Source organism: Adiantum capillus-veneris, chromosome 13 (assembly GCF_014529385.1).
Source record: "Adiantum capillus-veneris isolate H3 chromosome 13, ASM1452938v2, whole genome shotgun sequence".
NCBI classification, from domain to species: Eukaryota; Viridiplantae; Streptophyta; class Polypodiopsida; order Polypodiales; family Pteridaceae; genus Adiantum; species Adiantum capillus-veneris.
Genome location: NC_140943.1, coordinates 113,038,623 through 113,110,711, shown reverse-complemented (window position 1 = coordinate 113,110,711; position 72,089 = coordinate 113,038,623). Strand labels below are relative to the sequence as shown.

At 44.6% G+C, this 72,089-nt stretch overlaps 1 protein-coding gene across 2 annotated transcripts; it reads right to left on the bottom strand.

Annotated features, from left to right (window-relative positions):
- Positions 1–12,514: 12,514 nt before the first annotated feature.
- On the bottom strand, positions 12,515–65,644 carry LOC147444673 (putative glucose-6-phosphate 1-epimerase). Of its 2 annotated transcripts, XM_086527206.1 has the most exons (8): positions 65,011–65,644; positions 54,286–54,360; positions 53,943–53,999; positions 53,697–53,860; positions 14,090–14,224; positions 13,882–13,984; positions 13,696–13,795; positions 12,515–13,171 (listed from the first exon to the last, which is right to left on the bottom strand). In XM_086527206.1, exons 1-8 carry the CDS (start codon positions 65,143–65,145, stop codon positions 12,948–12,950), a joined length of 993 nt encoding a protein of 330 aa, XP_086383332.1. In that variant the 5' UTR covers positions 65,146–65,644; the 3' UTR covers positions 12,515–12,947. The 2 variants fall into 2 exon arrangements, with proteins under 2 accessions (XP_086383332.1, XP_086383333.1); XM_086527207.1 differs by lacking the exon at positions 53,943–53,999 and having other exon boundaries at positions 53,697–53,879; positions 54,223–54,360; positions 65,011–65,149.
- Between the last annotated feature and the right edge of the window lie 6,445 nt (positions 65,645–72,089).

The following is a 72,089-nucleotide window of genomic DNA, read 5'->3' as shown; positions in this document are numbered from 1 at the left end:
CCCATGGATTGACAATTATATTCATGGTTCTCGCTATGTCTGCAATAAGATAGGAGTGAGGTTGGACACCCGTCCCATAGAACGCCACCAAACAGCACGAAAAAGACCACGTACCTGGCATGCATTTAAAAAATTATTTTTATCTCAATTTTTATCCACACAGTACAAAGCTAAAGCAAGACGTCAATGGAATTTGATTGGAATAGGTCGAAATGAAGATATACATGGTTACACTGATCGTTTTTGGAACTGTTTAATTCAATTGCAAGCTATTGAACATGTTAGTCTTACGAAATTGAAGCGTAAGTACATATCAAGCTTGGCACTACAAATTGGTGTTGAGGTAGATATGTTCGAACCAAATTCTCTGTCAAAAGCTATTAATTTGGCTCTCAATGCAGAAAAGAAGAAAGGTGGACAACGCTCTCACATTGATCAAACTGCTAACACTAACCGTAACAAGAGGCCCCCTTTCTCTACTAACTTTGACAGAAACAAACATCAAAGCCGTACCTTTTTCAAGAGATGCAGATTTGACAATCCTGCTACAACTGCTCAACCTCAAAGCAACAACAACAACAATACCTAGCAACAAGGCAACCAAAATTCTTTCAACCAACATCCTGCTCCAAACTCTAATGGTAACAAAAAGATAAAGTGTCTTAAATGTTTTTAGTATGGTTACTATGCAGATAAGTACCCAAATGGTAATGCTAAGGGCAATGATCAATCCAATGGCCACTCCATTGGAGTCAACAGAAATCCAAGCCAAAAACCTTCAACAACAACCGCCCCAACGGTGCTACTCTTAACCTCATCGAAGATGCTAATCCCGACGATAATGAAGTGGAAGCTAATTACATTGAGGGATATGATCCGGATTATTATATCGATGACAACCCATCCTCAGGTACTCCTATATCTCCCCATACTTTGTTTAAAGTGCAAGGCACTGTTAAGGGTGAAAGTGTCACCATTCTCTTAGATTATGGTAGTAGTCATGATTTCATTTCTACACTCTTGGCATAGCAACTATCTCTCTATGAAATCTTAGTACCTCACAAGGTTAAAACAGTTTTTAATAATCAATGTTTTAATTGTAAAACCCAAGTCACTGTTGAAGTTTGCATTGGTGAATTTACACAAGCACGTACATTTCTGATAGCACCATTGCATGGTATTGATATGATTTTGGGAATGCCATTTCGTCATGAATTTGACCCGTTGATCAATTATAGAACACGTACTATGTCTCTCACTCATAATAATAAAAATTTCTCCCTCCAAGCAACACTAGCACATCAAAAATTTACACTCCTCTCTCACACTCAAGCCAAAAGAGCCATTCGCAGACAGGGGGAAACATATCTAGTGTTGGTAAATTAAATTTCTGTTGAAACTGAAACTTCACACAACTCTACACATAATGAATTTCTCTCACAATTTAAAAATTGTTTCATGCATGATCTGCTACCTGGAATTCCACCTTCACGCCCAGAAGATCACAAAATAGATATTATACCAAGTAGTGAACCTCCTTGTAGAGCACCTTATTGTGTAAACCCAACCGCACACAGGGAGATACAAACTCAAATCACTGATCTACTTGACCGAGGCCTAATCTGACCTAGTAATTCACCATACGGAGCTCCACTACTTCTTGTCAAGAAGAAAAATGGAACCTTTCATATGTGTATCAACTTAAGGGCTTTAAACAAGATCACCATCTTGTCATGCCATTTGGTTTGACAAATGCACCAGCCACATTCACCGCGTGATGAATAGAATTTTCATTGACCATCAAGATTTTGTGATTGTATTTTTTGATGACATTGTGGTATTCAGTAAATCTAAAGCAGAGCATAAAGAGCACTTAACACAAGTATTTCATCTGCTTGCACAAAATCACTTGTATTTGAATCTTGAAAAGAGTTCACTTTTTCAATCTCAAATTGAATATTTGGGACACATCGTATCGGATAACACAATACATGTAGACCCCAAGAAAATTGAAGCCATTCACTCATGGCCTAGAACCAAAAACTTGCATGAGCTACGTTCTTTCATCGGTCTTTGTAGCTATTACAGGAAATCTGTTCGTAACTTTGCTTACAAGTCACATTATTTCACTCTCCTATTAAAGAAAAATACACCTTATGAATGGATTGATTGGCAAGAAAGCACATTTAATGCACTTAAACATGCTTTGACCAATGTACCTGTATTGCAACCTCTGACTCAAAAAAACCATTCTTTGTTGTAGTCACTGATGCTAGTGGAAAAGGTATCGGTGAAGTCCTTATGCCAGATAACCATCCATTTGCTTTTGAAAATCGTAAGTTCAAAGCTTCTGAAACAAAGTTTAATACTTATGATAAAGAATTGATTGTTGTGGTACATGCATTGAAAATCTGGAAACACTGTGTAATGGGTACTGACTTGATCATTAAAACTGATCAATAAAGTATCAAGTATTTACTTTCTCAATCCTTAATAGATGATAGACATATTAAGTGGGTCGCTTTTATTCAAAGTTTTCAGCTCAACATTCAATACCAGCCTGGTAAAGAAAATGTTGTAGCTGATGCTTTGAGTAGAAGACCCTCACTTAATCATCTATCAACCATTATGGGAACTTCATTTGACACTATGCACATGATGATGACTTCAAAACGACATGGCTGCATATGCTTGACAACTCTATGCACACATTTCTCGAATACACTATTCAAGAAAACTTCCTTTGTTTCAAGCAAAAATTGTGTGTGACTAAACCTTTCCGTACATTAATTATTGAAGAATTGCACAAACCACCATATGCTGGACATAGAGGATTTGTTGCAACTTTTCAAAATTAATGTCATGATTTCTATTGGCCTACTATGAGAATTGATGTTAAATATTATGTTTCAACTTGTTTGATTTGTCAAAAGATCAAAGCAGCTACAGGTAAGAAATTGGGACATTTACACCCTCTCCCCATTCCTGAAAGACCCTAGAGACACATTTCAATGGATTTTGTTATTGGTTTTCCACTCACAGTGCACAAGCATGACATGATTTGGACTATTATTGACCGTTTTTTAAACAAGCGTATTTCATTCCTTGCAGAAAATACTCACAGCACATCAAGCTGCACTTTTGTTTCTTAAGACTGTTTTTCCACATCATGGTTTGCCTAAAGTCGTTATTTCTTATCGAGACTCAAAATTCTGTAGTGCTTTCTGGACTACTATGTTTGAAAATCTTAGCATTACACTTGACTTCACTTATGCATTCCATCCTAAATCTAATCGTCAAACTGAAGTCACCAATCGCACTATCATTGATTTGTTAAAGGCTTATGTTACTTCTCAACCTAAGAAATGGGATGATTACCTGCATATTCTATAATTTTCATATAATAACACCACTCACACGGCCACGGGTAAATCTCTATTTGAAGTTGTATATGGTCACTCTCTTCCTACTCCTGCTACACGTCTTTCTAATATTGTGTCTACCGCTGATGATTTCATTACTGACTTTCATGATGTTTATGCAAGTGTGCATTTTGTCATTAAACACTCACAAGAACTTTACAGTAAGCACCACAAGGCACACCAATTCAAAGAAGGTGATATGTTTTACTTCGCATTCAAAAATGAAGGATCAAGAGTATGAATATCAATGTCTTTGTTAAACTTGCTCATCGTTTTTATGGACCTTTTAAAATTTTAGTTGTCATTAATGATGTTTAGACCTACCTGCACATTGGCACATTCACAATGCATTTCATGTTAGTCTTTTATGACCATTCAGAGGACCCCTACCTACACACCACATTTATGAAGACCCACCTTCGCTTCTAGACCAAGAAGAGCAACTCATCCTTGAAAAAACAGTTGATCACGAGACCACCACTACACGCACAGGTATTGTTTATAATCGTTATCTTTTGACTTTCAAGGGCCACCCTAGAGAGGATGCCAAATGGATGCCTGAAAAGTTCTTTCGCAACTTCCCAGACCTTCTCCACCATTTTCATCACTCACGGTCCAGTTGATTTCTCTATTGAGCAACTGAGGACAGTTGCTATCCTTGGTGGGAGGGATGTTACGAGACTGGGCACCCTCCTGTTGTAATGGTTAGCTGCAATTGGGATAGCTGGCGTAATGGATAATTATGATCTGTCTATTTATTTTTCTAATTGAGTTGATGATGATGATCTTGTAGAGTGGAATGCGGGGAGTTGACGAAGAGACGCCGGCAATTACTCTTGGCCATTTTATACTCGCACAGTATTTTAAATTTTCATTCCAATAAGCCACTATGGCTCTGTAAATAATTGTAGTGGGAACTCCCTTTATGGGTCATGCAAGAACTATTAAGCTTCTTTCATTCACAAAAGTGAAGTGGTTGTAAAAGAGGGGCCTCAAATTTTGGCAACCTTAAACTCACAAATACTATATTAAATACCAACTCCACAAAAATAGGTGTCGTAAAGTTTAGGGCTAGGTTTAGGCTTTTCTCTTATAGATTCTCTTCTCTACTCTCTTATGGTATGCTCTATTTGCTGTGTACTTTCTAATCAAGTCTCTATCCCTTACAATTCTCTTACAGACTCTTACAATCTTGTCTTTGTCAATTCCATATGTGTGTGTGTGTGTGTGTGTGTGTGTGTGTGTGTGTGTGTGTGTGTGTGTGTGTGTGTGTGTGTGTTAGTCTAGGGTTGTGTGTGTGCGCTTGGAAATTGGAAAAAGAGGTGGACAGGTTGATGGTGATGTTTGTGAGTATGTGTTGAATAGTTTAAGCAACCGGTCTCCCCCTCTTCTTCTCCCAACAGCCATGGCTCTAATCAACCCAAGCCACACCATGTTTTTGGGGTCACACAAAATACACAACATCCGGGTCAAGCCCTGTGGGGGGAGGGAGGCTGTGGGAGCCTGGATGTTATGTTTGGTTTTGCAATGCTAGAAACATGAACATGTGGAAGATTCATGACATGGTGGTGGGACCACTTGGACTTGCACTAGGTGTTTTGGGAGTCACCAAGGTCATAAACCTACTATAATACGAGGGCATAAACGTACTGCAATATGAGGCAAAATGGGTCTAAGCTAACGAATTTGTGCTACAACAACAAGGAACTAGAGGTGCGAATTTGAATGGGTATAGTAGAGCAGTAAATAGAGCTCCTAGTGCCTTTTGGACGAAATAGAAGGATGAAAAGATGGTTAAGTGGCCATCAAAACTAACAAAAGAATTTCATACCAAAGCTGATTTGGGTAGATGCATGGCAATATAAAGAGTTAAAGAGGGTATTGTTATGTACATTGAGGTATATGTTTTCTATGTTAGCAAAGAGGGATGAAGGGCAAAGGGAGATTCATACTCTACAATGTTGTCTAATTTTCCACAATGTACCTATGAAGACTTTCAGAAGAGAGAATCCAAGAAGCTAACATATGTGCCATGCAAGCATAACTACTACATTTTAGGTGTGGACTCTCAAGTCTATGAGTTCATGCTCCAAGCAGCCTTGACCAAGGTGGATCTCTTTCAAGCTTTGGGTGGAGCATGGCCATAGTTCAAGTGTCTCTAGATGTAATAGTTTTGCATTGTAGGGTACTTTTTTGTCAACTATCGTCAAGCTATGATCTCCTAAAGTGTTCATGAGAATAGCACAAGTTTGTGGAGTGTTTTATTAAGAGGATCTTGGATTAGTATTAATGCTCTCATTGCTAGCATCATTTTGCATATGAGTTTGTAACATTGAGAGTAAGAGTACCATTCTTTTGTTTGAGACTGTTTGAGATGCAACATGTTTACTTTGCTACATTATCCTTTAGAGAGTAACTATTGAGGCCTTGATCTAATCTTCTTCATTGTATGTTCTCGCTCGGTTTCTTGTTTGCTCGAAAGTACTCGCTCAAAGATTGGAATTTCTTTCCTCAATCCACCATTAATTGAATCAAATCAAAATAAACATTATACAAATATCAAAATCTTCATATAGGTAACATTCCTATACTGCATAAAATATAGCAACCATATAAAATTGTTAAGGGTATGTATCCAGAAGCCCAAAAATCCTGAACCATGTTAATATCAATTATTAACCCAATGAGAATGTTATATCGGAAAAAAGAACAGTTATTATATCATGGATTCAATTAAACTACAACACGACATCTTTATTATCCAACATAAGGGATATTAACAGTCTATGTCCCTATTTATTTTACCAAAGCCAAATAAAATTTGACTCCTATTTTCATTGATTGAATTCCAAACTAAGACAAATAGTTCCCAAATCAATAGAGGGTTTAAGACATATCCTTAGGCTTATATTTTTTACAAGATTGGATTAAAAAAATGACCAATGTATATATTCTTGGTTACTCATAATGTATAGACACAATTTCCTATGATCAGGAAGTGTATACTATACAAGATTTGTCAATATCCATAAGTAATAAGACCTAAACCATTGGCTTTGTGGGGACAAAGATGCATTCTTGAAAAAAAAAAAAGGATCATATGTCAACATTAACCAATTGCAATTCTTTCAATAAGCATAGACACCCAAAACTAGTCAGTTCAACATCACTTTTGTCATAAGAGGTATAGCCATGGTAAAGTTGTTGGTTAACAATATTTTATCCTCAAGTAACTACGCAAGTACTAGCTCGCTCTATTTTGTGAGCCCCCCATATGAGGAGAAGGAATTTATTACCAACATGGTTGCCTAATAGATCCCAATATTGACATTGGATGGTGGCCAAATATGGTCAAATAACTAGAGGAGATTCTAGAGAAAGTAATGTGCAAACTTGGCTACATGCATGTGCAACTTATTCATTGTAAATGGGCTATAAAAGGAAACCATGTTTCGGTGTCCATCTTCACACCAACCTTCTTAGAGGGAGGTACAGAGGAGGGAATCAGCCCCTTTCGCATAGGGCCAATACAATATATTCCATGCAAATTTTGAAAGTCACTCGAATAGTTCTTTTTAACAACTTGTTAAAAATAGCATGTACACGAGGCTCTTCTTAAGAGTGGTGCCTTTTGAGCTTTGGAAAATCTCGTTTTACATTGTGTGTGAGTCTCTACAATGCTCACATGCATACAACCAATGCTCTCTACTATTTCCGTTCAGCTATTGAAGCTTCTCATAGAAGCATATGGTTAGGAAGCTTTTGCTATCTAGTGTAATCACTACATTAATTAAAGAAATTTATTCTCCATATTCTCAATGTAATATATTCCCACAAGATTATTTTGGCTTCCACACTGTGTGAGTATTTCTTACAAAAGTTACCTAAACCCACTTGTTTCGAAGACATACTATCCCATAGTACTAGGATTCTAGCTGAAAGATAGTCTTTAAGATGCTAGCTCACTGATTGTGTGAATCAATTGTGACATTCTTTTCCCAAAACCCATACATTGCATCAGGTTTGTCAAAAAAGACGAGTTGACATGATCGAATGCTTTTTCAAGATCCAATTATATCATGGTCACCTCTTGCTTGGTTGTATGTGCATAATCTATTCCTATTTGAACATTCAGAATGCTATGAAAAATATTACGCTCGTATATAAATCCATACCCATTTTTCTAGATGTATTGCTGTCTATAATTGTAGAGATCGATATCATAAGGTACAAAGTTCATGAGTATCAACAACGCTAGCAATGTCTACCTCAGGATAAGGAATTACAAGAGCAAGCCATATTTCTAGGCTAAGGTCACATATTATATATTCATCCAATAAGCTATATTATAATAGAAGGTAGCAAATAAAAAGTTGTACTCCTATGCAGAATCTGCCAAAAAAAATTGGCCAGAGAAAGGAGGGTAACCTTATATATCGTAGACATTGGTGAATCCTAACCTGAGTATAATAGGTTGGTTCCAAAACAAACCTTGCTGGAAAAGTCACAACGCTACCAAACTAACCAAGTCTTTGCTAATATGATGTTATGTAACCATCACAATAGTCAGAGAAGCTAATATAGAAGAGATACAATGTAACTATACTTTTAGTATGTACATAATGAGAAATTGTGGTACTGTCAGTAGCTAAAGCCAAGCCTTAATTGATGGCCATGGTTTCCAAAAGCTGTCCTGTATATAGTCTTTGGCTATGGAAGTATGTGCATCATGAGAAATTCTGGTACCATGTCGGTAGCTAAAGCCAAACCTTAATCGATGGCCATGGTTTCCAAAAGTGTTACATTTTTTTCCAAGATGGGAGACCACATAGTCTGAAGAATGATGGGAGTCATTACGGTGTAGGGAATACCATTCCCTGAAATAACGGGCAACCACATGGCGACCAACGGAGGCCGGGAGCCATGGTGGGAGCACATTTTTGGGGGAATGGTCACTGCATGACCATTCCTGGCGGTCATTGGCCGTGGGGGGGGGGGGGGGGGGGCAGGTTACACTCCTGTGCAGCTGACAGTCATCACGGACAGGCTGTTTGTACGCCATTGCAGCATAGATTCTGGGCGCTGAGGTGGCAACTGTTGGTTGAGATTCCAGGTGCTGACATGGCTTCTGTTGGCTCGCTAGGCAGGTAAAATTTTCCTGCTACTGACATGGCCTTAATCTGTTGACTGTCAGCATGGATTCCGGTGCACAAGGGAAAGGCAAGCAAATAGAGGCTCAAAGAGCTCGTCCCCCTCCCCACGACCTTGACGTAATCAGAATTACAGGCCCGAAGGCATTACATCAACTGATAGGCGATGACCATCTCCTTCCAGTTCAGTGTAGCACACAGGCCACGAGTAGCGGCCCCCACTCGCTACACATTCATACGGGAGACGGATTCTGTATACATGGACGGAATCTACAGACGCCTATGCACTGAGGACCCGGGGCGACCTCTGGAGGAGCTAACTACTATACTGACACAAACATTACATGAGGCAGCAGCAGAAGCATACCCACACACCAAGCCTGAGCAGAGCCGCCGATCAGGGAGCATGCCTCAGAACAGCTGGTACAATGAGGAGTGCCGCCAGACTAGAGCCAGACTTCAGAAGGTGCTGCTGTTGGGGGACGTCACTCACAGACAGTCACAGATTGACTTCCGACGCCTGGTGCGGCGGAAGAAGAGGGCTTTTTTGGCTCGACTCGAGCAGGATCTATATCAGCTATTCTCGAGTCAAGACTCGCGTGAGGCGTGGCGGCTTTTTCATGAGCAGTCCCCCTCCCCCCCCCTGCTATTTCCTCCGCAGAGACCTGGGGTCAGTACGCATCATCTTTGTACACAGTACCTGGACAGCCGCCCCTCCCCGACCCCCCCCGATCCATGCCCACACGCATGTGTCTTTTTCACCACTGAGATGGTGAAGAAAGCTATTGACAGGATGAAGACTGGGAGAGCATATGTTCATGACGGCCTAGTTGCTGAGCATTTCATGCATGCCAAAGACCTACTAGCAGAGCTTCTAGCAGTTATGTTTAACCGTGCCATGTGTGAGGGCATACCGGACACTTGGAGCCTATCTACGATCGTACCTATCTTCAAATCAGGAGACCCCATGGAGCTTGGGAATTATCGCACTATTATGATTGGGCACACACTGGCACGGTTGTATGCATCCATTCTTGAGCAACAGCTGAGTAGATGGGCAGAGAGGGAGGGAATACGTGCAACTGGGCAGGCAGGATTCAGGAGAGGCTTCTCTACTCTTGACCATATCCTGACACTCAGGGCCATCATCGAGGAAGGCAGATCTCATGGGAGACGGATCTATTGTAGCTTTGTGGACTTCCGCAAAGCTTTCTACTCAGTACCCAGATCTAGATTGATGCGCAGACTACAAGAAATGGGGGTACCCACAGAACTCATTTGGGGGACCATGGCATTGTACAGATCAGTAGTAGGGCATGTACGCACCCCGGAGGGACTTTCTACACCGGTCCACTCCACTATTGGGGTGAAGCAGGGCTGCCCGCTCTCTCCTACTCTTTTCGGTATGTATGTGGATGAGATGTCTGACTACATTGACACCGATGGAGATAAAGGTGCTCAGTTGGCAGGGACATGGATTCCACTTTTGTTATATGCTGATGACATAGTGTTGATCTCCGAATCCCCAGAGAGAATGCAACGTCAATTGGATGCTTTGCATACGTTTGCCCACGAAAGTGGTTTGTCTGTCAACCTAGGTAAAACCAAGGTTATGGTGTTTAATACCACCCCACAGTGGATCAGGAGGTCAGCACCTACATTCACATACGGCCAGGAGACTGTGGAGTACACAGACGCTTACACTTACCTTGGAGTGGTTTTTAGCGGACCTGCATTCTCACTCAGAAGAGCAGCTGAGACCAGACTTACTAGAGCCCACGCAGCATTGGGTAGATTGGAAAGGATGTGTTCGCAAGTTCAGTTTCAGGAGCCCCGGACGAAGCTCTGGCTCTTTGACACCTTGGTGGCTTCAGCATTGCTTTATGGAACTGAGATATGGGGACCTTCACTGGATCACCACGGGAGGCCGGGTCGCACAGACGGTTGGGGGAACATGGAGAAACCTCTCGTTTCTATGATCTCGCGGCTCATTAGAGCCAAGGCATCAGTACTGCGAGCCATTATCCGAGCAGAGCTAGCGGCCCCCCCACTAGTGGTGGAGGCGCTCACCAGATCAGTCTCCTTCATAAACCGCACATTGGAACTTCCTAGAAACAGATATGCTCGCATAGCACTTGAATCCTCTCAACAGTTAGCCATACAAGGAGATACAACATGCTGGTATGGGGAGATGACATCATGGTTTCAGGCACATGGGTTCAGCATCGACAAGCTGCCACCATTCCATTACTCATTGGATGCACCATCTCTAGAGATCACCAAGCTCATCCGCCAAGACCTGACCCAACTAGACACCAGGAGGACATGGATACAACCAGCACAGGAATTGGGCACAAAGATGGCTTTCTACAGAGACCACCTTCTCCAGCTCACGCAAGATGGTTTTGTGACGAGACCCAAATACATGGATACCCACTTGTCTCATGGGATACGATGTGCTATTGGCCAATTACGCACATCCTCTCACCAGTTGCGGATTGAAACTGGGAGATACAGCGGAGTACCAGCAGAAGACAAGACATGCCCCTTGTGTAACATGGAACCTGAGACAGAGCTACACTATACATGCCGCTGCCCCGTCTACTACGAGATACGAGGCCGATTCCACTGCTTGTTCAGAGAGGGTTTTGGACCACTCTCAAGAGTCATGGGATATGAAGATCAGAGATGTCTGGGTTTGTTTTTGCTCGAGCTGCGGAGACACAAAGATAGCCTGATGAATGGAGAGGCTAGCCAGTCTCAAAGACGGATCACAGACTTTTTCAGAGTAGACACGGGACAGCCGCAAGAGCCACTCCCACAGCAGAGCTCCCCCTCGTCTCACACCAGAGGCACACTGATTGACCGAGCAATTGAATTGGGGAAATCCAGGCGCCCGCGACTGCGAAGAACTACACAGCATCGACGGAGGCTACGACAAAAAATTCGGAGCACGCTGGCCAGGCATGCACGACGCCCGGTCAGACTGCTAACCATGGAGGAAATTGATGAGATTCGCCAACGACCGATGATAGATCTCTTGTGATTCAGCTATCCCAACAAGCCGCCCATTTTTTGCTTAGTTTGTTGCTTGGCTCACATCAACCAACTTAGGACCCCATAGTATATATCTTTGTTTTTGTACTGTTGTTAGGTTATTTTGTTACTCTGACTTTGTATCAGATCCACCACTTTGTAACTTTCGGGTCTCATAGGTCATTATGGCCTTTTGAAGACGTTAATATAACATTTCATTTCATTCATCTCTCTCTCTCTCTCTCTCTCTCTCTCTCTCTCTCTCTCTCTCTCTCTCTCTCTCTCTCTCTCTCTCTCTCTCACACACACACACAGAAAGCACCAATTTGCAGAGTATAAAGCTTCTTCAAAAAAATTGAAGCTCTTGGCTTCTTCAAAAATGGTGATTTCAAGGACCAGAAACGTCCTGCTAAATTGTGGGTGAATCTGATTGTTGCATTCATATTTCGCAAATTGAAGTTCTTGGCTGCTTCAAAAATGGTGATTTCAAGGACCAGAAACGTCCTGCGAAATTGTGGGTGAATCTGATTGTTGCATTCACATTTCGCGCAAAACCTAACCAAATCCAATTGGCTTTAAAACTTACCACACATTCACGAAGCAAAGTGATAGGCTTACTCATTACCACACATTCACGAAGCAAAGTGATAGGCTTACTCATTGACTCAGGCTTACTCAGTATCAACAACAAGGTGAAAAATCACAATGGGCTACGTAAAAGAATGAGAGAGCGTGCATGTGACCCGCTACTCAATACCCTCCTCCATAGAAATAGGAAATCAAACGTCAGCTCTCTTTCAAATATACCAACGGTAAAGCTTAGCCCTCTTATAGAAAACAGGAAAATTTTGCCATCATTAACTTGCCATGAGGCACTAATCACAAGCTTTACCCAACAGTCCACAATTGCTCTCAAGAGATCAATGGTTTGCTAAGCCCTTATGGAGGCCCAAAAAAGCCCAACTTTCAATCCATACATAGGAGCCTCGGTTTTTATGATGAACATTACCACATTTCTATTACAGTTTCAAATTGTGAACGATATTGGCAACATCAGTGGATGGGGGGATCGGGTTGGAGACTTCCATTACAGCATTGACAATAAGGGAGCTGAAGTACCAATGGCAACTCTAAAGCCAACAGATGGGAGGTAGATGAGAGAATCCGCTGTTCGCTCTCGTATATTGCCCAAAAAAATGTCTATAATGATGCTTTCAAAGTGAAGCAAATACTTTCTATTGGCCAAAAGCACATGGATTTGGCAGTATGACAAACAATGCAACCATAAAAAATCGAGCACTCTGATTACTTATGCTACGCAGCTGTGAGGATGACACTGTCAGATGCTATCAAAGCTTGCAAGGACTCTCATAGGGTCCAGCCGCCCACTGTGATAACTGGAGTAAACCGTTATTATTTTCTGACGACCTTTCCATTCTTCCCCAGGCTTTAATATGATAGGCTTTTCAATGGCTGCTGGCTGTAGGCAAATCGTATGTTTGTACTCATCATCACCAAAGTCAGTCAGAGCCTTCGCCTTCCTTTCCCATGGATTCCAAACCACTGTGCAGGTCACACAAGCCAAATCTTGATCAACAGAATCGTCATCTTTGCAGCAAACCAAACACATGCCAATAGAAGGACCATAATCATCTTCAACAAGATCAAAAGTTTCTGCCGTTTTTAACATGTAGTCAAGTTGTTCTCAAATGGCTTGCAAATGTGTGTGAGAGTTGTCACCAACTAGCTCGAAACACCACATCCCCCCCCCCCCCCCCCCTCCAACAAAAGGGTCCTTATTGACCAAAATGGCCTCTTTCCCGAAGTCAGCAAGCATAAAAAAAAGCATAAATATGCCTTAAAAAATACTAACATTCTGATTAGTGCAAAGAGGAAAAGGAGAAATTCCCCTTGAACTCTGAGAAAAGATGTTGTAAAAACGTGAAAAAATAGCTCAAATTTCTAAAATCTCCTCTTTGAATAAGCATAGTTCAGGGAAATGATTTTTCATACACAACGATTAAGGATCAGTAACAATTATGAGATGAATAAAACGTTGATGCAATTGACTGGATAGACAGTGATACCTGCATCTGGAAGCCCATCCTTTTTTATCACAAACGTTGTCTTCTTCTCATGATCAATGATTGCTATTTTTGTTGGAGTATTTAGGTAAACTCTATCCACCTGTCACATGGTTTTGTTTATATTAGGACCAATCATTGAGTAAACATTGTAGCTATAATCCACACAATACAAAACCAACGTTTTACCTCACCCTCAAATGTTAATGCATCCCCTTGCTCAGTGAAGCGTTCACGATTCTGCAGATTATCAAGATAATCCAAAGTTTCCAGACCTTCTATTCGCACTTCACTGGGTTAGACCATTCCAAGTACAAAATTCAGTCCATGATAAGGACTCTAAATATAGAAAGTCATTTCCACAACTATCCAAGGACACGTTTGACAAGAAAAACACCTGATATCTGTGACAGCAAAGTATGTTTGGAATGCAACTGTGAAGGAAAATGGCTTAGAATCCATGTTGCGAACCCGAGCTGTCAATCCCAACTCTCCTTCTGGACCCAGCATGACTCGAAGTCGAAACTCAAAGCTGCAAACAAAATATCATATAGCTAAAAAGGAAAGCATTTTTCTCATATGAAATTACTCTCAATACATTGTAGAGAAACTGATGACATGAAGGTGAATGCTCATAGACAAGAAAGAAAATTTACGTCAACGGCAAAGCTGATACAAATTTCCCATAGTCCTTAGATAAACATCTTTTTGCACAAACGGAGCCATAATTGCTACATCAGGATTACTCCAGCAACAAAACTCCAAAGATTTGTGACCTTGTACCCTTCATATTACATAAATTAAATCACAGTACAAAACACAGCTACAACCAAATATCAAGATACAACCATGGGTGACAAAACCCCTCATGATCTTCAGGGATTACAAAGCTAAGAGGAAAAACCTAGGGATCAATATGGGGTAAAAGACAATGTAAATAACTATAAAGGAGGAAGTTGAGAGATGAAGACCCTTAGATGACTCTCTCAAGATCCACGATCTGTGGAAATTCCCTCATCACTAACCAGTGGCCAAATGTTAGTGCTCCCCAAGGATCCATCCTGCACAGACACAAGCCAAACATGCACATAAAACAACGCAAGGGATAGACATCCGGCTCACCTCCCAGCCATAGAGCCTAACTGGCCACCCATTAGTCTTGGAGCCCCTAGCTACTCCGGCCTACTGCTCAAGGTGAGTCGGATAGACATCCGACTGACCTCCCAACCATAGAGCCTAACTGGCCACCCATTAGTCTTGGAGCCCCTAGCTACTCCAGCCTACCGCTCAAGGACTAGGCGTCCCATACCACCAGCCTACATCCTCGTTTGGAGGCCCGAGCAAGCACTACCAAGGATTTGTAGTCGAAGTGTAGTTATCACACCAGATAGCTCACAAACGAGCCCGTGGTCCTATTTATAGGACTTCATAACCACCCTATCCGAAGGGCTTGGTTCACACTGCTCAAGCCTATACTGTTGTCTAGAGGCGTAACACTTCCCCCATTATATTGAATTGCTGTCCTCAACAATTTCCTCGGGAATCAACTCTTCAATTACATCACCGACTCCCAAGTTGTTGCTCACTCAGGTCTATGTTTCCACTTGATCGAATGCTTTAAATAAGAGGTCCGATGAGACCGCTGTTACCATATACATGTGGTAGTGATGTGTGTGAACACACGACTGCCGGGGCATTTTTCCCCTCACTAGGAGGTTTTTTTCCCCGTGCATTGTATATACGCCCATCACTCTAGGGCTATCTATCTTTCCATTGCACACTAAGTAATACACTCATTGTTGTGTGCCTTGAGTTTCCTTAGTCTTCTCCAAGCTGTGTGTGTTTCCGTGCAACCCTAATTCCAACAATTGGTATCAAAGCAGGTTGCGTCCATTCGGACTTAGTCGTCAGCAGCTCCAACACACGCCTGCTCATTTTCTCCAATTTTTGTGAGCTTTGACGAGCGTTCGTAGGTCGACAAATATTCTGAGTAGCTCGTAGAGCTTGGTCTACTCAGATTTTTGATTCGGGTTCATTCCGGACTCCGTTTCCACTACATGCAGTACTACGCAAGCTATTTCGTCATTTTGTGCATAGTTTATGTCAGTGCCGGTTTTTGTATAACAGGTCCCTTACAATCTTCTGTGGTTTGTGCTATATAGCACAAGTTGTTACCGCTTCGTTTCTCCTCTTTTCGGGCAGTTTTCACATCACGTGCAGCATTTACCATGGCTCACAACAACACAGATGTGTTCAAGATGTTTGCTGCTGAGGATATATTGGATGGGGACAATTACCCTATGTGAGCTTATATGATGGCAACATGTCCTTGTGTCAAAGAGTGTCTGGAATATTGTGCAGGGCATTGATGTACGTCCTGCATCTGAGGATGTAGGCGATGTTGAGGATGTTGCATGTTTGGTGGCAGGATTGCTGCTACCAGAACTATTTTGCCTACAGCTGAGCAAGCTCGTTGGGATGTAAAAGATGCACAGGCTCATGCATTGATTGCGTTGTCTGTGAAGCGCAATATTACTCCTCACATTCGTTCAATGAAATCTGCAAAACAAGCTTGGAATATTTGCAAAATAGGCTTGGAATATTCTGGCTGGTCTTTATGCAAGTCGCAATGAGGCAAAAACTGCATTGCTACGTAAAGAGTTGTAGTTGAAGATTATGTATGAGGAAGATGATATGGACACTTCCCTTGCTGGTGTCAAGGATATCAATGAGCAACTTATTTCTGCAAACGAAGTCATTTCTGACAATTTCCTTGTGCGGACTGTTCTTAATGCTTTGCCAGATTCTTACCAGACTTGTGCTAGTACTTGGAGACTTATGACCCAAGGAAATCCAGAAGTTGTCAAGTTTGATGCATTATGCACATTGCTATTGCCAGAGTCATTTTCGAGAAAAAACACGACTAGACAGCGACGAGCGTGCAGTTGAACAAGCCTTTATTGTTGCTAAAAGAAAAGGTGGTAACAGCAATGTAGCCACTTCTCATGGTTCTTCTATGAGTGGTAAATCACCTGTTCATGTTCCTAATGCTTCTGCTAGCAGCAATTCGTCTAAGAATTCTGGTGAAAAGGGCAAAAACAAGATGCGCTGCCATTATTGTAAAGCTAATGATCACTTGATCAGGCAATGTCCTAAGTTGAAGGCCAAAGAGGCTAAGAAGAAAGAGGCTAGTTCTACTACAAATGCGGCTATTGTTAATGCGGCTATTGTTGAGTCTTTTGTGAAAGGAGACAGTGATGCTGATGTTCATGCAGAATGGGCTTTTAGTGCAGAGTGCACTTATGATCCTTCTGTCCATGACGCATGTTTGTCAGTTGTTGCAGATGCTCATGTGTGATACTTTGATAGTGGTGCTACAAAGCACATTACCTCTCATCGAGACTTGTTTACCTCTCTCAAGGATGTCCCTCATGGGAATTCAGTCACGTGTGCCAACAATGCGTCTTATATGTTTCTACGTCTTGTAACATGTATATGTGAGCATTCGTGTTGCATTGCGATGTGCCAACCAATGAATATTCCTAATTGGGTATGGTTGCCTAGGTATATAATTATTAGCGCATCGAGACACCCGTTTCAAATAAGCGTGGTCTGGGTGTGATGGCTAATTTTGCTATGCCGGAATAGCAAGAGCTCCGGCCTCGAATGAGAAAACTGATTGTCCCTCGGAATGACCCTCGAAAGTTTCTCTGAGCTAACTTGAATTGTTTTGCAGATATACTGTAATCGTGGATAATTACTCTTCTTTCAAGAAGGAGGGATGTCACAAACTACTGACGTGTCAAGCCACTAAAGACCCGACGGGTTGGGGTTTTAGACCCAACCCTAGCCAACATGCAGATCCTGGCCGAGGGACCTAAACCTTAAGAGAAGAAGCGGAAGCAGCGGAAGAAGTGTTTATCAACTTATAGATCCTCACCGAGTGGGCCTAATAATAAAAGAGTTATTACCGACTTAATACTTATGACACCCCGTCTGATGGGGGCCCAAGTTCATAGGGCTTAAAGTGAATTAAAATAAAGCAGGGCACACACACACACACACACACAAGACCTACACAATCAACTCATGATGTAGCATGATTGTACACACAGTCCCGAAAATTCGCTGACAGTGCAACGTGGCAAATGTACAGATTTCGATTTTCACGCGGGTGGCTGCTGACATGGCATACTGTAACAGATTTCCGGAATTTATGCTGCCAGCTTTTACCATATGCTTTTGGTACATATGCTTTTGAGTTTGATTCTTTTAGATGTACCTCTTTTAGGGCCTAGGGCCTTTAAATATGTGTCATAGGCTCAATCTCTGGCATGCTCCCGCATGGAGGCGCAGAGGACGGGGGTACCGGTGTTGTACTGAGTTGAAGCAATATAAAGAATACCGAAAGGGGCACCAAGGTTTGGGACCAGTATAACTCCGCCACTCCGCGTCTCGTATGTAGTGCATCTCTTTCAATTCAGTTATTTGAAGTGCTTAAAAGTCTGTTCAGCCTGTTCTTTGTATTTCCGTATTTTAAGGTATATACTCACTGTTGGAATTAGGGTTGCAGAGAAACACACACAGCTTGGAGAAGACGAAGGAAGCTCAAGGCACACAATAGAGAGTGTGTTACTTAGTGTGCAATGGAAAGATAGATAGACCTAGAGTGATGGGCATATATACAATGCTCGGGGGGAAAAACCTCCTAAAGAGGGAAAAAATGCCCCGGCGGTCCTAGTGTGTTCACACACATCACTACCACATGTATATGGTAACAAATCCCCCCGGAGTGATGCAGTGAACGAGAGCTGGCACATGAGTAAAGGAAAGTGCCATGCCCTGAAGACATGATCAGTCCACAAAGGGGAGTAAGCCCAAAGCTTTGCGGAAAGCTTCAAGCTTCTCACGAGACAATGCCTTTGTGAAAAGATCTGCAAGGTTGTCCTGTGTTGGCACATAAGCCAAGTTGATCTCTCCTGCTGAGAGCCTCTCTATGCACCTCAATGTGCTTTGTGCGAGCATGAAAAACTGGGTTCCTCGCAACTGCCAATGCACTCTGACTGTAAGTGTAGATAGTGTTGGCAGTGTCCTGTCCAACACCCAAATCAGCCATAAGGCGTCTGAGCCATACACATTCACCCGTAGCTTTGAAGACTGCCCTGTACTCAGCCTCACAACTCGAAGTGGCCACAGTAGGTTGCTTCTTGCTCAACCATGATATACATGAACTGCCAAGCATGAAACAAAAACCAGTTCTGGACACTTGCGTGTCAAAACAACCAAACCAATCTGAGTCCGAAAAAGCATGTAAGTCTGGCGGCAATGATCCACCCTTGGGATAAAACAAGCCAAGATGTAAAGTGCCACTAAGGTAGCGGAAAATCCTCTTGACAGTCTGCCAATGCTTAGACCCTGGGCTATGCATAAATCTACTGACCTGTGAGACTGTAAACTGAATATCTGGCCTCGTGTTGCATGCATAAATGAGGCAACCAACAGCAGTTTGGTAAAGAGTGACATCAGCATGATCGCCAGCATCATGTAGGCTCAACTTCAAACCTGTTTCCATGGGAGTGGCAATAGGTTTGCAATCCTCAAGTCCAAACTTATATAGCAATGTCTCTATGTAACTTTTCTGACACAAGGTAATACCACCATCACACTACTTAAACTGTATACCCAAGTAATGATGCAACAGCCCAAAATCTTTCATCTTGAAAGTAGCATTCCAATCAGCCTTAAATTCAGCAATATGTCTCTCATTTGGTCCAGTGATCAGCAAATCATCGACATAAAGAACCACAATGAGAAGTACATCACCCTCACGCTTTACATACAATGTGCTTTTGTTGGACAGTTACGAAAGCCTCGTTTAACCAAATGAGTGTCAGCTTTCTCATACCAAGCACCAAGCACGAGGAGATTGCTTCAACCCATACAAAGCCTTCTTACATCTGCACGCGTTGTCCTCTTGTCCTTTATGACAAAACCGCGAGGCTGCGTTACATAAACTTCCTCAAATATGTCACCATTCAAGAAAGCAGTAACAATCTCTGATTGATGTACATCCCAACCAAAATGAGCTACCAATGCACATAGAAAACGCACAGTAGTCATACGACAAGTGGGAGCAAATGTCTCTTCATAATCTATGCCTTTTTGCTGTGCATAACCCTTTGCAACAAGTCGAGCTTTATGGCGATCGATCTCACCATCCGGCTTCCGTTTCAACTTGTAAACCCACTTCGTACCAATGGCCTTTTTGCCAGGAGGGAAATCACATAAATTCCATGTGTCATTTTCTATAAGTGCATCATATTCTGATTGCATGGCAACCATCCAATTTTTTGAATTTTGTGCTTCATCAAAAGACAAAGGCTCCTCCACATCATGTAAGCTAGCCACAGCCAAAGCATAACAATCTGATGCATAAGATGCATGGTGAGAGCCTGAACGAGTACGACTAGACAAAGGTGCATCCAATTTACTGTCACGCAAAGTATACACCAGCCATTTTGGCATAGCTCTAGCCTGCTCATTTTCAGCCCTTTCCTCATCAAGTACATCATGTACATCTGCATCAGTAATAGGCTGATCTATAACATTTTCAGAAACCCCCATAGGTTGTACATTTGCCTCATTGGAGCTTACATTCGTATTTCCACCACTGAAAAGAGGCAACAAAGTGTCATAAATGTCCTGTGAGCTTACATTACTGTCCCTAGTACATGACAGAGAGGTCTGAACAAAATCTTCCACAAACACTACATCCCGTGAAACCAGAATACGCTTTGTTTGCGGATGATATAACCTGTAACATTTGCTTTCAGCACTATAACCAACAAATATACATTTGACAGCCTTATCATCCAATTTTCTGCGCTGTGTTTGTGGAACCAAAGCATATGCCAAACAGCCAAAAACACGCATGTGCTCAATAGAAGGCTTTCTATCATGCCATGCTTCATATGGAGTAATAGACTGCAAAGCTTTCGTAGGACACCTGTTAAGTACATAAGTGGCACACATGATGGCCTCAAGCCAAAAGGAATGCGGCAAAGCTTGACTTTTGACCATACATCGTGCCATTTCCGTCAGTGACCTGTTTTTCCTCTCAGCAACACCATTTTGTTGAGGTGTATAAGGCACTGTACATTGGTGTTTTATCCCACGACTAGCCAAAAATGCATTAAATTCATGAGACATATACTCCCCCCCTCGATCGGAACGGATGGTGCCCATAGTACATTTAGAGACATTTTCAGCCATAGCTAGAAATTGTTTGAAGCACATAAAAACTTCGGACTTCGCTTTAAGCGGAAATACCCATGCATGCCTGAAGTAATCATCAATGAAAGTCACAAAGTACATGTAATTGCCCAAGGACGGAGTTTGCATGGACCCACAAACATCACTATGCACAAGCTGCAACTTGCATGTGGCCCGAACTAAACCATCCTTTGGAAACTTAGAACGCTACATCTTACCCAAAATACAACCTTCACAAACATGTTGGACAGGTGCTTCAAGAGGCAGCAAAGAAGCAACCATATCAGATTTCTGCAAACGCAGCAAACTGGCAAAATTCAGATGACCAAAACGTGCATGCCAAAGTTTTGCATCTGAAATAGCGCTTGAATCTGCAACAGCATTTGCAAAATTTTGTCCACACTTGTCATACAAAGTGAGCTTATACAGCCCATGGCACAAAAGGCCAGATGCAACAATTTCATCACCAAAACTGAGATCATGAACTGTATATCTATCATCCACAATTTTGACTACAAGTCAAAGTCTAGCAAGTGCGGATACAGACAAGAGTTTCTTCTTGATCCCAGGTACATAAAGTGCATCAACAAGTGTGAAGGAACTGCCATTTGCAGCAGTAAGCACAATCTTTCAAACTCCCTGAACCGGATAAGAGTCATTGTTGGCACAAGTGACTTAATTCCCATGAGGGACAGACTCGAGAGAGGTAAACAATTCACGATGTGAGGTAATGTGCTTTGTAGCACCACTGTCGAAACACCACACATGTGAATCTGCAGCAACTGATAAGCATGCATCATGGACAGCAGGATTGTAAGTGCACTCTGCGCTAAAAGCCCATCTGTATCAACATCAGTAACACAGTCTCCTTTCACAGAAGACTCAACAATGGCTGCATTTGTAGTGGAACCAGCATTTGCAGTGGAACCACCCTCTTTCTTCTTAGCCTCTTTGGCCTTCAACTTAGGACACAACTTGATCAAGTGATCATTAGCTTTACATAATGGCAACGCATCTTCTTTTTGCCCTTATCACCAGAATTTCCAGACGAATTGATGCCAGCAAAAGCATTAGGAACAGTATTTTTGCCACTCGCAGCAGAACCATAAGAAGTGGCTGCATTGTTGTAACTTGTTACCACCCTTTCTTTGAGAAGCAATAAAAGCCTGTTCGACTGCACGCTGCATAATCCTGTTTTTTTGAAAAGTGACTCTTGCAACAGCAATGTGCATAATGCATCAAACTTGACAACTTCTGGATTTCCTTAGGTCATAAGTCTCCAAGTACTAGCAAAAGTCTGGTAAGAATCTGGTAAGGCATCAAGAACAGTCTGCACAAGGGAACTGTCTGAAATGACTTCACCTACAGAAATAAGTTGCTCATTGATGTCCTTGACACTAGCAAGGAAAGTGTCCATATCATCTTCCTCATGCATAATCTTTGACTCCAACTCTTTACACAGCAAAGCAATTTTAGCCTCATTGCGACTTACATATAAACCAGCCAAAATATCCCAAGCTCGTTTTGCAGATTTTGTTGAACGAATGTGAGGAACAATGGTGCGCCTCATAGACAACGCAATCAATGCATGAGCCTGCGCATTCTTTACATCCCAACAAGCTTGTTCTGCCGTAGGCAAAACAACTCTAATAGCAGCAATCCTTGCAGCAAGACCTGCAACATCCTCAACATCGCCTACATCCTCAGAACCAGGACGTACATCAATACCCTGCACAATGTTCCAGACGCCCTTTGACACAAGAACATGTTGCATCATATAAGCCCACATAGGATAGTTGTCCCCATCCAGCATGTCCTCAACAGCAAACATCTGTGTTGTTGTCAGCCATGGTAAATGATGCACCTGATGTGAAAACTACCCGAAAATAGGAGAAACGGAGTGGGAACAACACGTGCTATATAGCACAAACCGTAGAAGACTATGAGGCACCTGTTATGCAAAAAACGGCACTGACATAACTTCTGCACAAAATGACAAAATAGCCTGTGCAGTACTGCCTGTAGTGGAAACAGAGGCCGAAATGAGCCCGAATCAAAAATCTGAGCCCGAAATTTTTGTCGACCTACGAACGCTTGCCAAAGCTCACTGAAATTGGAGTAAGTAAGCAGGCGTGTGCAGAGCAACTTGCGACTAAGCCCGGGAGGACGCAATGTGCTCTGATACCAATTGTTGGAATTAGAGTTGCAGAGAAACGAACACAGCTTGGAGAAGACGAAGGAAGCTCAAGGCACACAATAGAGAGTGTGTTACTTAGTGTGTAATGGAAAGATAGATATCCCTAGAGTGATGGGCGTATATAGAATGCACGACGGAAAAAAACCTCCTAAAGAGAGAAAAAATGCCCCGGCGGTCCTAGTGTGTTCACACACATCACTACCGCATGTATATGGTAACACTCACATACCCTATTTGGGGCTCTTGGGGCTGCTTGTCAAGTAGCACAAAAGGTTGCACAATTTCATGCAGTTTTTAAGCTTCCTTAGCAATCATGGGCCTTCCTACATATATTGCAAAAAATCCACCACCGATTGCAATTTCATCTCCTTGAGTCTAGTATCAGTAGGTAGTTCAACTCATAACCACATAAACATGAACGAACTATAACTTGTGACCACATGCTTATAAATGATATAAGAGAATTCAATATGTGGGAGTTACTTGTCAAAATCACTCTGAAGACGAGAGATATACGCCCAACATATCCTCCATTGTCTTAGTGTGTTCCATATGCCAATCAATCTCTAAACGTTCCAAGTATGACGGTCACAATTTAGTTTTAAACTTTTGAACGATGTTTGCCACATATGTACAATGAACTTATTATTACAATCATTGACAATATCTTCAAGCAAACCATGAAGTTTATACAAATGTAGCTCATGACTCTTCACTGCGCTGCGAGTAGGTATGAGTCTTGCCATTTTAGAAAGACGGACGACACAAACCCAAATCGCATCATGACCTTACTCATAAGAGGTATTTCAATAACAAAGTCCATCATCCATTTTCAATTCAGAATTTGCAATGTATGTAATAGTCCTCCGCGTTTTTACGCTCATACTTATCAAGTTAACACTAACCATACCCCTACACATAGCTATCGACAAAAGCTTTCATGTGTCGCCAATAAAAATACCAACTAACCACTGCAGAAGTGTTTTGTATGCATGGGTGACCTCTAGACGGGGTAGGCTACGGTCTAGGCATCATTTGATTGTAAACAGAACCCTCTTAACGGTGCAGGTTGCAACCTGTGGATCCTTTGGTTGTAATTGAAATTGAACTCTGTTTTGCGGTCTTTATGTTTATGTTTTGTGACTACATATGTGCATGTGTGCCATTTGCATAGCATTCTGTGCAGCATATGAATCCGGTGCATCATCAGTTCTAACTTGAATGAGATAGAGTCAGTATGTGGTCTTAGTGCATCAAGACATTTGTAGATGATCAGTACGATCCAAATGCGATGACTAACATCACTGTGCTCTCTCCCACTTTGTGCCCTCCTGTGGATTTTCTCTCTCTCTCTCTCCTCTCTCTCTCTCTCTCTCTCTCTCTCTCTCTCTCCTCTCTCTCTCTCTCTCTCTCTCTCTCTCTCTCTCTCAAACATCTGTTAAAGTCACTTTGTGTGTGTGTGTGTGTGTGTGTGTGTGTGTGTGTGTGTGTGTGTGTGTGTGTGTGTGTGTGTTGTGGGAGGTGGGGGGGGCATGCAAGAAAAGGGGCTATATTTTGCATACATAAGAGATACTCAGTGGCCTATTGCCCAAAGGAAGTACAAAAGTGGCTAACAATGTGTAGGCTATGTAAATATCAAGGTGGTCTGTATAATGAATGCGGAGTGCATAATGCCACGTGATGTGGGCATGATCCCAATCGAAAAGAATCGACGATCTCGCCCATGTGTGAAGAAAGATGCATAGACATTGTTCCACTGCCTTGGAGGAGCCAGTTGAGAAATCCCACTGACTACGAAGAGTATACAACAGCTCAATGCAAATGGTTGTCAAAATAGTGGACGTAGAGGAGGATTGTGAGCACAGTGAGCCTTCCACATGGTCCATAGCGGGCTGCTCCATATCGTGGTGAAAACAATGTCTCGCTAGCAGAAATCCAGTTGGCGACCTGCATCTGAGATTATATGTAGAGTGCCCGGTATATATCCAAAAGGAGTAAGCATGAAGACCAGATCTACCGGCAAGCCTTTAAAAAGGTGTGAGATCCCGGAAATTGCAAATGCCACCCACGTCACAAACCCATCATGGATGCCCACTCTAATCAACAAACAACAAACTACCATCCACACCAGCTACACATATGGACAAACCCAGAAGCATTGCCGCAAGGATTCGGGCTCTGACGTGCATCTCTGACCAATCGGATCATGAACAGTGTCTGCTGACGAAGTGCCAACGCAATCCTTCATGTGCTATCATCCACATCTACAGCTAATCCAGAGAGATCAGATACATGATCAAAATTGTTGTTGGAAAGTGTCACCAGCGTGTGACTACTATCTATCCTTTTTGTTGATTTCTTTCTTATTATTTATTTACTTTCACTTTTTGGAAACACCCCTCGGGAAATCTAATTGCCCTGCATTGCATAGCTAGTGTGGAATTGTCCAAAGGGAGTCCAAGCCTGAGGGCAAGAGAGCACTAAGGTTGGACAAGGACTATGGTTAGCCAAAGTGGGGTCATTGACTAGCCAAAGTGGAAATCCTTTGCTACAGAGGCTACATTTCAGTTTTGGGTGTGGCTGCAGTGTACAAAGGGGGTCAGATGACCTAGAAAGATACAATGGCAGCATCTCCTAAAATTTAGGGAACTGCTATTTTGGGACCTGAAAATGTGTTCGCGTCATTACCTCCGGAATGACAAGGGGAACATTTTATTACTCTGCAGTGAAGTCAACCGGGCAACCGGTCGGGAGATTTTTAGGCGGCAACTGTAACAGACTTGGACACTCCAAGTCAAGAATCAACCGCGACAGCACCAAATAACCACTTCAAAACAATTCACAGATCACAATAGATTTGCACTGGCCCGGCGGAGTTCCGTGCCTAGAGATATTGGCCCCAAAGACTGGCGCCCCTTTCGGTATTTCTTTTTATATTAATCAATCATCAAAGTACAAGAGAGCGGTTAGGGTTTCACTCTCATACTCTACGTCCAGATGCTCTGAGAAGTGAGGCCCTCACCACTAATTTAAAGGTTACAAGGGATGCCCAAAAGCAGAGCCCCAAAAGCTTTTAAAATCAAAAGCATCAGTTCTCTCTCTCTCTTGAGAGTCTTTTCTCTTTTTTTTATAAAAAAAAGCAACAGAAACATTCGCGTCACTCATCATTTTCCAAAAAAAAAAAGAACAAAAAAATTTAATATTCCGCCTCCGCGATTTCCGGAATTTAGGGTTTTTGGCAAAAGTTAGGGTTTGCAAGAATTTTAGGGTTTCTGGCAGAAATTAGGGTTTCTGCTGTCTGCCACGTCATCACTTTGTGACATACCCTCCTCTTGAAAGCATCGTAATCGACCGCGATTACGCCTGCAAAACCGACAAAAGCCATAAACCGTCTTAGCAAACACTGACTGTTAGTACCTACGTACTAGGAACACACATCTAGCACATGTACAAAATCGACAGTCACATCACACGACATCACAGGACATCACCAGACATCACAGGACATCACATGACATTCAACATTCATTTGGATCTTAGACCATGATTTATCGGCAATGTAGCTAGCAATCACATCTAGGTCCAATCGGGACCTCATCGATGTCCGATTGACTAACCCCTATTGCAACCATGTCTATTCGAGATCAATCAGACCAAAATGCTGCAGTCATTTGGGCTATCAGTTCCTGCACTCACAAGAAGTCAAGAACAAATCAGTATCATAATCAGGAATTCCATTTCATAAAGTCATCCAGCAGAATACTGTCAGCTCTCAGTATCCCTGAAGCTCAAAGAGACATCAGTGACTTTAGTATCAAAATCGAGGCATCTGTTGACAAGGGAGCGGAGTAACTCCCCTCTTGTGCATCCCACTGCACCAGATCTTCGGCCAAGCTGAGTTCTGGTTCCGTTTGGAGTAGACTATGCTAAACCAAAACATCGAGGTAAAGTTTCACAATCCGAGGAGTATCTGCTAGGTCCTCCTCCTCCATCCACTTCGCATCAAATGCAGGAAAGTTCTTGAACTTAACCAAGAACCGCCTTCGGACTTTACCTTTCTTCGTATCATTATGTGCCAAAATCTGTTCAGGAACAAGGATCTCCTCGTTTTCTTCCACTTCGGGTTGCTCATCAGGCTCCCCATCATCAGGCACATCACCCTTAACAGGGTTCAAGAGACTCACATGCAATGCATTATGAATCCTCCAAGTATCTGGCAGTTCCAATCGGAAGGAGACATCATTTATCTTGTCAGTAATCTGGAAAGGTCCGTAGTATCACATACTAAGCTTTGGAAAAAGCCTCTCCTTTCCCTTTTTCGTTCTTAGGCGTGCCTTCTCAAAAGTAAGAGCACCCAATCATCCTCCTTCAGTTTCCAGTCACGACAATGGCGATCCGTTGCCTTTTTCTGTCGTTCTTGAGACTTCTGTAAAGTCTCGCGAACCTTGGCAAAAGCCGTATCCAAATCTCGCGAATATTCATCCGCTTCAAATTTCTAATCTTTCGTGCTCAGGAAGGATGGAACCTTCGCAGCAGTTTCAACAATCTCTCATGGCGTCTTCCCCGTCGAAGAGTGTATCGTGTTATTGTAGGCAAATTCCACCAAAGGTAAGTTCTTTTCCCATTGAGTCTTCTCATGCGAGATACAAGACTTCAATAAATCTAAAATCACTGAATTGGCAATCTCAAATTGCCCGTCAGTCTGCAAGTGGAACGATGACGAGAACTGCAACGACGTGCCAATGTTCTCCCAAATTGCCTTCCAAAACCAACTCATAAATCTGGGGTCTATGTCGGAGAGAATCGTCTCAGACGTGCCATGTAATCGGAAAATCATCGTGTTCATTCTGTATTCTCGGGAGATCAAAAAAAATGAAATCCATTTCAATATTTTCCCAGGGGCGGGTGGGTATGGGTAAAGTAACAATCCCTGTGCCTTATGCCTGTCAAACTTGACCTTCTGGCATACCAAGCAACTGCGCACAAACTCTTCCACATCCTTCTTCAGTCTCCGCCAAAAGAAATCTCTCTCTACCCCTCTCATGGTGGTAGCAATGCCGCGGTGACCCGTAAAACGTGGACAGTGGCAATCAGTCATAACCTTTTCCCTCAACAGCTGTGTAACGCACAACATAGTCTTTTTCATCAAGTAGCCTTCCCGAAGGGAGTATCCAGCTAATGTCTCCCAATCCCGTATCCGTGTGAAAATATCTGCAAAATCTGTATCTGTGGCATACTGATCGACCATATCCTCGAAGCTCCTATGATGTATCGCGGAAATAGCCAGAACCAACGGTTTTCGAGACAAAGCATCTGCCACCACATTCTTCTGTCCCTGCACATGGACAATCTGGAAGTGGAACTGTGACAAGATGTTCACCCACCGCATCTGCTTTTCCGAAAGCTGCTTCTGTGACAAGAAGTAGCGCAAACTCTGATGGTCTGTAAAGACAGTAAAATCCGCTCCGAGTAGGTAATGCCGCCACTGAGTAAGAGCGTGGATAACCGCCAAAAGCTCTTTCCCATAGATCTGTGCTGTCATCTCCGACCTAGAGAACAAACGGCTCTCGTAAGCTATGACATGGCCTTCTTGCATCAAGACCGCACCCAGACTATGACCACAAGCATCACAAAATACTTCAAATGACTTTTGCAAGTCCGGCAAAGTCAAATCTGGTCCTGTAGTGAATTTCTCTTTCAATGTCTGAAAGGCAGTCACCTCTGTGGGTCCCTACGAAAAAGGTACTCCTTTCTGTGTCAAGGTATGCAAAGGGGAAGCAACCTCTGCAAACTTTCGTATGAACCGCCTGTAGTACGAACACAGTCCCAAGAAGCTTCTAACTTCATGGACATTCCTCAAATCGGGCCAATCACGGATAGTCTCTATCTTGGCCGGGTCCATTTGCACTCCTGCTGCTGACACAATGTGTCCCAAAAGTGTATCCATGGTAGGAAAAATTCACTTTTCTTTGCATTAATCACTAGCGTGTGATCTCGTAATGCCTAAAAGACTTGAAGCAGATGATCTCTGTGTTCTGCCTCATTCTTGGAGAAAACAATGATGTCGTCAAAGAAAGTGCCAAAAAAAAAAATAGCCTGTACTCTCGAAAAATCCTGTCCATCATCCGGTTAAATGTCGCAGGAGCATTGGTTAAGCCAAAAGGCATCACCAAAAACTCAAATAAACCAAAAGTCGTCCGAAAAGCTGTCTTGTAGACATTTCCTGGCGCTATCCTGATCTGATGATATCCACTCTTCAAGTCAATCCTGCTAAAGCACAAGGATCCCTGTAACCTGTCGAGTATATCATCAATCCTAGGAATCGGAAATCTGTTCTTGATGGTGATTTCGTTGAGAGTGCGATAATCGATGCACATTCTCCAAGATCCTTCTTTCTTCAAAACCAACAACACTGGAGAGCAATACGGTGAAGTACTAGGCTGGACAAGACCCTTTTCCAAGAGGTCTTTCACTGAGTTCATAATCTTTTCATTCTGTACTCGGCTCACACGATAAGGTGGCCAATTCGGTGGCGTGGTTCCAGATATCAGATCAATGGTATGATCTTCAGGTCCTCTCAAAAGCAATCGGCATGAGCGTGGAGAAAAAAAATCTTGGCGTTCTTTTCTTCAGGTCAAAACATATTCAACTTTTATCCATCGTTCAGTTCTCCCAAAAGAATGAGTAAGAAAACTGAAGTTCATCGAGTACAATCTCTAAGCCCTTCATTTATCAAAGTCGCTTTCTCGGCCCGGTGGTCAACCACGGGGTAGTTCTTGTGGTACCAAGGGATCTCGAGTAGAACGTCACTCACGTGCCCTGAACACCCCTGTCATTGCAAACAAAGTTTGCCAATGCTCGGTGTAATGGCAACATCCCATCCGGGTGCCAGTCGAACTACCTCCACCTGTGGCGTCAGTCTTTCGGACGTAGTTCCAAATCGAGCCGCCAATTCCAAGTGAAAAGAAGTTGGCCTTGGCTCCTTCAAAAGAGCTTCTTGATCCTTCACTTTGCCCCGAAAGCGGCAAAGTTTGTACTTTCATTCATTAGATTCGGTGCAAGTCCCACGCCATGTGGCACCAATTCTGCTTTTCTATCTGCCTTTTCTGCCACATTCCTGAGCTGCTCTCGAACTCTGAGACCTGTCGTCGTCTTTATCATTTTGTTCTTTCTGTGCCTTATCAGGGCACTTTGCGGAAATATGTCCATGTTTCCCGCATCCAAAGCACTTCCCCTCTCTGATGAAGCGAGCTCTCTCCTCAGGAGTAAGCTTGGGTCGTGCATCCTTTTTTTTTCTCTGGGTTGCTCTTTTTCATTCTACTTTCATTCCCAAAAGTCTGTTCGGCTCGTTGTGTCATGGCCTCATCTGTGGGGTAGGTCAGACTGCCAGTGTGAATGGCAAAGCCCCGCTTCGCATGACTCATCAACTCCTGAATAGAAGCTGACTTCTGTTCCAAGCAGTGATCTCGGATCTCTGTAGGTAGACCCAAGGTAAACCGCTCAATCTGTTCTCTGAACGAGATCTTCTTGAATGAAGAGGTGGGTAGAAAAGAGCTCCAGAATCTTTCACAATAAGAATTCACTGTATCGCTCTTGGTCATCCGGAGATGGTTCCAAGAAGCTCGTATATCTCGCTCAAACTCTTGAGTCAACCAAGAAGAAATAAAAAGCCTCTTGAATTTCAGCCATGTAACTGGCACAGTCTTTGCTTAATAAAAGCGTGGACCACCAAGTACAAGCATTCCCCTTAAAGTAAGAGGCAGCTCTCCGAATCTTGGAGTGCTCTGAATAGCGTCCTCCCGCGAAAGCGATGTCAAACTGCTGTATAAAAGACAAAGCCTTCGAAGCAACTGAGTATCCTGAAAAGTATCAAACTTGATCGAGTGGCCACCTTCCTTAAACTCTCGGACTTTCTTGCTTTTATCTTCGAGAAAGTCATACTGGTTGGCTTTGTAAAAATTCTTCTTGTTCGCATAAAACTTTCCGTCATTGGAATCTGAGCTGTCTGTAGACGAGTCCTCAGTAGAACTGTCAGTCTCTGGGCGAGATTTAGCCTTCTTTGCCTTTCTATTGCCCTTTCCAAAGCGTTGCTTCTTGCTTCGCTTTTTACCTTTTCTATCTTCTTCGCTCGAATCCGAGGAGCTAGAAGAACTGTCAGAAGAAGAAGAAGAAGAACTGGGTAGGTCTTCAAACTTGACGCGCTTCTTCAATTTCTTTGCCTTGTCAAATGTCGACCGACGACCCAAATATCCCGGGAAGTCAGTGCCTTTCTTCTGCTTTTTGCCGTGCTTTTTGGATTTCTTTTGCGTGTCAAAAAGCTGAGCAATCCGTGCATCAACCACGTTCTCCAGTTCCTGCTCCGTATATTTTCTTGGAGGCAGAAGGTTTCTTGAGAGCGGGTTTCGGGAGTGGTGTTGTGGTTCTCTGCCACTCCATCTGTACCTCTTCCAAAGAGGTTTGGTTCATATATTTTGCCATCTTCGGATCCTTGGCAAAATTGAGCATCATCATTGTTGCATTGCCAATCAATTGACGACACTCCATCTCTGTTTGCTCCGCCCGAGTAGGCCGAGGCAGGCCATACTCTCTGTCTGAATCTTCGTTGTGATCCCAGCCTGCATCTCCAGATGCAGAGGGAGTCGACTGATCATTGCCTGAAGCCATAGGTGCCGCGGAAAAAAAATTCGGGGATCGGATTTCCCGTAGAAGAGAAATCGGCCAGAAACCCTAAAATTCCTGCAAACCCTAATTTTTGCCAAAAACCCTAAATTCCGGAAATCGCGGAGGCGGATTATTAAAAAAAAAAAAATGGAAAATGATGAGCGACGCGAATTTTTCTGTTGCTTTTTTTTATAAAAAAAAGAGAAAAGACTCTCAAGAGAGAGAGAGAACTGATGCTTTTGATTTTAAAAGCTTTTGGGGCTCTGCTTTTGGGCATCCCTTGTAACCTTTAAATTAGTGGTGAGTGCCTCACTTCTCAGAGCATCTGGACGTAGAGTCTGAGAGTGAAACCCTAACCGCTCTCTTGTACTTTGATGATTGATTAATATAAAAAGAAATACCGAAAGGGGCGCCAATCTTTGGGGCCAATATCTCTAGGCACGGAACTCCGCCGGGCCAGTGCAAATCTATTGTGATCTGTGAATTGTTTTGAAGTGGTTATTTGGTGCTGTCGCGGTTGATTCTTAACTTGGAGTGTCCAAGTCTGTTACAGCAACCCCGAAACGAGAAATAGCTTGTAAATGCGCCAAGTGGCACATTTCTGTGCACTTTCCTCATGCAACAAGAAGTGGCGTTGAATTTATAGCTGGGAGGCTCATTTTGCAAGTTCCTGTCACAGGTTAAGAGCTATAGAGTGCTTCCTTTCCCTCCTATGTACAGTGCGGTGCCAGGAGTGATGCCCTGCACGCTACGCACTGCCCTCTCTCTCCCCTATGGCAGTATGTTATGCCCCTCTAGTGGGCTTTTCAATTGACCAATGTACAGTTGTGTGGGTTCATGCGCGATTGCCGAGGCAAGAGCCTCTTGCAGAGGTACTGGATTAGCTAGCGGCTAATCCCCCGCACGTACAGGTAAATTCGGAGAGGTTTCACGCCAGAAATCTCGTCCGATTCAAAGGGCAAGTAGCCCTACAGGTGCGGGAGCTCGAGTACTTGCTACGGATACGACCGGCACACGAAACGGAGCCCGAAACAGTAAATTACAGCCTGCTGTGTATTTTTGCAGGTTTAGGGTTTTGGCCCTAAACGGTCCCTAATACCCCCAGGAAGTTCGGGGATGCGAGGGGCCCGCTGTACACGTGATCTCGCGCATTTTCAGGGCTGAAAACAGAGAATTCAGTGTGCCGCAGATTCTCACCAGGTTTCGCAAAGTGCCCGTATGCGTCGGGAAAGTCATTCAATGCGTGGGAATACTGACTGTGAAGGGTCCTAGTACAGTTATGCTGCCGAAATCGGGCTGGAACAGTTGAAATTCAGCCAAGCTTTTGCGGGGCAGCTTGTAGGGAACCACAGCGTTTATTCCCTCTTTTAAACAATAAAGAAATACCGAAAGGGGCGCCTAAATTAGGGGCCAATCTGGTGTCGGTCTTCTCATACAGGTGCATTCTAGCAGCCTGTATCCCTTTCCCCTTTGTTGTGTCTTGAAAGTACAGGTAAAGTGGGCGACTAATTAAATGGGTGAAAGCAAATAAGGTTTAAGTCTAAGGTCTACCGCCCTTTTCTAAAAGTACAGGCCGGTTACATGGTTCCATCCCCGGGATTAAATCACTTTTTCCCATAGAAGTGAGCCTTGGTCAGTTTGGGCTTGAAGACACAGGGGATCATAGACCAGACACAGGGAATTGCAATTATGGCTGACAGACCAGATGATGTGACTGAAGAGGTTTCCTCTTCACAGGGTCAAGAGACACATGAAGTGGGTGAGTCTTCAAGACCACCACAGACGGGATATATTCAGGACCCAGTTGGCTACTGTTGTGGCTATGTTCACACAAGTAACGCAGAACCCGAGGTTTTTAGCCTTTCTGCAACCTTCTCTTCCGTCTCAGCAAGTTCGGTCACTGGATCGTATTCAAAAGCCTGTTAAGGCTCGAGCACAGGTGATTCATACTGCAGAGTCAATGGAAACACCTGTACACTTGACGAAGAACATGCAGTCTCCACAACCTGTGCCTAAGGTGCAAGAGCAGGTGGCTGAGATGCCAGTCTTTCAAGTCGTACCAGTTCAGCCAGCCACTTTTCAGCAGCCTATAGCTGGTTCTAATGGGCAAGGAAGCAACCTACAGGCTATGCAACAAGTCTTTCCACCACCTTCAGTACACCCTGGCTATTTTGGAGGTGGATCGGTATTCCAGAGCATGGCTGGTCATGCACCTGGAAATCAGTTTTACACGCCAGGAACAGTATTCGGGGGTGCTCAAACAATGATGCCTAACCCCATGTATGGTGTCACGGACATGCTACCAGGGTTTCAAAGCACTCAAGGCCAATTTGGGATGCCACAGACAAATTTTGGTATGGCTGGAATTACAAATCAGCAGCCAAATATGGCATTTCCACATCAACTTAATTGCGATCAGGGAACACAAATGAACCCTAACAGTGTTCCCATGTTTCAATCACTTCCATATGACAACTTAACGCCGCTGGAGAGGCCAACTCCATACAAAGAAGGTGGCAAAGGTGTGACATCCACGACCTTTACAAGGTTTGATGACAGGAAGAAGACTCTATCATTCCTCCAACAGTTTGACAAGGCCTATGCAGGAGGAAACTTTACAGAGGCTTCAAAGGTCCGCAAGGCAACCACTTTCTTGACAGGGAATGCGGGACAATGGTGGACAACTTTATTGCTGCAAGGGCAAGCTCCGTCCACATGGATTTACTTTAAGCAGATTTTTGCAGCAGCATGGTTATATGATGACTTTGAAGCAGATGTCATGCCAGAATGGCACCAGCTTAATGCTGCCACTTGCAAGAATCTCGATGACTACAATCGGAAGTCTTGGAAAGCTCTACTTCCAGTAACTTCCTATAGGTTTGTGCCATTGACAGAACAGATTGAAAAATACTGTTGTGGCCTACCCAAAGAATTGAGAAAGTATTGCACGAAGACCAAAGTCACTACCTTGACGCAGCTCATCGAGGTAGCAAACACTGGCAATGGTTTGCTCAAGGGAGAAGATTGTGAATTCAATACTGGCATCAAGGAAGGATCAACCAAGAAAAATTCAGCGAAGAAGCACGTTCCCAATGAGGTTTTTAAAGGGACTCAGTAGCCAGCCAATGTAGGGAAAGGCAAAGCTACGGCTGAATCAGAAAAGGGACCAGCAAAGAAATGGAAAAGACGTTTTCCTCGCAAGTCGGAAGAGCAAAAGAAGGTCCTGAGGTCAGAGAACAAATGCTTCATTTATGAGCAGCCTGGCCACATTGCTCACAATTGTCCTACAAAGAAAAGGCCAGCTGATTTTGAAGACAAGGAGGACAAGAAAGGAAAGAAGCCCATAGCTGGTCTAGTGCCAGATATGGTGGGCAACAAGCCAAATTCAGATGCAAGTGAGCTTTGCAGAGCATGGGGAAAGTTCAGGGACCAAACAGTGCTTATCTTCTTTGATCCATGTGCCAAAGCCAACTTCATTTCCCCAGAATTGGCTTCAAAATTGGGAATCAGACCTGAAGAGATGGGGTATACAGCAGAGGAAGGTTTGGCATGTCTTGGCCATATAGAGGCTGTGACACCCATCATTGGAAAGCTGCGCCTACATATCCAGTCCTATGTAGATGCTGAAGAATTTTACATCATGCCACTGGACCAATGTGATGTGTTGCTAGGTATCCCTTGATTGTTTCGTGTACAGGGAATCATGGATGCCTACAATAAAAAGATCAATGTACAGAGCAAGGGAAAGACTCACATTCTGGATGTAAAGCTTAAAGGGGAGTCTATTTGTCACGAGGACGTGGCAGTTATTAACCATGTCACAGAGATGTGGCAACTGCTGACCTTGGTTGTTGGTTTCTTTCCAATGGGGTTTATTTTATTTGTTTAAGACCCTCTTTTTGAAGTAGCAAACGGTCGGACATTGTATGGCCAATGTGAACGGTAGATTCACCCGCAGACGGGAAGGGGTCGGCACTGGAATTCGTATGGTAAGAGGATGTCTAGGCTCAGAGCAAGATCATATAGGTCCCCCCGTCGCACTTAGCAAGTTGGTGGATACTAGGAAGTGAACTCAATTAAGGCGTAAAGTCAAGGTGGGACTACCAACCAAAAGTATCCGACAGTTGGGCCACATTGCATTTTTGGATGCGGTCCCAATGAGGATACATGGTCAGAAGACCAGTGGGAGCCCAATGGAAGCATCTCCTAAAATTTAGGGAACTGCTATTTTGGGCCACGAAATGTGTTCGCGTCATTACCTTCGGCATGACTAGGGGAACACTTTACAACTCTGCCGCGAAGTCAACTGACGCACCAGTTGAGATATTTTTAGCAGGGAAAGCCCAAACTCGGAAACTGGGCGACGTGTCAGCTTGTGAGCGATTCTGCCACTCTGGGAGGCAAAAACGAGCTGCATATCAACAAAGGGGACGCCATTTTCAGCCACAGGCGGATTGCAACAGGTACAGAAGCTATGGAATGCTTACCTTGCCCTCTATGTACAGTATGGTGACGGGAGTGATGCCCCGCACGCTACATACTGCTCTCTTTCTCCCCTACGTGCAGTTATGTGATGCCCCACAAGAGGGCTACTCATTTGACTGATGTACAGTTGTGTGGGTTCATGCTTTTGTGCTGAGGCAAGAGCCTCCTTGAGCAGGAACAGGGGTAGCTAGCTGCTGCTCCAAAGCAGGCACTGGTGAGGGTCATAACCTCACCGTACAGGTGCAAAATCAGCGCTGTCTATGCGCTGTAAATTCACTGTTTTTCAGCCATACGGACGCCAGGATCATTGGGAATCGTGCCCCACTGGCAAAGGACAGTTAGGGGACTGTTTGGGGCTGAAAACAGGGCAAAAACCAGTAAATACAGCGTGCTGAATTTACTGTTTTTGGACAGGAATCAGAGGGTATACGTCAGTGCAAGCGAGTTCCAGCAGGGGAATGGGTTTCGCGCAAGTTTTGGGGCTGTTATGCTGCCGAAATTTGGCCAAATCAAATGGTATCTAGGTGGATACACGTGAAAGATTCCCAGGACCTTACCTTGTAATTTACCCTCCTAAAGAATAAAGAAATACCGAAAGGGGCGCCAATTTTGGGGCCTACAGGTTGTCGGCGTCTGCTCGGAGCATTCTAGTTTCCGAGCCGTGTGTGTGTTTAAGTGTTAACTCCCGTCGCAGGTTCTCTTTGCAAAGTGCTCTGTGTGTGTGCATAAAGTAAAGAATTTCGGGTGAAAGCCAACGCCTACCGCCCTACGGGCCGGTTCCATGGTTCCATTGCCGGGACATCAATCACTTTTTCCTCAAAGAGTGAGCCTGGATTGTTCAGGGTAAAGACACACAGTGCAAGAACGCGGGGATTACACTATGGCCGACAAGGGGAAGGGAATTATGGAAGAGGGTTCCTCTCCAAAGGACAGGCAGGAGATTCCTATGGTTTTTGAGATTGGCGAGAGCTCACGGCCACGTCAGTCTGTACCTCCTGTCAACGTCAATGTCCCTCCAGTAGTACAGGGCTTTATGATAGGGCAACTCGAGGATGATGCCTTTAAGACTCAGTTAGTTGCCGCGGTGAATGTCTTTTCGCAGCTGGTGCAGAATCCGAGGTTTATGGAATTCTTGCAAGCGCCACCAGTGCAACATCAAAATAGGCAACCTACGCCGCGTACGGAGCTTGTTGAAGCTCAAGCCCAGGTACTTCATGAGGCGCAGGAGGAAAGGGAACACTCGCATGTTGCGGAGTCGGGGGCTCCAAAGCAAGTTCCTCCCGTGCTTGAACAGGTGGCTAGAACGCCTATTCCACAGGTTATGCCAGTTCAGCCCGCCACCTTTCAGAGCCAGCATGCTGCCTTGAATGGACAGGGAGCTGGATACCAGGCTATGCACTCAGTTTTTCCACCACCCACGGTACATCCTGGGTATTTCGGGGGTGGATCAGTGTTCCAAAGTATGGCTGGTTATGCGTCTGGAAGTCAGCCGTACATGCCAGGAACAGTGTTCGGGGGTATGCACGGCATCATGCCAAACCCCATGTATGGTACTATCGGCATGCAGCAAGGTTTCCACGGCAACCAGGGCCAGTTTGGGGTGCCACAGGGTCATTTTGGCATGGCTGGTTTTCCTGGACAGCAGCCAGATATCGCACCTCTGACACAAAATGTGAATGGCCAACACGTGCCAATCATGCCTAGTACAGTGCCCATGTTGCAGACCATTCCGTATGACAATTTGGGGGCACTAGAGAAGCCGAAGGCTTACAAAGAAGGTGGTGCAGCGGTAAAGTTCAGTACCTTCAGTGGTTTCGAGGACAAGACCAAGGCACTCACTTTCCTCCAGCAGTTTGATACAGCTTATGCGGGAGGGAATTTTACAGAGGCCTCGAAGGTCAGGAAAGCTGCCACTTTCTTAAAGGACAATGCGCTTACATGGTGGACGACATTGTTAATGCAAGGACAGGCACCCGCCACTTGGGTTTACTTCAAGCAAATGTTTGCATCTGCTTGGCTATCAAATGAATTTGAAGCCGATGTCTTGACAGATTGGCACCAGCTTACGGCAGCTTCGTGCAAGAGCTTGCTGGAGTACAATAGGAGGTTTTGTAAAGCATTACTCTCAATGACCTCCTACAGATTTGTGCCACTGACAGAGCAGATAGAGAAGTATTGTTGTGGGTTGCCTAAAGGGCTTCGCGATTACTGTACAAAGAATAGAGTGGCTACCCTTACTCAGCTTATGGAAGTTGCGAACACTGGTCTTGCCCTGTTGAAAGGAGAGGACAGTGGATTTCCGAGCAGTGATAAAGGAGGGCAGCAAAAGAAAAATTCAACGAAGAAGCCCTTTGTGAAGACGGCTCCTGATGCGTCACAGGGGTCAGAAAAGGCCACCAAGGACAAGGATTCAGCTGGGACTTCTGGAGCGCAGGCAAAGAAACAGAAAAGGAAGCCTTTTGTGCGCAAGTCGCTCGAGGAAAAGAAGGTCCTAATGGCTGAGAACAAATGCTTTATATGCGAGCAGCCTGGTCATATTTCTATCAATTGTCCACAAAGGAAAAGGCCAGCTGACTCAGAGGATAAAGAAGACCAGAAAGGCAAGAAGCCTAAACCCACGGCAGGTTTAGTGCCAGACATGGTGGGTGACAGACCCAGCACAGATGCCAGTGAGTTATGCAGGGCATGGGGTAAAGTTAGGGATGAGACGGCACTCATCTTCTTTGATCCAGGTGCCAAAGCCAGCTTTATCTCACCAGAGTTAGCTATGAAGCTCGGCATCAAAGCTGAAGAGATGGGGTACACAGCAGAGGCAGGGTTGGCATGTCCTGGCCACTCAGAGTGTGTTACTCCCATCATTGGAAAACTGCGTCTGCATATTCAGTCGTATGTGGACACTGAAGAGTTTTACATCATGCCGCTGGAAGGTTGTGACGCCTTGTTTGGGATCCCGTGGATGTTCCGAGTGCATGGAGTCTTAGATGCCTACAACAAAAAGATCACTGTACAGCATAGGGGCAAAACTCACATCTTGGATGTAAAGCTTAAAGGAGAGTCAGTCCCTATTGTATCTGCTTCTGCTATCACTTCTGTAATAAAGAATCATCTTTCTGTGTACTTGATTTTTGCACGTGATGTCTCAGATAGTGATCAGTCAAATTTATCTGTGTTAGATAAAGAAAGGTCAGCATTTTTGCAAAAGTTTAGTGACTGTTTTTCTGATTCATTACCGTCGCAATTGCCGCCAGAGAGACCTGAGGACCATCGGATAGATTTGGTGCCAGGGTGTAGCCCACCAAATCCCTACAGGGTTAGTGCGGCGCAGCAGAAAGAGATTATGGGCCAGGTTGAGGAGTTATTAGAGAAGGGGCTGATTCAGCCTAGTTCTTCACCCTTTTGCTCCCCAGTGCTCCTAGTGCAGAAGAAGGATGGCTCATGGCGCATGTGTATTGATTACCGTGCGTTGAATAAGAATACCATCAAGAATAGGTTTCCTATTCCTCGCATTGATGATATTCTCGATCGTTTAGAGGGTGCTGCAATTTTCAGCAGGATAGACCTGAAGAGTGGGTACCATCAGATTCGTATAAGCCCAGAGGATGTGCACAAGACTGCGTTTAGAACGACATTTGGTCTTTATGAGTTTCTAGTGATGCCGTTTGGGCTAACAAATGCTCCAGCCACGTTCAACAGAATGATGGACCGGATTTTCCGCTCGCATCAACAGTTTGTTGGAACATTCTTCGATGACATGATTGTGTATTCGAAGAATGAAGAGGAGCATAGGCGTCACTTGACCATTGTGTTCGAAGAGCTGCGTAGTCACAGGTTACTTGTCAATCCTAAGAAAAGTGAATTCTTCCTCGAAGAGATCCACTTTCTGGGCCACATAGTCTCAAAGGATGGTGTTAGAATGGATCCCGCAAAGGTCGAAGCTATCAAGACATGGCCAGACTTGAAGACTGTGCACGATGTCAGAAGCTTCTTGGGATTGTGTTCCTACTATAGAAGGTTTATCAGAAATTTTGCAGAGATAGCATCGCCTCTTCACGCATTGCAAAAGAAAGAGGTCACTTTCAGATGGACCCAAAAAGAGATTTCAGCTTTTAGTCTCTTAAAGGAAAAGTTGACTTCAGATCCAGTTATTGTTTTGCCAGATCTCAGGAAGTCATTTGTGGTCCAGTGTGACGCGTGTGGCAGTAGCATCGGAGCAGTGCTAATGCAAGATGGACGGGTAGTAGCCTATGAAAGCCGAATTTTGCAAGGGCCAGAGAGGACTATGCAAGTCTATGAGAAAGAGCTCTTGGCCGTGATTCATGCGGTTTCTAGCTGGAAGCACTACCTCTTAGGTGCTGATTTTGTTGTCCAAACAGATCATCAGACCTTGCGATACTTCTTGACACAGTCAAAGTTATCCGAAAAGCATATGCGATGGGCAAACATTCTTTCCATGTTCCACTTCCAGATTATGCATGTGGAAGGCAAGAAGAATGTTGTGGCTGATGCGTTATCAAGAAAGCCACAAATTTCAGCTGTGTCAATTCCTTATCATCATGAGTTAGATGACATGAAGGAACAGTATACTGCTGATGAAGATTTTGCAAGGATCTTTGAACAGTTACAAGAGGGGCAACATCACGAGCACTACCTCCTCAGAGATGGTTTTATGATGATGCATGGCAGACTTTGTGTCACGAGGCCACTGCGACATAAGGTCATGGAAGAGAGTCATGTCCCACCGTATGCAGGGCATCGTGGCATTGATGCGACAGTTAAGGCGGTAGAGACATTCTTCTATTGGCCTACCTTGAGGAGAGATGTGGATGCCTTTGTGCGAGCATGCATAGTTTGCCAAAAGGTCAAGTTTGACAGGCAAAAGGCACCAGGGTTGTTACAACCACTGCCGATTCCGGATAAGCCATGGGAAAGCATTGCTATGGACTTTATCTTTGATCTTCCAAGGACACCAACAGGGAATGATGGTATATGGACCATTATCTGCAGGTTCAGCAAGCAAGCCGATTTTATCCCTGTCAGGAAGAAGATAAAATCTGATCAGATGGCACGCTTGTTCATGTACAATGTGTTTAAGTACCATGGTATGCCACAATCGATTATCAGTGATCGTGATCCTGGCATGACCAGTTTGTTCTGGAGAGGATTGTTTGAGAACATGGGTACTACGCTCAAGTTCTCGTCTTCGTTTCATCCACAAACTGATGGACAGTCAGAAGAGGCCAATTCTACTGTCTTAGATCTGCTGAAATGCTATGTGTCAGATAATAAGGGCAAGTGGGAACAGTATTTGCCTATGCTTGAGTATGCGTACAATAATACGGTGCATTCGTCTACTGGCAAAGCACCTTTTGAAATTGTTGAAGGCGGCAAAAAGGTTCCTCCCATTTTGCACACAAAGGACAAGATCTTTGAGGCAGATCGATATGTTGAGAACTTGGATGAGATGTATAAGAAGATTAAAGTTGCCTTGGAGAAGACTCAGGCAAAACAGAAAAAGGCTGCTGATCGTCACCGTCGTGAATTGCTACTATCACCTGGTGATTGGGTTCTTTTAAGGTTCGAAAAGGCAAGGTTAAAGAAGATGAAGGGTAAGGAACGGCTGTTTCGTAAGCTCAGCATGCGTTACTATGGGTCTTTTCAAGTGCTTGACAAGATCAGCGATGTGGCTTACAGGCTGAAATTGCCTGATGCATGGAAGATTCATAATGCGTTTCACGTGAGTCTTCTAAGACCCTTCGTGGGTGATGTGCCAGAAGATATGCCAGATGAGGATCAGCCAGAAGTTGAAGAACTTGATGAGACCCTGGTACCTGAGCAAGTTTTGGCACATAAGGACAGAAAGGTTAAAGGACAAGTTGCAAGACGCTATTTGGTGAAGTTCAAGAACTATCCGCCTATGGATGCAAAGTGGATGGAAGAGCATGAACTGTCAGAGTCACCAAATGTATTGCAGCTTTACCTTGAATTGAAGCCTTTGGGTTACAGCCTACTTATGCCCCAACCCAACGTGTGCAAAGGAGGGGTAATGATAGCGCTAGTACATCAAATGTACATATGAATTCAGTGCCATAGATGGAAATGGCAAAAGTATGAAGGCCTCATTAAGTCATTTGTATCTATGTATGTTACGACCTTTCTTGCGGATACAGGCGATGATAAAAGAGTGTTAATAGCACAAGATCATCAGTGGCGTGTATTTATGGTATGCAATCGAGGACGTTTGCGATTTCAAGAGGGGGGTATGTCACGAGGACGTGGCAGTTATTAACCATGTCACAGAGATGTGGCAACTGCTAACCTTGGTTGTTGGTTTCTTTCCAATGGGGTTTATTTTATTTGTTTAAGACCCTCTTTTTGAAGTAGCAAACGGTCGGACATTGTATGGCCAATGTGAACGGTAGATTCACCCGCAGACGGGAAGGGGTCGGCACTGGAATTCATATGGTAAGAGGATGTCTAGGCTCAGAGCAAGATCATATAGGTCCCCCCGTCGCACTTAGCAAGTTGGTGGATACTAGGAAGTGAACTCAATTAAGGCGTAAAGTCAAGGTGGGACTACCAACCAAAAGTATCCGACAGTTGGGCCACATTGCATTTTTGGATGCGGTCCCAATGAGGATACATGGTCAGAAGACCAGTGGGAGCCCAATGGAAGCATCTCCTAAAATTTAGGGAACTGCTATTTTGGGCCACGAAATGTGTTCGCGTCATTACCTTCGGTATGACTAGGGGAACACTTTACAACTCTGCCGCGAAGTCAACTGACGCACCAGTTGAGATATTTTTAGCAGGGAAAGCCCAAACTCGGAAACTGGGCGACGTGTCAGCTTGTGAGCGATTCTGCCACTCTGGGAGGCAAAAACGAGCTGCATATCAACAAAGGGGACGCCATTTTCAGCCACAGGCGGATTGCAACAGGTACAGAAGCTATGGAATGCTTACCTTGCCCTCTATGTACAGTATGGTGACGGGAGTGATGCCCCGCACGCTACATACTGCTCTCTTTCTCCCCTACGTGCAGTTATGTGATGCCCTACAAGAGGGCTACTCATTTGACTGATGTGCAGTTGTGTGGGTTCATGCTTTTGTGCTGAGGCAAGAGCCTCCTTGAGCAGGAACAGGGGTAGCTAACTGCTGCTCCAAAGCAGGCACTGGTGAGGGTCATAACCTCACCGTACAGGTGCAAAATCAGCGTTGTCTATGCGCTGTAAATTCACTGTTTTTCAGCCATACGGACGCCAGGATCATTGGGAATCGTGCCCCACTGGCAAAGGACAGTTAGGGGACTGTTTGGGGCTGAAAACAGGGCAAAAACCAGTAAATACAGCGTGCTGAATTTACTGTTTTTGGACAGGAATCAGAGGGTATACGTCAGTGCAAGCGAGTTCCAGCAGGGGAATGGGTTTCGCGCAAGTTTTGGGGCTGTTATGCTGCCGAAATTTGGCCAAATCAAATGGTATCTAGGTGGATATACGTGAAAGATTCCCAGGACCTTACCTTGTAATTTACCCTCCTAAAGAATAAAGAAATACCGAAAGGGGCGCCAATTTTGGGGCCTACAGGTTGTCGGCGTCTGCTCGGAGCATTCTAGCTTCCGAGCCGTGTGTGTGTTTAAGTGTTAACTCCCGTCGCAGGTTCTCTTTGCAAAGTGCTCTGTGTGTGTGCATAAAGTAAAGAATTTCGGGTGAAAGCCAACGCCTACCGCCCTACGGGCCGGTTCCACTATTCCCACTGTATCAACTTCTGCTATTACTTCTGTAATGAAAAAGCATCTTTCTGCGTACTTGGTTTTTGCACGTGAAGTGTCAGATTGTGATGAATCAAATTTATATGTGCTAGATAAAGAAAGGTCGATGTTTTTACAACAGTATGGTGATTGTTTTTCCGATTCATTACCGTCTCAATTACCACCAGAGAGACTCGAGGACCATGCGATAGATTTGGTGCCAGGCAGTAGCCCACCAAATAAGCCTCCGTACAGGGTTAGTGCGGCTCAGCAGAAAGAGATAATGGGCCAAGTACACGAGCTGTTAGAAAAGGGGCTGATTCAGCCCAGCTCATCCCCATTCTGTTCTCCAGTGTTGTTGGTGCAGAAAAAGGATGGCTCATGGCGTATGTGCATCGACTACCGTGCACTGAACAAGAATACCATCAAGAATAGGTTCCCTATACCTAGAATTGATGATATTCTGGACAAATTAGAAGGAGCAGCTATGTTTAGCAGGATAGATCTAAAGAGTGGGTACCATCAGATCCGCATTAGATTAGAGGATGTGCAGAAGACTGCTTTTAGAACAACGTTTGGCCTTTACGAATTTTTAGTGATGCCCTTTGGTCTCACAAATGCTCCTGCTACGTTCCATAGGATGATGGACAGAATTTTCCGTCCACACCAGCAGTTTGTTGGTACATTCTTTGATGACATGATAGTCTACTCAAAGAATGAAGAGGAGCATAGGCATCACTTGGCCATTGTGTTCAAAGAGCTACGCAGTCATAGGTTGCTCATCAATGCAAAGAAAAGTGAATTTTTTCTGGAAGAGATTCATTTTCTCGGACACATTGTCTCAAAGGCTGGTGAGAGAATGGATCCTGCTAAAGTTGAAGCGATCAAGTCATGGCCAGATTTGAAGACGGTGCACGATGTCCAAAGTTTCTTGGGACTATGCTCCTATTACAGAAGGTTTATCCGAAATTTCGCTGAGATTGCTTCACCTTTACATGCTCTTCAAAAGAAGGCAGTCACCTTTAGATGGACACAGAAAGAGATTTCAGCTTTTAATCTCTTAAAGGAAAAGATGACTTCAGATCCAGTCATTGTGTTGCCAGATCTTAGGAAGTCATTTGTGGTCCAGTGTGACGCCTGCGGTAGTAGCATTGGTGCAGTGCTAATGCAAGATGGCAGGGTAGTAGCCTATGAGAGTAGAATCTTGCAAGGGCCTGAAAAGCCTATGCAAGTCTATGAAAAAGAACTGCAGGCTGTGATTCATGCACTCTTAAGTTGGAAACACTACCTGCTAGGTGCAGACTTTGTTGTCCAAACGGACCATCAGACCTTGCGATACTTCTTGACACAGGCAAAGTTATCTGAGAAGCATATGCGATGGGCAAATATCTTGTCCATGTTCCACTTTCAGATTGTGCATGTGGAGGGCAAGAAGAACGTTGTGGCTGATGCCTTGTCAAGGAAGCCACAAATTTCAGCTGTGTCAATTCCTTATCATCATGAACTTGATGATATGAGGGAACAGTATGCAAATGATGAAGATTTTGCAAGGGTCTTCGAGCAGCCAATGGATGGACAACGCCATGAACACTATCTTCTCAAAGATGGGTTCATGATGATGCATGGCAGATTGTGTGTCACAAAGCCATTGCGACGCAAAGTTATGGAAGAGAGTCATGTCCCACCGTATGCAGGGCATCGCGGTATCGATGCTACAGTTAAAGCGGTTGAGACATTCTTCTACTAGCCTACATTGAGAAGAGATGTAGATGCCTTTGTGCGAGAATGCCTAATTTGCCAAAAGGTCAAGTTTGACAGGCAAAAGACACCGGGGTTATTGCAACCACTACCTATTCCACATAAACCATGGGAAAGTATTGCTATGGATTTTATCTTTGATCTTCCGAGAACGCAGACAGGAAACGATGGTATTTGGACCATCATTTGCAGATTCAGCAAGCAGGCTCATTTTATTCTTGTCGGGAAGAAGATAAAGCCAGATCAGATGGCACGCTTGTTTATGAGCAATATTTTCAAATATCATGGCATGCCACAGTCGATTGTTAGCGACCGTGATCCACGCATGACAAGTTTGTTCTGGAGAGGCTTGTTTGAGAATATGGGCACAACGCTCAAATTCTCTTCGTCATTTTATCCTCAAACAGATGGGCAAGCAAAAGAGGCAAATTCTACTGTCCTAGATCTGCTAAAGTGCTATGTGTTTGAGCATAAAGGAAAGTAGTATTTGCCATTGGTGGAGTATGCATACAATAATACAGTGCATTCATCAACTGGCAAGGCACCGTTTGAGATAGTTGAAGGTGGCAAGAAAGTTCCTCCCATACTGCATACAAAGGACAAGATATTTGAAGCAGATAAGTATGTTCAGGACATGGATGAAATGTACAAGAAGGTCAAAGTGGCCTTAGAAAAGACTCGGGCAAAGCGAAAGAAAGCAACTGATCGTCACCATCGTGAAGTGGTATTTTCACTTGGTGACTGGGTGCTTCTACGCTTTAAAAAGGCAAGGTTAAAGAAGATGAAGGGCAAGGAAAGACTGTTTCCAAAGCTCAGCATGCGTTACTATGGGCCTTTTCAAGTGTGCGACATAATCAGTGATGTTGTATATAGGCTGAAATTGCCTGACAGTTGGAAGATTCACAATGCGTTTCATGTGAGTCTTCTCAGACCCTATGTGGGTGATGTGCCAGAGGATATGCCAGCTGAAGATCAGCCAGAAGTCGAGGAACTTGACGAGATCTTGGTCCCGGAACAGATTTTGGCACATAAAGAAAGAAAAGTGAAAGGCAAGGTTGCTAGGCGTTACTTGGTGAAGTTCAAAAACTATCCACCAATGGATGCTAAGTGGATGGAAGAAGCTGAACTTGCAGAGTCACCAATTGTGTTATCACTTTACCTTGAAGCCTTCGATTTGCAACCTACCTTGACCCCTTGACTTTCAAAGCTACATAGATTGTCAGTGGGACAATGGCTTCTGAAAGAAATGTACATGGTATTTAAAGTGAGCTCAAATGAAAAACCTGTTACATGAATCTTAGAGCTGTACAGATTGTCAGTTTGGCAATTGCTCTTATGGAATGTCCAAAAGTTTGGTTAGTGCTATAGAAGTGAGTATTTCTTGTCAGTTTGTCAAGGATACAGTAATTGCTTCTATTAAAGGGTACATGTGTAACTGCATTCTTAAACTGTCGGTTTGGGTATGCTCGAAAGTGTTACTGGGCCCAACGTGTACTATAAGACAGTGGCAAAATGTGTGCCTACCATTTTGTCATTGGAAAGTTAGTGACTCAAAGCAATGGCAGAGTGCAAAGCTACCACTATGTCATTGGGACAGGGTTCACACGCAGGCAATACATGTGTCGACGAGGTGTTGAATACAACAAGGTTGACAATGAGCATATATGTGTCGTACATATGTCGACAGGTATTGAATACATCAGTGTTGACTGTGAGCATGTACGACATAGATGCAAACGAGGACGTTTGAGATTTCAAGAGGGGGGTATGTCACCAACGTGTGACTACTATCTATCCTTTTTGTTGATTTCTTTCTTATTATTTATTTACTTTCACTTTTTGGAAACACCCCTCAAGAAATCTAACTGCCCTGCATTGCATAGCTAGTGTGGAACTGTCAAGAGGGAGTCCACGCCCGAGGGCAAGAGAGCACTAAGGTTGGACAAGGACTATGGTTAGCCAAAGTGGGGTCATTGACTAGCCAAAGTGGAAATCCTTTGCTACAGAGGCTACATTTCAGTTTTGGGTGTGGCTGCACTGTACAAAGCGGGTCAGGTGACCTAGAGAGATACAATGGCAGCATCTCCTAAAATTTAGGGAACTGCTATTTTGGGACCTGAAAATGTGTTCGCGTCATTACCTCCGAAATGACAAGGGGAACATTTTATTACTCTGCAGTGAAGTCAACCGGGCAACCGGTCGGGAAACTTTTAGGCGGCAACCCCGAAACGAGAAATAGCTTGTAAATGAGCCAAGTGGCACATTTTTGTGCACTTTCCTCATGCAACAAGAAGTGGCGCTGAATTTATAGCTGGGAGGCTCATTTTGCAAGTTCCTGTCACAGGTTAAGAGCTATGGAGTGCTTCCTTTCCCTCCTATGTACAGTGCGGTGCCAGGAGTGATGCCCTGCACGCTACGCACTGCCCTCTCTCCCCCCTATGGCAGTATGTTATGCCCCTCTAGTGGGCTTTTCAATTGACCAATGTACAGTTGTGTGGGTTCATGCGCGATTGCCGAGGCAAGAGCCTCTTGCACAGGTACGGGATCAGCTAGCGGCTAATCCCCCGCAGGTACAGGTGAATTCGGAGAGGTTTCACGCCAGAAATCTCGTCCGATTCAAAGGGCAAGTAGCCCTACACGTGCGGGAGCTCGAGGACTTGCTATGGATGCGACAGGCACGCGAAACGGAGCCCGAAACAGTAAATTACAGCCTGCTGTGTATTTTTGCAGGTTTAGGGTTTTGGCCCTAAACGGTCCCTAATACCCCCAGGAGGTTCGGGGACGCGAGGGGCCCGCTGTACAGGTGATCTGGCGCATTTTCGGGGCTGAAAACAGAGAATTCAGCGAGCTGCAGATTCTCGCCAGGTTTCACAAAGTGCCCATATGCGTCAGGAAAGTCATTCAATGCGTGGGAATACTGACTGTGAACGGTCCTAGTACAATTATGCTGCCGAAATGGGGCCGGAACAGTTGAAATTCAGCCAAGCTTTTGCAGGGCAGCTTGTAGGGAACCACAGCGTTTATTCCCTCTTTTAAACAATAAAGAAATACCGAAAGGGGAGCCTAAGTTAGGGGCCAATCTGGTGTCGGTCTTCTCATACAGGTGCATTCTAGCAGCCTGTATCCCTTTCCCCTTTGTTGTGTCTTGAAAGTACAAGTAAAGTGGGCGACTAATTAAATGGGTGAAAGCAAATAAGGTTTAAGTCTAAGGTCTACCGCCCTTTTCTAAAAGTAAAGGCCGGTTACAAAAAGCTGGATGGATGCATTGATCCTGCCATACCTCCCACGGGCGTGGACGATGAGGTGGGTGTCGGGTCCGCGAAAGAAGCATCCTCCCAAGGCAGACAATGTACTCACAGAAGGATAGAGGGGCTCCTTCATAACTCAACGAAGACCACTGCCACTCATCAGGATCCCAGTCTAGCTCAAAAGGGGCTTACCTTGCCAAATCCACAGTCTCCAAAGTGATGCCTCCTCAATAGTAAAAACAGAGTCCACACATGATCTCCTCCAGAAGCAATCTACCACTCTTAACAGGATGCCAATGGGCAGTCAACTGATAATCAGGTGGAACCTCACTCTGATGTGGCGTCCATGATGGCCAATCTCAGCAATACTAAAGACTAGACTCCCCTGCTAAGCAACAATCGGGTCTCATGTTTGAGGATCGAAGTACACCCACCATCCTTGATGAGAAGGTAAAAGAGTTTGTCCCCTGATAAAGGCATGCCAGTCATGTGGAATGGCCTCATCAATCTCTCTCTTACGAAGAGCACCCCCTCTACGGATCTAGTAGGTAGCGCCAATAACCTGTGCCCCAACCAAGGAAGCATCTGACCAATGGTGCAAAGAGCATGCTGCCCGTCATCCCATCTAGCCGAGTCAATGTGAGTCCTCTTGCCAAGTTGACGGCCTTCTGAATCTATCACATGCATTCCGTACAAATGTCTGCCTCGCTACCTCCTTGACACAAGAAGGCGGGCATCGAATCAAGGCAAGACGCAATTCTTGCCAAATTCATAGCAAGCCAAATGGGACGTATCCAATGGTGCATTTGTGAAGATGAACCTGATGGTCGGGTGCGACAGAGTCTAGAGATCCAAAACGAGGAGACGTATGTGACAAAGCATGGTGCCAAAACTGTTTCCAAGGCTCTACCCCCTGGAAACAATCCGCGTACTATGAGCTTCGCAAGCAATGCCTTGCTCTGCATCTCAGGAACAATAATCCCCAATCTTCCCTCCTCTCTTGGAAACATGATTGTGTCCCAATGGACTCATGGACGAGTATCAGTAGAACCATCTAAGCCACCCACAAAGAGTTGCGTACAAGGCACCTTAATCACGCCATGATGCCAAACTGAAAGTTCCTGCAGGATGTGGTGAACCAAGCCGTCGCAAGAAGAGCCTGATTCACCACAAGGGCTCTGCTAGCTAAAGATAAATGCAAGGAAGACCAATGGCAAAGTTTCTTCCTAACGGGCGCAAACTGTTGCTCAACTGACACATCTATGCCGACATGAAAACCCAAATAACTGCAAGTTTGCCCTCTAGGTAGCCAAGTAAATTATCACATGCATCCCACTGACAATCCTCTTCCACTCCTACAAGAAAACCAAAAGATTTGTGCCAATTTATGAGAGCACCACTGGCCAAGCAAAAGGTAGCAAGAGCATCCCATAGACTGTCCAAGGTGGGAGTGTCATTTCGTACAAAGAGCATAGTGCACTCTTCATCCAACAAATCTGGAGTGTCAGCCAAAGGCATACTAAGACCTTTCAACTGAGGGGTCCTGTGCTGCAGGAATAGAGACATGGCCTTAATAAAAAACAGAAAGAAGTAGGCTGCCTGGGGACATCCTTGTCGGCATGAGCGCGAGAGAGGAAAACACCCAATGTGGCCTCTAATCGTGAGAGCACTCAAAGCAGTTCGGTATAATACAGACACACCTTTGATCCACTACAAGGGGAAACCCATCCTTTGAATAGTGCCCTCCAAGAAACCCCAATCTACTCTATCATAAGCCTTCTCAAAATCAAGAAGCACGAACACTATAGGCTGATCTATCTCACGAGCCCACTCAACTGCCTCATAGAAAGCGAAGATGTTATCCAAAATACACCGGTCCTGCACAAAACCCGTCTGTGACTCATGGATGAGATCGGACATAAAGGGTTTCAAGCACATAATGATCATGCGAGCAAAGATCTTATACACGCAAGACATGAGAGTGATCAATCTCCATTATCGGGTTGAGAGCTTCCCAGAACTGCAAAAAGAACTGTCGAGTCAACCCATCCTCTCCAAGACAAGAGGCACCATCTAGGCCAACCATTGCATCATGCATCTCCTGCATAGAGAAGAGTGCTAGTAGCGTACAACACATAGCATCTATAACCATAATCTGTACACAATGTCTGTAACTCACGCTTCTTGCGAAACAGGCCTTGTCGCCACACGGCAGCTGTCTATCTCCAAGCCTCTAAAGACGCAGTGATGCAGGTACCCAGATGGAACGTTGGATCTGTAGAACCAATGCGTGTCCAAACATCCTGAATCAAATGAGACAAAAAAGCATCCTCTAGTCAAGTATGCGTGATCCCTGTCTAGGCATAGAGGGGCTCTTACCCTTTGCATTACTAGAATCGCACCATAGGTCAATATACAAGAAATATGGAAAAACCCTAAACAATTTACCAATGACATCATACGGAAAAACACACATACAACCACAAGATGCATCAATCGTAAGATACAATCAATCGTGAAGATGTCTGTTGGAATAAAAGCTACACTCATTGTGGGAAGCCTACACAAATCTGCCAAAAGCTTTGTCCACCTCTGGCAGTGTAGCGAAACCGTGTAGTCCAATGCTAGAAACCAAAATGATATGATGTATCTACTATAAAAACCATCTTGTAGCAGCTCATAGAAACCATGCGACTGAAAAGTCCCTATACTAAGGCTCGGGAAAACATAGTTTGCTTTATCCAAAACCTGCTCAAATCGAAATATGGTCACCTCAAATTTCCACACCCCAAATTTCAAGATTTTTTGTAAGGGATCTAAAGCCGGCTCCATTAAATCATTTTCCCGAGCCCTGCCTATACTTTGCCTCCAAAGTCATGCCCATCTACAACAACTGGAAACGTGATACACCAAGGGAGGGAGGACGTAGATCTCCTACAAAGCAATATTGTAAGAATAGAGAGAGGAATCCACTATAAAGGCCAAGGTACCAAGATGAAGCTCTCTGACCATGCCAGCTTATCCACAGCATCACTAATCTGTGAGAGAGCTCTCTAAAGTCTATGGAATTGCTGGCCTCCACCATCGCCTGTTCCGGTAATCTCTCTCTCTCTCTCTCTCTCTCTCTCTCTCTCTCTCTCTCTCTCTCTCTCTCTCTCTCTCTCTCTCTCTCAGTCCGAGATAACCAAGCTCATCTGTCAGGACTTGACTCAGCTAGACACCAGGAGGACATGGATACAGCCAGTACAGGAGCTGGGCAGGAAGATAACTTTCTACAGAGAGCATCTTCTCCAGCTTACGGAGGACGGTTTTGTGACAAGGCCCAGATACATGGACACCCACTTGTCTCATGGGATACAATGTGCTATTGGCCAGATACACACATCTTCACACCAGCTGCGGATCGAGACTGAGAGATAAAGCGGAGTACTAGCAAAGGCCAGGACATGCCCCCTGTGTGACATGGAGCCTGAAACAGAGTTTCACTACACATGCCACTGCCCTGTCTACTACGAGATACGAGGCCGCTTCCACTGCTTGTTCAGAGAGGGATTTCGACCACTCTCCAGAGTCATGCGGTACGAGGATCAGAGATGCCTGGGTTTGTTTTTGCTCGAGTTGCGTAGACACAGAGAGCCTGACGAGAGGACACGCTAGGTAGTCTCGGAGAGAGATCACAGACTTCTTTAGAGCAGATACTAGACACCCGGAGGAGCTACCACCACAGCACAGCTCGTCGCCTTACACAAGAGGCACACTGATTGATCTAGCGGCCGAGATGGGGAGATCCAGACGCCCACGACCGCGGAGGACTACACAACATCGACGGAGACTGCATCAGAGGATCCGGATCACTTTGGCCCGACTTGCATGACGTCCGGTCAGACTACTGACCATGGAGGAGATTGATGAGATCCGCCACCGACCAATGCTGGATCTCTTGTGATTTAGCTATCCCAGCTAGTTGCTTAGTTCACACCTAGCAGTTTAGGATTCCATAGCATAGTATTTTTATTTTGTCATTTTGTTACTCTGACTCTATATCAGATCCACCACATTGTAACTTTCTGGTCTCATAGGTCACTTTGGCCTTTTGAATGTTAATATAACATTTCATTTCATCTCTCTCTCTCTCTCTCTCTCTCTCTCTCTCTCTCTCTCTCTCTCTCTCTCTCTCTCTCTCTCTCTCTCTCTCTCTCTCTCTCTCTCTCTCTCTCTCTCTCTCTGTGTGTGCTGCGAGAGAAGGGGCTGTATTCTGTGTACATAAGAGACCTCTAGGGATTCTCAATGGCCTATCCCCATTTTTCTTCGTTGGGCCAACATTTTGGATCGCATATCTTTCCTCTCTATTGGGGATCTCCCCCTTTTCACACTCTTGGCCGCACATAACTTGTGTTCTGGCTGGGCATGCCTGTGGGGGCCTCAATGTGCTGGCAGGCAAAAATGATCATTTCCATTCATCTTCGACAGCCTGTGGGACAAGACTTTCGTATTATTTTGCATTACCCTTGCCTTCACTTTGTCAACTTGGTGAAGTGAATTCTATTTCTTTAACTTCCTCCATTTCTGACCTAGAACAAATTTAACCTAGCTGATTATTTCACTACTTTTTTTTAGATAGAAGGTTTCAGGCTTGTACCTGTGGTTCCAAATCTTTTGATCTTCATTACTAGATTGTTTCAATATAAGATCAATGCTCGCCTTGTTATCACCGGTTGGTGGCAAAGGTGCAGGGTCTGGATCAATAGCCCACAATCTGTTACGGGCAAATCCATGTTGCTCTGTCACACCAAAGTTGCTGAACTGCAAAACCCGGAGGGCACTGCATTCAGGAAAAAGGTGCATGTCAATTATCTTAAAAACAAGTGACCAAATTATCTCAGACCTGTGGGAAACTAATAGGAATTCCCCCTCGAATAGCCTTTGGAGGCTTGAAAATTGCCTACACAATCATTGACACTTAACTTAGTGGTCAGCTGAGTTAAACGTACCATGAAGGACCATGGCCTCATTAAAACATAAACCGACCAGGGACATATGCATGGAAAGTCTGCCAACTTTAAAGCAAGGACACATATGCAAACACGCACACAAATCATGCCCCCCCCCCTTCCCCCCCAAAAAAAAAACAAAAAACACATGCGCATGTACACAAAAAACATAACCTGTCATAGCTTTCTACAACAAAGTTCTGTGGAGGAGAGCAAATAATGTAGCTGGTAGAAAACCTTAGAGCTCGTGAATAGCAAGTCTTCCCCACGTTCATTCTTCCATGCTGTGACCTGACCCCCATGCAGGTGCACCTGAGAGATGAAATCACAAGCTGTGAGAGCATCATACACACATTTAAAGCAATGAGGCAATTGAATCAGTCTCATATAACAAAATCTAGCACCACATGCAGTACTATTCAGGAACGTGCCTATTAAATGCAGCTTCCACCTTCCCTTTTATCCTTTGTCCAAATTCAAAACTCTCTAAGATCACACACCATCATTCCCCTCCCCCAAAACGCTATGGTTTCCTTTTATCTTAAAAAGGAACTGAAAATAATGACCTTTAAAACCAAGGAGCGACTGACAAATATCAACATGCTGCACTAAGTACATTTAGAAATTGTGTCTGATCTTACTGGCTTGATAGAAATTTTCCTCCATTTGTTGAAATCCATACATAAGCCCTCCTCCACTAAATGGCAGGCTGCGATTGATACTTGCGTTAAAGTTTCCTTAAGTGTCATGAAAAATTTCATTAAGTTTATACTAATGACTCACAGGTTTGCAAAAAGGATATTTTACCTCACAAGTGTGTTCAAAAATTTTGACTTTCATCAAAGACGCAGATCCTTAAGTCGTACCTCTTTTTGTTTAAAAGAAGAAAAGAAGCTTCTACTAAACTCTAAACTGAACATCTTGAGGGCACCGTCCCCAAGATAAAAGCAAAGGTTTGATCCCAAAATCTCAAACTCTCAGATCTCCTACCATATACATTTTTATACCCTCCCAAGAGGTGGAAAATTCTCCTCGCATTGTGTCATGACAATATCTCTGTTTGGCTACATGAAGGAATAACAATATCCTCACCGACCTAACAAGGCTCTATAGAAGCACGACGTATAGCTGCCAAAGAAGAGGAAACAGCTACAAGTGGACCCTAAACTATAGAATACTTGCGTCCGTTGAAAATTGGGGAGAAGCACGTATGAGAGGAAACGAACACAATGTGAGGGGGTGTTATGTCCGCTTACAGGAGAGGGGATCCAGCCTACACGCCATCGGGATGGGCATCCAGTGTCCAGGCGGACGTAGTGTGAACCCGGCCAGTGTGATCGGCCATTATTATAAAAGCGAGGCCAAGGCCTCATTTGTAGTTATCGACCCTCACTGGCAGAGTGCCGGTGGTTAGCCCGTGAGGCTAGGAGTGTGCGAAGTCACCTCGAGGAGGTGAGGCCGGGTGGGATGGGACGCTCGATCTTACAGGTGCACGCCTACATCTCGGACGCTGGTCCAAGCACGAGGGAGCTACCGGATGGTGGCTATGGTCGGGTGGTTCGTGCCTGCTGCTCCAAAAACGCTAGGGCTGATCCTGCTGTTCTGCTAACGCTAGGGTTGATTTGTGATCTGCTGTCGCGAGGCTGCTGCAAATGCAAAACACTGGGTTGGTTCTGCACTTGAGGCTTGGTTCCTTGGCTGAAAAACGCTATCTCCTACCCCGGGGGGGTCTTGCTGAGAAGGTGCATTGTTGGACAGAGGTCCCTGCTGCCTCTTCTGCCAGAAAGTGCTAGTGCTAGTTTTCTTATATACTTGCTTGTCAAATTGCCCTACCCAGTTTCCCAACAAAAGTCACTTAATAATAATATAAGTAAAAAATGGCTAAAATAAGAATGATAGGTCCGTGCACTGTAAAAATGCTCCTGAGGGTTCTGACTGAAATCTGATGGTCATGCTGTGTGCAACCAGAGAATATGCATCTACTCTAAGTGCCTGGGCATGCACGGTCTGCAAACAGACTCACAAAAGTGCCAGACATTTTCTAATCTGTCACGTGACACATCCAACCCTATGTGTCCGTGGACAAGCTACAGCATGATCAAGGTTCAGTCAGTCCAATCAGTCTAGATTAGAAGTGATCTGGCACTTTTTGTGAGTCTATTCGTAGACCGTGCATGCCCAGTCACTTAGTATCAGTGTTACCAGGGAACGGACATTTCGGGCCTTGGAACGCCGGAACGGCGTTCCGGCCGGCCGGGATTTTCTGGAACGCGTCGGAACGGAACGGCGTTCCGGCTGGAAATTGTCACCGGAACGGGCTGGAACGGACCGGAACGGCCGGAACGGCCCCGACGGCCATAAACAGCAGTTTTTGAAATTGAAAAAAATGACTGTTAGGCAGCCAACGACCATTTTCAGCAGTCAAAAAAGTATATAATGCCCCCCTCCTCCCCCATTCTTCACACACTCATCAAGCCTCAAGGCCCATTCTCCCTTGCTTGAGCCTTGCTCTCAACTCTCAAGCCAAGCTCATTCTCCCTAGCTTGCTCTCAACTCTCAAGCCATAGTGTGGCGCCGCGGCATGCCTCAAGGCTCAAGCTCTCAACCTCTCTCTCTCTTGGGCTAACTTCTAAGTTCTAACCCTCAACTTTCAAGGCTCAAGGCTCAAGCTCTCACGGAATCAAGCGGCAAGCCTCTCTCTCTCAATCCCTCTCTCTCTCTCTCAAAGTTCAAGATCAAGCTCTCTCTTTCACGGATAATCCATCATCCATGGCCTCTTCTTCTCGTTCAACCCCCTCCGTTCATGCGGGCAACACTCAAAAGGCGAAGGAATGGTCGTGGTGGGATGAAGTGACCTCGGAGGGCACCTTGTCGGCGGCGGGAGGTTCTCGTGCATGGGGATGCAAGCTATGCTCTTACACGCGGAAAGGGGGGCATGACAAAGTGAGGGCACACTTTCTTCGAGTGCCGGGACATGAGGTGAAATTTTGTGCCAACGTAACCATCGAGAAGAGGAAGGAGCTCGAGGAAAAGGATCGGCAATTCAACCATAAAGCCAAGCCGGCACGCAAAGGTATTGATCCAAAGACCCTCATTTTCCCTTCTTTCTCTCTACCCGGTGTAGGTGTTGGTGCATCTTCAAAAGGTCCAATTCGTCGCCAAAAGACCCTTACCACCTCTTGGGACCCAAAGAAGAAAGAAGAGGTGGATGCGGCCGTGGCCCGATTCTTCTATCACGACCATATCCCATTTGTCGCAGCGAGGTATGTACATTGTTTTATGATTCATCAATCTTCTCTCTCATTTCTTCCGTTATCGTCGTTTCCACTTTTTTGATACTAACCTCTTCTATGTTTGATCGAAATAGGTCGGAGTATTGGAAAGTCATGGTGCAACAGATAGGAGAGTATGGCACCGGCTATGTGCCGCCATCTTCAGAGGCTCTCCGAACCACCTTGCTCGATCGAGAGAAGGCTATCGTGGAGCAAGCAACCCTCAACATTCAGCGTCTTTGGGCAAAACATGGCGTTTCCCTCATTGCTGACGGGTGGAGCGATACAAGGAAGAGATCTATCCATGGTCTCGTCGCATACTCCAGTGGAGAGATGTACTTTGTGCACTCTCATGATGCCACTGAGAGTGGCAAGTCCGCCAATGTCCTCTCTGCAGAGTGGACAGCGGCCATAGAAACCATCGGTGAGCAACACGTGGTGGCCTTTGTCACAGATGGGGAGGCATCAAACAGGGCAGCAGCAGCTATCATAGAGGGCCACTATCCGCATGTGACAGTGTGCTTTTGCATGGCACACTGCTTGAACAACCTTCTGAAAGACATCGGCAAGCTAGACTGGATTGCTCCAGTCATTGCTGATGCAGTGAAGATGGTTACTTTCATCAACAATCACAACTTGGTTCGGAGTGAGTACCTCAAGAGGTCGGGCGGCAAAGTGCTTCTAAAGTATTCAGATACCCGCTTCGCATTCAACTTTCTTCTTGTACGCAGGCTGTCTGAATGTCAAAATGCGGTCCGACAGGTCTTCATCAGTGATGAGTTCACCACCTCCCCCTATGCAAAGACAGTTGCAAGGATTTTGTGCAAGGATAAGGCAGAGGATCTTGAGTTCTGGAAGGAGCTCAAGAGTCTAGATTCACAGGTAAAACCGGTGGTTCATTTGCTTCGAGTTCTGGATGGCATGGATCCTTGCATTGGCAAGATTTATGAGGCAATGGACCGCATGATTGAGCAGCTTGCACAGCTTGAGCCGAACGCAGAGCGATATGAGGAGATCCATGCGCTTTGCAGCTCGAGGTGGAATTCATATGCCTCTCCTTTACACGGGGCAGCGTACATGGTGGATCCAGAGTTCCAAGGTGCAGGGCAAGAGACAGATAGGGAAGTCATGAACCAATTTACAGAGATCTTAAACAAGATGGTTCTAGACAGAGATGGGCGACGCATTGTCAGAGATCAGCTGAGACAGTACAGAGAGATGCGAGGGTCATTTGGCAGTCCAGATGCTCAGATTGATCGCAGGAAAATAGGTTCAGTGCTTTGGTGGGAGGACTATGGCTATGATGGCCCTGAGCTTCAGAGATTGGCGATCCGTATTCTCAGCCAGTCAGTTAGTACCTCATGCTTGGAGCAATTGTGGAGTACGTTTAGCCACATTGCTTCCAAGAAGAGGAATCGGCTTGGAGTGGAGAAGGCTAATGATCTTGTCTTCGTCAGCGCAAATTTGAAAATGCTTTGCAAGAGTACAGACAAACAGACAGATCCTTTTACACAGTGGGAGATGGAGCAAGAGGCTTCTCAGGCGGGTGGAGATGCACATCCACCAACACCAGGTACTTCATCTCTGGCTGAGATCGAGCCGGACCTAGACCTCGATGATGAGGAATGGGAGGATGTGCATGATTTACAGCCGGCTACTACGGATTGGGAGGCCTCTCAAGCTAGTGGCTCTTGAGTCTTGAGTCTTTGCCATTTATCCACCTTTTTGTATGGTTGCTTGAGCCTTGCCCTCTTTGCCATTTGTAGCTACTAGCATCTTTATGGTATTTGTCACCTTCAGTCTTTTGGTATTGTGGTCACTGAAGTCTGGTTTGAACTTTGCCCCCCTTTGGTTTTTTTGTAGCACCTTGGCCGCTGGCGGCCCTTGAGGCTTGTTACTATGTTAGCCATAATTAATTCCAAAGTGTTATCTCTGACTACTACTCTTGCAATTATTTGAGAGCATTGTGTATGTACTATGGGCATTGTGTTTGCTCATTGTTGTTCATCTGGCTATGTTGTTCATCTGGCTATGTACTCTGGAGTCTGGGCGCCTCACATCCCAATCAAGTCATAATAAGGTTAAATGGTCTTCGAATCGTGTTTTTTGTGGGTATTAGAGTCAAAGGACTCTAATACTACTTGTATTCAAACACAACGCTAAAAAAAATAATATTTGGGTGTTTTTTTAGCCTGCCGTTCCCGTTCCGGGCCCATTCCCGTTCCCCCGTTCCGCAGGGAGGCCCGTCGTCGTTCCCGTTCCGCGTTCCGGGTAACTCTGCTTAGTATAGATGCATATCCTCCGGTTGCAAACAGCATGATCATAAGCATTCCCATCAGGATCCATCAGAATCCTTCAGGAGAATTTTCCAATGCATTTAGCCTATTTTACCTATTTTTGACATTTTTCACTTATTATTTTTAAGTGACTTTGATTGGAAAGTAGGTAGGGCAATTTTGCTAAGTTTGTATGTAAGCAAACTAGAGCTAGCACTATTTGGTAGAAGAGGCAACAGGAGCCAAGCCCAGCACGCAACTTCTCAACAAGACCCCTTGGTGGATTTCCTCCAAGCAAGAAGAACCTTTCCCCTAGCGTTTTCTTCATCCACAACAACCTAGCATTTCTGAAGTGCATCAATCACCTAGCGTTTTTGGAACTCTCATGCTTGGCGTTTTTCCTTATGCCTAGCGTTTTTGAGAAGCTTCATAGACCTAGCGTTTTTGGCAGTTTCAGCAGGGCGTTTTCAGCATTGAAGCACCTGCAAGTTCAACCCTAAAGAGTAGCAGATTCAACCCTAAGAAAGTAGCCGATTTAGCCAGGAAAGACCATCAATTTTCAGCCTTAAGAAACCTCAGTTTTCAGCCCTAAACCTGCAAAATTTCAGCGTCAAAGACACACAGAAACAGCCCCTAAAATCAGCGTTTTTGGACTAGCCGCAGATTTCAGTCCATAGCGTTTTTGGACAGCAGATACCAGATTGCAGATTTCAGCCCATAGGTCGGTTTCGTCGTCCCCGTCATCATCGCCGACATAGCCTAGACTTGCATCAGTCACATGCATTCAGTTTGTACTAGATTGTGCAATCATAAGTAGACCATTCTCGCCGACGAGAGTGGGGCCTTCGGAGGAGGGTTTTACGTCTCTGGTGTCGTATTTCTCTTCTCTCTCTATCTCTCAGTCTCATACACTTGCACACACAGTGTCCATTCACTTTGTTTGTGATCATAGCACTCTCTCATTAAGAACAGAAGGCTCTCCCTTCCATAAGAACAAAGGGAACCTTGAGCACAGTTCGGAGTACTCATCTTGAGCAAAGCGCAAACATTCATTCCGCTGCACCTTACATTGGTATCAGAGCTTTGGCAGTGTTCTGTATCACTCCAGGAAAGAACCACAAGAATCACAAGAAATTTTTTTTGCTTGTTGCGATCGCACGAACCCAAGTTCGCTTGGGCGTGTCGATTCCTAATCGTGTTTTTGAAGAGTGACAGGAATCCCAAGAAAGAAGGGCTTGTCCAACCTCCCCTTGTCTCTTTTCACTCATTGAGAGCGGACCGTGCACTTAGGGGCCGGCCAATTGACGTGAGGTGGGAAAAAGCAACCTTGGTGTGAGCGCAAGGCCGCCAAGGGGTGCGCCCGCGGAAAGGAGTAGAACTCGGGTGAAGAGAAGATCCTTCTCAAACGCGGTTTGCAAGCAAAAGAAAACCTCAAGAACCTCAAGACCCCAAGAACCCAAGTTCCTCATGAACTTAAGACCCACAAGAATCCACGACTTCAGAATGGTCATCACTCGAAGCGGAATGGACACTTTGCTTGGAGGTGATGAGCATGAGAGAGGCGAAGAATTTTCCCCACCAGGAGGTTTTTCCGACCCTCCCCCTTCCCCATCTACGACCAGGATTGCACTAACTCCTATGAAGGAGTTTCCGCAGTGGTTTATGGACCGAAAGTTAGAACACGAAGAAAGAAGGGCAGCCATAGATCGTGACTACAAAGAAAGATGGGCAGCCATAGATGGTGAATACGATGCAAGAATGGAAGCCATAGAGCGTCAGTACAACTTGGAAGAAAAAGAAAGTGAAGCCAAATTTGATCGAGAGAACAAAGCAAGACAAGCAGAATTTGATCGCGAGAACAAAGCCCTCAAAGAAAAGAGCGACCGACACATGAAAGAGTTCTTGCGACTCTTTTCTCAAGTTCAGGCACAGATGCAAGCGAATCAGGAAAAGGAGACTCTCTCACTCTCTTCTTCTCCAAAGCCAGACACACATGATTTGCATGATGATTTGAATGACAATGATAAGCATGATGATTTGGATGATAAAGACGAGCATGATGATTTGCATGATCACGATGTCATTTCTCACTAGCATGATGAGTTGCATGAAGAAGATGTGATTGTTCACAAGGATGATGTGTTAGTTGATGCTTTTTCTAGCGAAGCTAACCTCGTTACAGATTCGATCAATCACAAAGGATCGATCTTGGCTCTCGAGCCTAGGTCCAAAGAGCCCTCACAGGAAGTATTATGTGTTCGCATGATTGATACGCACGCATTGTTCGAGTGTTTCATTCGTGATCGTTTCCTGTATTTTAGTCAGAGTCTTTATGTGATCCCTTCTCTTAGGCATGAAATATTGTACGTTGGGCACGTTTCACTCATGAATGAGCACGAATGTATGCGCATTTTTCATGAAAAGCTGAAAAGTATGTATGTAAGGAAGTCACATTCCATGTCTCTTCCTTGGCATGACACAATTGTAGAAAGAGCACATAAACATATGAGCACCAAGCGTGGGCATTTCCGTTGTGAATTGCCACAATTGCTTGCTCTAGATCATAAGAGAAAGATTCAATCCCATTGTTTGCGTGTAGTGGTCAACGGTTTGGTATTCCGTCTATTGGTTCATTTACATTGCATGCACAGTCTTTAGAGAAGACAAGATTTTTTCCACTCACTTTACATGGAATGGGTATGTTCATGGTTTTGTGTTGGAAATGGTTTCAGGAATTTTCAGCCATGGAGATTCTTGAAGAAGGAAGAAGCACGATCTAGACGAAGTTGAAGCATCGAAGGAGCCACAGAAGACTTTGTGTCGCTTTTGGCGCGGCCCAAAGAAGCAAGCGTTGCAGACCTTTATGAAGTTCAAGTACCGCACGACCCACATATCAGAGTGGGCGAGCGAAGAGTCCCTTCCAGGACTCCGGATGCTGTTGGCGATCTCCCTCGACGCCATACAATTCGGTACCAGTACCTCACTTTGAAAAGGAGGGGATGTCACGTGACACATTTAACCCTATGTGTCCATAGACAACCTACAGCATGATCAGGGTTCAATCAGTCCAGTCAGTCTAAATTAGAAGTGATCTGACACTTTTTGTGAGTCTATTCGTAGACCGTGCATGCCCAGTCACTTAGTATAGATGCATATCCTTTGGTTGCACACAGCATGATCATAAGCATTCCCATCAGGATCCATCAAAATCCTTCAGGGGAATTTTCCAATGCATTTAGCCTATTTTACCTATTTTTGACATTTTTCACTTATTATTTTTAAGTGACTTTGATTGGAAAGTAGGTAGGGCAATTTTGCTAAGTTTGTATGTAAGCAAACTAGAGCTAGCACTATTTGGTAGAAGAGGCAACAGGAGCCAAGCTCAGCACGCAACTTCTCAACAAGACCCCTTGGTGGATTTCCTCCAAGCAAGAAAAACCTTTCCCCTAGCGTTTTCTTCATCCACAACAACCTAGCGTTTCTGGAGTGCATCAATCACCTAGCGTTTTTGGAACTCTCATGCCTTGCGTTTTTCCCTATGCCTAGCGTTTTTTAGAAGCTTCATAGACCTAGCGTTTTTGGCAGTTTCAGCAGGACGTTTTCAGCATCGAAGCACCTGCAAGTTCAGCCCTAAAGAGTAGCAGATTCAGCTCGGAAAGACCATCAGTTTTCAGCCTTAAGAAACCTCAGTTTTCAACCCTAAACCTACAGAATTTCAGCGACAAAGACCCACAGAAACAGCCCCCAAAATCAGCGTTTTTGGACTAGCCGCAGATTTCAATCCATAGCGTTTTTGGACAGCAGATACCAGATTGCAAATTTCAGCCCTTAGGTCGGTCTCGTCGTCCCCGTCATCATCGCCGACATAGCCTAGACTTGCATTAGTCACATGCATTCAATTTGTACCAGATTGTGCAATCATAAGTAGACTATTCTCGCCGACGAGAGTGGGGCCTCTGAAGGAGGGTTTTACAACGTCTTTGGTGTCGTATTTCTCTGCTCTCTCTATCTCTCAGTCTCATACACTTGCACGCACAGTGTCCATTCACTTTGTTTGTGATCATAGCACTCTCTCATTAAGAACGGAAGAGCACTCATCTTGAGCAAAGCGCAAACATTCATTCCGCTGCATCTTACATAATCTAACTGAACTGAACCCATGTCATGAAGTAGCTTGCCCACGTACACATAGGGTTAGAGGTGCATGTGACAGGACGGATCCAATCATCCTCCACAATAAAAATCAAAGGAAGGCACCAATAAGTAGCCGCATGTGACCATTCCAACTTCCCAAAGGCATCATCCAGCTCGAACTCAACCATCTGCGAGAAAAACTCAAAAGCCAAACTCTGTATCTCCATCAGATTTTGTTCGATCAGTGCATCAAATTTTGCTCAATCAATGCATCTATAACTGACACCTTTATCCAAGGACGGTCTTGCATCATTTGGAATCTATACCATACCATCAATGACTCCTCTGGACCAATAAACACAAGGCCCATCAATGAAGAACACGTCTACTCTGAGACGCCCCGACCGCACTGGATACACTAGAGATCACCACTGGCCAATAGCAAAGAAGTGAGCTGGCAACAGCATGGATACAGGAATTTTTGAAATGGAGGCATAACGAGGAGAGTAATCAAAGCCCTCCTCCAATTGATATGTGTGTGTGTGTGTGTGTGTGTGTGTGTGAGTGAGAGAGAGAGAGAGAGAGAGAGAGAGAGAGAGAGAGAGAGAGATGTGGCAAGCAGCTTTAGGATAGAGGAGCATATGAGTGGCTGGGGTCCAAACGAGAGAAGATTTAGAGACTAAGAAAAGTCAAGAAGGTTAGGGAGGTTGGTTAGATGTGATTATATGCTCCCACCCCATTTGCAGGTAACGCGAATTCAAGCCTCATCTTCTACCGTTCTAACCTTTGGCCCAAGAGCGGCTCATATTTTTGGCCCTCATCCTTCACTGGATGATGAAACATCAACACCCTCTCGTAGTGGTTCTATTGAGGTTTTTTTAATTGAGCTCTTGAAAAACCACTCCGCGCATTGAGTAGATCTATCACCAATGTGCCTAGTATGGCACCTCTTTCCTACAGAGGTGCGTGTCTCTGCTGAGTGAGATATTCAACATGAGAGTACGTCTCCATTTTGGGTCATTTCGTGTGTGTGTGTGTGTGTGTGTGTGTGTGTGAGATCAAACAAAAAGTCTCCATTTTGAGCCCCAGGATGACGAAAGCGTGCGCAGTTGAATTCATTTTTGTTATGACCAACAGGGTCCGCATACATCATAAACAAGAAGGAACAACAGTAATTGAACAGCTTCTAACCAAGCTCGTCATTGAACCTGAAAATGCTAAGCAAGCTAACCAACACGATTTTTACAGATAGATAGAAGGAAGACCTCATGATGGGTTACCTGTGCGAAGAAGCCACGGGGATCCCTCAGAATAACCACATCCAGTCCATGGGCATCCTTTGTCAACTCCACGGAGGCTTTGTGGCCTTCTGCGGGCTTGCCGACAACTGGTTTTTCAGCTGCAGAAGCACTCATGATCTCCGTGTTCAAACTCAAAGCCTGATATCATACAAACGTGTGCGCTGTCACACAAATTCTTAAGATCAATGGCTTGGATCGCAAAGTGAGTGTTAGCGCATGCCGTCGCCAATGAGTCAGAGCTCGATCAGTGAAAAGCTATGGTGACCTGAGCAGATCGAAGGTCATAAATCACGCACAACAATTTGAATAGCCCGATGGACAGATCACTGAATCATGTGAGAAGGAGGGAGTCGCAGAAGACATGAAGCACAAATGTCAATACTGCACAGGAAGACTTTGTCCAGGAATGGGAAAAGCAGAGTTTTAAAATAGAAGATTGATGCTTGTGTCACGTGTGTGTGTGTGTGTGTGTGTGTGTGTGTGTGTGTGTGTGAGAGAGAGAGAGAGAGAGAGAGAGAGAGAGAGCTCAGAAGATCTGTTGGGAGCCAACATAACAAGCCTACAACGGGGAGTCCTGCATTTTCATAGGAATTTCAAAATGGATGCGATGAGAGGATGTGCTAGGCTAAGGCAAGGGTCATAGTTGGCGAAATGGTGTCAATGGTAGTATGCTCATTGTCAAGGGTGATCATACATTGCCACATACCCCTGGTTTATTTTTGACAGGCACCCTTGCCCTTCAGACGTCCAATATTTTATGATTTTCTGGGCATTTCAGTGGGTTGGTTCACATTTTCACCAAAAAAAAATGGGCTAAATACCCCAAAACGTCTAAAAATGCTTAACCAAAAGCAACCGTGCAGGTTCCCACACTCCTTCGTTTAGCAGTCTAACAAGGTTGTGTTGATCAAACAAGAACAATCTGTATATTGCACATTGATAACCATCGACAAATCACAAACAAAGCGTAACAATAATCTATTGACTCTAAGAAATTTTTGAACGTGTGTTGGGAGTATCGCCATCCTAATCAGTGTTTCTTCCAAGTTGACACATGCTTAGCCGTCCACTCATTGTGTATGCTCCTTGGCTGCGACCCACTATAGAAAATGCTTTAGTTGGCTTAATTTACAATCGTAGGGCATCCATATACCAATGTGTACACACCTACTATGTTCTTACACCTAAGCTTCGTAATCGTATTACATGTGTGCATGCTCTAACTTGGAACCAAACGATCACATCGTTCCTTGATGTTCATGGTGGGTTTAGAGGGTGTAGCAAAGGAGAGAAGGGTGTGGCGCTCCTCTTCTCTTATAGGTTCCAATCAGGAGGAAGCACTATGTAGGCACGAGAAAAGTGCACAGAATATTGGATACATCATTGGTTGAGTGTGAAGTTTGCAGCAAGCACAAGCCTTGCTAGTAGCCCCCACTACACTTTTTTGCCGTCGAGTGGGGGTTATTAAGATGAGGTCAACGCATTAGCCACCACATTCTCCATCTCAAGGGATGTTATTGAATGGTCAACTGAAAACTTTTAATGATGTTGCCCATTTGGTGTGCCCATCAAAAAATGAAAGGCTAGCAAAGCAAATAATTGATGCTCTATTGACGTGTTTTCATAACAAAATCACAAACACTACTTTCAAATTGTACAATAAACATAAGTTCTTGATCATGATGATGTATTTTAGTTCGGATGGTTTGAGTTTGCAACTTTCGAAGGCAATAGGGTGATTATGCTCAAGAGTGTAGCACCAACTCCCTTACAACTTACATCAGTAACAACAATGAAAAAATTGTATAAAAAACAAAGCGAGCTAATGTGCCTTGTATGAAATTTTATGGACAAATCTCCTATTGTAGCTACACAAGCCAAGAAAAGACCTTAAGTCTTGTGGATTCTTACATTTTGGCCACGATGTCATGTTCGTAATTCATCGAAATCCATGATCCACTCCGGTTCATGTGGTAAAATAGGACATTTAATAAAGTCTACAAAAGTAGATTGATCAACGACATTGTTGTCATGTTTGTAAGCGTTTGTGTAGCCTACTGGATGGTGAGGTAAAGTCATGAAGCAACAATTTCTTAAAATCTCCTATGCAATGAGTGCTTTGAATATAAAAACACCCAAGCTCCTAGGATATCTAGGCCAAGATTGAAAGAATCTTTTAATCTTGACTCTCATATTGTCATTTAAAGCTTCCAAAGCCTACTAGATCCTTTGCAGAACAAGAGCAAACATCGTAGGAGCAGAGTTGTTTCTTCTACATGCCAACATCCGTGGCGAAAATCCATTGCCCCAATCCCTTCAATCATGGAATTAAAAAAGCCCTTGCACTGCTCGTTGTCACATTGTGATGGTTGTACTATTGTCCACCTTGAATACCTCAACCTCATGCCGACGCATCGCCCTCATTTGCCCAAGAGGCGCACAATTAAATGATCTCCGGCCACAAACCATTTCATGTGCCATTTTATCTGCCTGTGGCACCGCCTACTACAACAGCTCCCTAGTTTGCTTGACATTTAAAAGAAAAAAGAACTAACCCTACTCTACTAGCAGCTTGGTACATTTACAGTGATTTGTTCAACAGATGCCCCCAAATCTCGTCCCTGGGTCACAACCTTGGTACATTTACAGTGATTTGTTCAACAGATGCCCCCAAATCTCATCCCTAGGTCACAACCTTGGAATTGATTTCCTCCACCCTTTAAAAAGGCAATCGAAGAAATTGAACTCAAACAGACAAGACGGTAATCGTAAATGATCAATCTATGTAACCAGCACACGAAGCATGTAATCTTGCCTTGCACATAACCCCGTAAATAAGAGAAAACTTCCTAAATCTCTGAGCGTGTAACATTTAATGGCCTAAAATCTTTTGTGTAGCGGAATTTAGCATGAACATAGTGGGCATTTCATTAGAGTTGATTCCTAATGAGAATTACAAGAGTGCTTGGGTGGAGAGAGCAACAAAAAGCATAACACCTAGTTAGATAGCATCGACAATACTTTCAAAAGAGAGAGCAATTAAGCTATTGACAACAGTTGAGGACCGGATTTGCATGGAGCCGGTCCCCCCTCCAAAAGGCTTTGTATTATGGTTTCTCCCATCAAGAGAGACATTGTACAATACAATTCTTTGTGTTCCTTCAAGACTAGCTAGTGCAATGAAGATGGAAGCTTCATACACCAAGCAAAACACTTAATCAAACACAACTTGAATTATCCCCGTTCTCAGACCCAAGACCTCACACACCTTCGAAGATGGTGAGAGCTAGCAGGGTATGAGAGTAGATTGAGAGGAAAAAGAAGTATCTTACGAGAAAGAAGTACATCTCCTCACATAATCACTCATATTAGCATAGCTTAGCTTAGTAATTAGCTTGGTAGAGAAGATGAGCATGCATTGAAGCTTGGCTCTTGGTTGGATTTGCATCCACATGCCAAGAGAGTGTTGATGTAGGCTTCTATCTCACAAGCTTGGAGTAGGTGATGAGCTCTCCATTAAAGCTTGGGAGGAGATAGAGTATTTTCCCTTCACACATGGCCAAATGTGAGAGTGTGTGTGACAATGCCAAGCAAAAATCAGCCCCCCCCCTCTCTTGGGCGAGCCCTAGCTGCTAAGTAAGTCTGGCTTTTGCCTCATTGGACCTCCCCAGGTCAAGCCAATAGGGATTAAGCAGCATAAGTGATAGCCTTCTGACATGTGTCCCCCTTTCCCCTTTTGTGAGAGCTTTAGGTAATTAAATAATTAAACTAAACTCTCATTGGACCCCTTTGCCTCCTGCCCAATAGGAATCAGGCAAGCCATGGGGCTCCTGAATGCTCATTGGACCCCTTGGGAGACTGCCCAATAGTCTTCTAGGACACTTAATTCTTATTGGTTTCTTTTATTAAATGTTTTTAAATTAATTAAACTAGATTTACTCTAGCTTATTTCTCATTGGTCCACTTCAAGGGTCTTCCAATAGGAATTGGGCACACCTTGTGGGCATCTGGCCTAGGGAGCTGACATGTGTCCCTCATTCCCTTTGTGTAAAGGGAGCCTGTGTGTGTGTGTGTGTGGCTTTCTCTCTCATCCCCTAGCTTTGGGGCTCGCCCCCTCCCATGTAGGGATGTAGAAAGACTTTTTGGTCACACACTAAGCATCCAATTTTCCCTAGGGTTGACCTTTGGACACAACCTTTGAATTTTGGAACCTTAGCATTTTGGAAGTCTTAATGGGCTGAACCTTAGGGTCTTTTTGGCCCATTGTTTCACATGGCTCTTTTGCAGATGGCCCCCCCTTTGGATCCCTATTTTCCCTCCTTTGGATCCCTACTGTGGCCGGTCTGCTAACTTAACCAATATTCTAGCTTTTTCTCCCTTGGCACTTCCCCACATTAAATGATCAGTTTAATATGAGAAAATCATGTAGGAGAATTAGATATTGATTATTATGACAGAGCGTCTACTATTCTTGCGTCTGTCGCCCTCTAGCTCTACATGCATGTCGTGTGCCTGTTGCGTCGTCTGCACGTGCTCGTTCGCTCCTGCTCTGTGCCTACTGCGATGCCTGCCACCTGCCATTAGCCCCTACGAAAGGGATCTCATTTGATTCTCCTCATTTTTGGAGTTTTTTACAACCGGTACCCCCTACTCGCATGACCCTACTACTCGATCCACCTACCTTGTCATATGAATCTTTTGGGATTCCCTCCTCCGCCTTTTGTGAAGCCTCAACATCATGGCATGCAAGGTGTTCCCAGGCCCCTCATCACATGACCCACATGACATAACGCCACCTCCTCAAGGCTCCACATCCATTGCATTCCCTTCACTGGCGGGGTGCTGCCAACCCCCTCATCATGGTCACACACAAAAATACAACATGTCTCACTTGCCCCCATTTGCTCATCACAACCCCATCACCTGTGGAATACTCCCATCGGCCTCGTCATATGTCCACCTTCAGTGAATCGCTACTTGCCTGGAGTCATACGCCCTTTGGCTTCATAAATTGCCCAACTCACCTATTAGAGAGAGAGAGAGAGAGAGAGAGAGAGAGAGAGAGAGAGAGATTGTATGTAGCCCACTCGCTCTATCTTCCTTTCATAAGTAGGAATCTTTCAAAGATTCTTGCTCAAATTTAGCTCCTCGCACCCGTCTTCATCTTCGTCTGCATGCTCCTTTGCACACTTGCGCACCTGTCTCTGACTCCTTCCTATTGCACTATGCCCATTGGTAGCCGTGCTTGCTCCATGCTTCGCACCCACCTGCAGTAGTCTTTCATGTGACCTTGAGGCCTATCTACAGCACCATGCTTTACACCATCTTGTGCAACATACACATGTCACCCACATATACTCATGTGCAAACAGAGTTGAGCTCCCCAACCCATGGTAGAGAACTAACCACATCATGAGAGAGACAAAGGGCAACCTATTTGCTATCGAGCAAATGAACAAAACTTGCAACCACCTGACGCGAGAGAGAGAGAGAGAGAGAGAGAGAGAGAGAGAGAGAGAGAGAGTGAAAAGAAGATTGTACCACACACTCGCCCATGCTTGTCTAGAAAAATGTCTCTAATGCAACTGGCATGTATGGTTTTGCTCACAGTCCATTGTTTCCTCTACAGTAACCAAGGGGGATCTCTTGAGATTCCCTCTCATAGAACATGTTAGCACACCTACTCGCATGACCCTACTAGTTCGCGCGGCTTGCTGTTTTTTTAAAAAAATTAACCCTCCCCTCCCTTGTCTGTTGTTGCAACCAATCCACACTAGCGAACTGGTTGCAGCAGCAGCAGACCAGGGAGGGGAGGGTCAAATTTTTTTATAAAAAAAACAAGAAGCCGGATTACTGCCCATAGGCGGGAAGGGTGTGCTACCTTGTGGGCAAACGTAGGGAGAGATGCAGGTTCCGTGTAGCTACTGGCGTGGACGAGCATGCGTGGGAATGGGATATTGTAGCATGAACAATTGCAACAAGCGATGATGAAGGCAAGAACCTGCAAACAACAATGTATAGCGGTGGGGGGGGGGGGGGGGATGTGGAGGTGTTGTAATTGTGCAAGGATGGCAAGCATGTGTGTGTGTGATTTTTTTTCAATTTAATGGTAGTGGACGAGTTGGGCAAGCAGCTGCATGACATCGATGGTGAGTAGAGGATCAAGCCGAGGCGAAGGTGCTCCCACACCATGACGTCCAGCAGCTGCCCCTTCTCTTTTGCATCGAGAGAGGAGCCACCAGAGACAAGGGGGTGCGGAGGCTTGTGATCGTCACGTTAGGAGTGGGAATGTGATGCAGGTAAAGGCGGGAGAGGGACATGCAGGAAGCGAATCTGTGTGGCAGGCTATGGCTGGCGAGCTACTAGGCGATGGTGGGAGCTGGCTTGCAGGACCAGGCCTATGCAGACAACAGGGTGACAGGGCATCATTTTCCTTATGTATTGGAAGATTCATTTGAAATCTGCTGCACTAATTAATAGAATGTTAGAATGGACCCAATACTACATATTGACATTACTATATATAGATTGTATTAACAACCAAGATACGTTCAAGATATTCCCTCCCTCCTTTCCTTTCCGCATCAAAGAGAGATTGACCCAGTCTTCTCCAGAATGCCCCCTTGCGCTTGCCTCGTCATCCCTCAGTCCTCCTCGTCTGCTCCAGGTTGCCCCTTCCCCCCCTTGCCCTTGCCTCTTCCCTTCGCCTCCCTGAGTCCTCCTCACCTCGCCACTCTATTGAACACACACACACACACACACACACACAAATAATATCGTGTCATTTTCAATTTCAAAAATTATTGATACCTGATTACCTACTCATCCTCTTCATACTATTCAATATCATTTTGTGTATTACTACAGTCTTGCATGGAGTAGACTCCCTACGCATGGGAATATGGGGCGAGCACACTAACTGCAATTGGGTCGTTTAAAATTCTTGTGTCCTCTAAAGTAATGGGGCTATATGGGGGAGCCCTCTTTTCCTTGAGCTGCTTGAAAAATCAAAACTTGCTCGATTATTTTTTTGCTCGGAAATACTCGCTCGCCAATTT

Coding starts and splice junctions, on each gene's coding strand:
- LOC147444673 (XM_086527206.1), bottom strand. CDS start 65,145: ATGAGTGCTTCTGCAGCTGAAAAACCAGTTGTCGGCAAGCCCGCAGAA. Junction 54,000..54,285: donor TGCTATTCACGAGCTCTAAG/GTTTTCTACCAG, acceptor ATGATTGTGTAG/GCAATTTTCAAGCCTCCAAA. Junction 13,985..14,089: donor TTTGCTGTCACAGATATCAG/GTGTTTTTCTTG, acceptor GGTCTAACCCAG/TGAAGTGCGAATAGAAGGTC.